Source organism: Choloepus didactylus, chromosome 17, assembly GCF_015220235.1.
Source record: "Choloepus didactylus isolate mChoDid1 chromosome 17, mChoDid1.pri, whole genome shotgun sequence".
Classification (NCBI taxonomy): domain Eukaryota; kingdom Metazoa; phylum Chordata; class Mammalia; order Pilosa; family Megalonychidae; genus Choloepus; species Choloepus didactylus.
In genome coordinates this window covers 24,307,493-24,379,581 of record NC_051323.1, presented here as the reverse complement: position 1 = coordinate 24,379,581, position 72,089 = coordinate 24,307,493, and positions in this window count along the sequence as shown.

Sequence of the window (72,089 nt, the reverse complement as noted above, 5' to 3'; positions counted from 1 at the left end):
CCTTTCCATACTGGATTTGAAAGAAAGACATCCATTTCCTTCCCAACTGGCAAAATGTGGCTGTGTTCTGCATGGACCAAAACACAGAGGAATATTGTTCTTTGAACCCAATGCAGAAAAAGAAAACCACTTGCATGAGCTTATAAATTCAAACTAGGTTATGGTAATTGGTGGATAACCCAACCTCAGGAAAGAAGAACTAGCCTAATCTTGTGAGAAGTGAGGAATTCAGATGATTTACCTGGTTCATGAGGAGTGGATGCTATAAACAAGCTACTGAGCTAGTAAAAACATATCTCTCAATCCATCTAGCCTGAAACACATACACACACACACATATACACACAGTGAAAACCAGCCCAAAGGAAAAGGGAAAATCATTAAGGAAAAAGTGGAGAGAGACTAAGGACTGGCAATTGCTAGTGACATGTTTACTAAATATGCTCTAAAACATTAAACATAACATTGGAAAGCAGAGGAGCCAAATGGCTCAAGAAGCCCACTGATTACAATTCAGGTTTGGTTTCTCGGCACTTGGCTTCACAACTGGAGCTCAGCCAAACGAATCTGTATCTCTGGAGTCTCCAGGCAACTCCCAACTTGGCATTTCTGACACAGGAGAGCAAGCCAGGAAACCCCTCTTTGGAAGAGAACCATTGGCCAAACTCACTCTATCAACATCCAGACATCACAGTTAATTACAAACACAGAGGACCCACCTGACAGCCAACTCGGCAAGGAGCAGGCACCAGCCCTCCCCAGGGAACTGGCTCAGCTCCACTGAGTAGCTCACAGTGACAAGAACCTTTTGAAGTAAGACACTCCAAAGGCGTACCAGATTGTGATGGCTTTTGTGTTGCCGTGTAAAGACACTCTCTTATCTACTACCCCCTCAGAAATTTCAGATTTCTGTTTAGAGAAAATGGATAGAAATCTCTGGAAATAAGATTATATCCAATGTTTTAAAAAAATACATAGACATTCCTAATCATATCCCTACTTCTCTCCCATCTGACACTAAACTCTTTTAGATTGGAACCTAGGAAAAAAATCTTAGAAAGGAAATTGGTAAAACCCCTGACCCATGACTCAGGTGTGTGGGAGGAAATAGTTTGACCCAGAAGCCTATGATGTCTCCCCCTTTTTTGACATTTTCCAACAAGAAATTATTCAGTAGGAAGACTGGGAATTTGGCCATGGATGTTAAGATCTACGCAATGAATTAGTCAAATGCTTTTATGGGGAAACCATTTGCACTTGACATTAATCTGCGTTGTCTGCTGGAAGGCCAGACTTCTTGGAAAAGTTGGGGCCAGGAGAACTGAGTACTATGCCACTTGATACTGATGGACTAAAGCACCCTGAAAAATACACCCAGTTTCACCTTCATCCATCGGTGTAATCCTGGCACTTGTACTTGTTACAGGAGAGTCACTTTGACCTTTAAATGGCTGGATTAATCACATTACTCCAATAGCCCATCAGTGAGTGATGCATCAACAACCATGGCTTGGCCAAGTCACTGGACTGATCTGAGCCAGCACGTTAAGCCAATACTCTAGGCAAAGATTTTATATCCCTAAGACAATTCTACTATTGTGCAGCTTGCTGCCGTAATGTGGATCTTGGCTCTTAGGAAGAGTTTATTATAGCTGATTTTTTTTTCCACTCTAGCACATCTGTTCTCCATCCCTTCAATAACTTCTTATGCTGTATTTAACTAAGTAGGAGCTCCATGCTCTGATGCCTGGTTTGATGTTGGAGAACTTTCTTAAATCTGGTTCCTCAGATGGAACCATAATGTGGACTTTTCACTCACTTTGTCTAATGAAAAAACTTGTATTTCTGCATAAAAGAAAGATTCTTTACCTGAAAACCACAACCCTCATCATATTCCAGTGTATCTTACTTGGAAAGATTACTCAAGTAACATTTTTCCACTTTATTCCACTGTCCTTTTCCATGCTGCACACCTCAAGCTTAGATTCTTAAACTGTGTGCACATCTGTCACACATAACCCTTCCTATTAAGCATTCCAAAGGTCTGTGGCAGACTACCAAGTCCTGCCTCCCCGGTCTACACTAGTCCAGGAGGAAATCTGTGCCCAGAAAGAGAATGGCCCTAATAGAATGACCTTTACTGAGGCTTGACATCTGCTACCTTGTAAGCTCCTTACACACTCAGCCTAATCCACCTGGAGGCTTTTCTGCTTGATGGAAGGTGATAAAAAAGCTGTTAGGCTGTAAGCCTTGTCTTAGATTCAAAGCGTGTAGGCTGCTTGAGATTCTGAGGCTTAGGGCAGACAGAGAGGGACATATTTCTTAGTTCAGGTGCAATTCTCAAGATGCTTATTAGGATGAACTCTAGTCTAAGAACAACTTTATTGGCATGAAAGTCAAGGCAAGACTTCATAATAGGAAGGAGGCTTCCAGCTTCCCAACATTTCAGAGGAGCTAATGTAATGGCGATCATAAAACTTGCCTCACCGACAAGAACCAAGAAGCCCAACTCCAGAAATTTACAATCCACAAAGGATCAACAGCTTGTATTCTGGATATCTTAAAGGAGAATGCTCTAAAACACCCATCTGTCTGTGGTGATGAAAACCTGGACACCCATGGTTATAAATAATCCAGCTTGTTTCTTACAGCTACTAAGGCTATGGCCTAAATTCCAAATTGAACTGGCTTTTTGATTTATACCCTCGGCCAAGAGAAGAAAGCTTAAGGACAGAGCTTCTGAGAATAACGGAGACATGCCTCCCAGGAGAGAGGGAGACTTTGAGATAAGCTACTGAAAAGCTGCTTCCCTGAATAATAGGATAATTGCTTCTCAGAATAGCAAAGTGAAACAAAAATATGAACTATGTGGAAGAACGAAAAATGGTGAAAATTATATCATATTATGAAAAAAATGTTTTTTCCCAAAGCAAGACGTAGGGTTCCCAATACCCAGCAAACTCACTTCAAAGGAGATTATTCAGAGTCTGCTTTAAAAGAAAAGTTTGCTCCATGTTAACAAAGTTTCACTGTGGAAGAATTTGGTGTGTTGGAAAGATGGATGTCCTTTGATAAACTGTTTACATTTTTTTTCTTATATATTCTTAACTATGTTATAGAAATCCAGAACTGTATACACTATCATTGATCTTACAACATACATGAAACCAGTTCTGTGTCCCTTGAAATATACATCTACTTGAATATTAGAACATCTGAGAAAATCTACCCTTCAGGTAAAGGGGTGCATGAGATACCTAATATCCTCACAATAATAATAAAATATCCATCCATACTTACAAGAGACAGGGGATTATTTTATACTCATTTCATAGCAAAATAAAATGTAAGCCTGAAAAGATTAAGTGACTTGCCCAAGATCAAACAGCTAGTAAAGGTTAGAACTGGTATTCCTGATTCCAAATCTTGTGCTCTCTCTAGTACAAAGTACTGCCTTTAGTCTGAACCTTAAATGGACCACATTTCAGAAAAGCTAATAATATCTGTAAATGTCCATTACAGGGAAGTGATTTATTTCATCCAATTTCCATTCTTCCTAAAAGAGATGTCTATATTTGCCAGGAGCTAGAACAGTGGTTGTTCTACCAGCCTAGTAAGAACATGACTCCCCTGAGTTGCTAAGTTTAGACATAACGGATAAAGTGGAAGAATGTAAAGTTACAATGATTTTATTTCTCCCAGTTGAGATAATGCTACTGAGGACCGCTCTGAGTTGAATAAATTGAACAGGTGCAGTTTTGATTAATTTCAAAGGATAAGGAAGTGTAGTATTTTTTTCCTGAATCAAAAAGGTAAAATCAATTGGAATCAAATGAATACCCCATTCTAAGATATATTCAGTTTTACATTTAACAGCTGAATTTCAATCTGGGAATAATTTGGGATAGTTATGCATATGGGTGATACCTGTAGAGAAGAATGCACTGGTAAAGCACCTAAGCAAATGGAAATATTTAAAATAAAATACTCGCATTTAATGCGAATTAACCTATTATAATATCTGTAACCAACATTTCTTGTGACTTACCATGTGCCAGCCTTGTACTAAGTGCATATTAATTTCATCCTCCCAACAACTGTTTCAAAAAAGAACTATCATCTTCAATTACAGGCGAAGAAACTGAGGTTCCAGGAAGTTGAATGGCTTGTTTGAGATGCCTGAGGTAGGAAGGAGCAGAGCTGGGGACTGAGAGCCTGTTGACAGATGACAGCCTCCCCTCCATGTGTGATCAGAACAGGCCACTGTATCCTCTACATTTGGACCTAGTATGCTATCTACACACACCAATTCAAGGAGGAAAATAAGCTGAGGCTAGCTTTTAAAAAGCTATTTTAAAAACAATCCAAATTAATTTCAACTTTGATAACCTCAGGTATGATCTTTTCCTATGATCAGCAAGGGTAACCCCAATTTGGGGGTACAGGGACTCACCTCTCCACCCTCCTCCCAGATCTTGACTCTTAGCTGCCCCCCACTTACAGTCCAAGGCAAATCATGAATGGGGCCTGAGGTTTTAAAAGAAGAAGCTTGAGTCAGCCCAGCTGAGAGATAGAGAGGAAGATTCCACAGAGGGACAGAAAAGATATCAAATATCTACACAACCGTCCCACCACTTATACCACCCGTCAACCTTGCTGCCCCTTCCCAAAACAACTTTATCATCTCACCTGGTTCTGAGTCCTGTCTTTCTGCATTTTATCCAAATATGGGCGAGATTTACTTTCATCCATTCCTTCTTTCAATCGTTTCTTCATTGTCTATATTTATTGAGCACCTGGCACCATGCTAGGTGCTAAGGATGCTGTCACAGCCCAGAGAGAGAGAGAGAGAGAGAGAGAGAGTTCAGTGTGATGAGGCAATGAAGGAGCAGGTACGTAGACAGGCCCTGGTAACACAGAGGAGAGGCAGCAAGCCAGCCTGGGTGAGGTGGGCTGCTCAGATAAGACCTTCTGGAGCAAGTAACTCATAAGCTGATGTGGGCTCTGGCAGATAAGTACATTAGTGAAGAAAAGGATGTAAGTGGGAGAACTGTGTTCTGGGCAGAGTAGACCTCATGACCCAGTGCCTGGTACACCTAGCGACTCACCATCTGTAGTCTAAGTAAAAGCCTGAAGAGAGGGAGGAATTTTTAATTCTGGGACCTGTAGAAAAGAAAGGAGCTGAAGCGTAAAACTTCATGCTAACTCTCCCCTTTCTAACCTGTATTTATCAAGTCACTCCATCTTCTTAATCCCAATTCTTTATTGTGGCTATGTTCACCTTGAAGAGAGAATTATTCTGCTGGGTGCAGTGCCAGATTAGTAAAGCAGTGCTTTGGGGCCAAGTGATGCCTTTAAAAATGAGTAGCTTTGCCAACTGAGCCTGGGATGGGGGGCATTGGTAGGCACATGCTGTGCCTCCACTTACATCTCTCCCAACTCTAGGCCTTTCCGTGGCCATATTTGCCCCTGAAAGAGCAAAGAAGTCACATAAATCCAAAAGAAACTTACGCTTTCCAACCGAAACAGACCTGTCCTCAACCTTTTGGAACAACAACTTGAACATCTGTGATTTACTGAGGGCTTCCTGGGTGCTAAGCTACCATCGTCTCCCACCTGGACCGCTTAGTGTCCTCCTGATGGATCTGCTTTGTATTCTCTCTCTAGCCCTTTCCAACGGCTTCTTCATACAGAAGCCTGGGTGGTCTTTGTAAGGGTGATTTATACAGTTAATTCTCTCTACACCCAAACCTTCATTCTACACTAAAGTTAAAATAAAACTCCTTAATTTCACCTACAAGACCCTTTCATGGTCTGCCTCTTGATTCTCTCCATCTTCCTCCATCACCCTCTCCACGACCCCTCTTCTCAAAACCAGGAGACCTACCTTTATTTTCTGGAACCAGCATTGCTTACACATACTTCTCCCTCCATCTGGACCATTTGTTATTCTTACTCCCCTGGATCACCCAAGAGTCCTATCATAGCCCATTAACTTCCTCCTACAAACCAACAGTCAAGTAATCCCTCGAGGTACCCAGAAAGATTTTTGCCATTGACTTAGCTCTGCTGGTAAGGAGACTGAGCTCCTTCCTCAGCCAACATCATACTCTGTGGCATCACAATTCCTTCTCTTGAGATTGAAGGCTGAATGTTGATGAGACGTCATCTTTCTGCTAAGAACAGATTGGCCCTGAGGTATATAGATAGCTTGTAACCTATTCCACTGCTCTTTTCTTCATTCCAAATATTTAAGTGCGTATACATATTAAAAACGAGAATTTCTCAAATATATAGGGGTCTAGAAATCAACCAGGGATGATGAATAGGTTTCAATATATATATCAATTCCAACTGATGCATAGTGGTTGCCAGAGCACTCGGTTGCAAAGGATTCTGAAGCTGTGCGTACACTGGATGGGAACACCGTGGTGGTAAGCAAACATTGCCTGGCCAAGTATAGAAGTGCAAGTGGCACCTGAGCCACATGCCTAGCGTCCTTGATCTAGTCCAGTGGTCAGCAAACTACAGCCATGAGGCCAACTCTGGCTATTCTCATTCATTCATATATTGTCTATGGCCGCTTTCTCACTGCAACAGAATTGAGTGCTGCAGCAAAATATTTACTCTTTGCCCCTTTACAGAAAATCTTTGTGGACTGAGATTCTAGCCCAATCCTCTCATCTAATAAATACTGGAATTAAATATATCTTCCTGTTCCTTCTTTCAACTTAAACCATAGGCCATGGTTAGTTAACCAAATCAAAGTAGCGATCATCTCTTACTGGAGTGAATGCCAGTTGGGGAAACAGTTTGTCACATGGAAGAACTACCACAAGGGGTACTAAAGCATGACCCAGATACCCTGACCGTGTGAACACTGTGTCACATCTTAAAAATATTTCTGAATTTTGATCTAGTATTTGTTTAGTCAGAAAAACAAAATAGCATGATTATTAACTGAAATAATAAAAAGTATGTTTTACAATTGCACATTGTTTTTTCTATGGCCCATACTTCTTTCATATCACTGAAAGGAGGAATATGGCCTACTCTTTATAGTTTCACTGTGGGCTATTGTCTTCCGCTAGTTAAAAGAGATGACTAAGAAGAAATCCTGCTGGCAATTAGCTTCCTACACACTGACTTTCTACCTTAACCAACTGAAAGTGTTCAGTTATAATAGAGGCATCTACAGGCTTTGTTGTTTCTGAATAGTCTGAAAACTTAGAGACACACATTGGAATTACACATACACTTTGAAATAGTTAGAGTAATTATGTTTGGTCTATATCTGTGCTGTTTAAAATGGTAGCCATTAACCATGTGTGGCTATTGAGCACTTGAAATATGGCTAGTCCAAACTAAAATGTGTTGTAAGTATAAAATACTAGTGGATTTCTAAGACTTAGTATGAAAAAAGAACATGCAATATCTCATTAGTAATTGTTTGTATGCTGAAATGACAATATTTAGGATTTATTGGGTTAAATACAATGTATTATTAAAATTATTTTCACCTGTTTCTTCTTACTTTATTTTCATGTGGCTAGTAGAAGACTTAAAATTGCATATGTGGCTCACATTATATTTCTCTTGCACAGAGCTGATCTGAATGCTTTACAAGCCATCTTCCTTCTAGTGGAGGAAATAAAAAAATCTTTATGAAGTCAAGCGCAATCAGATAGGAAAATTGATATACACTTGTAGGAAATGTGCTATTTTCCCATTCCTCGTCTGATAATATTCAACTGATTTCACATCCTAAATAGCAATAAGCATTCTGCCCAGTGTTAAAAGAAATAGCTCAATAAGCCAACATTTGCCAGCTAAATAGTATGAGAAAAATTGAGAACATCTTTCGACTCAAGGTCTAATCATCCCAGCCCCTCTCCCTTTTAAAAGTCTTGAAGTAGTCCAATAGAGTTAGTAAATTGTCGCTCCCCGACCTCACAACCTCACCCCGCCAAGAAGGTATATGGCCTGAAAAATATCTCTTGGTCTAGCAAACATAACGAGAAGTTGTAAACCAGAGACTACTGTGTGAATAGTTGAGTTAGCAGAGAATTTACTTCATGTAATACCACGTGACATTGTTTGATCTCTTTTATCTCAGCAAGGATACAAAGACCAGCCACAAAAGAGACATGACAAATATCCAGAGAGCACTGCTGTGGAACTCGGCAGCTTCCCGAGGTAGAGCATCTTGTTTACATTAGCGAGCCAAGCCAGGAAGGAAGGAGCGAGGCTCAGGCCCCAAGTCATGAAGTCCTAGCCCTGACCCAGGTCTAAACCCCTCTATCCAAACAAGTTGGATAACAAACTGAGCATAGCAAGTTTGGAGAGAGGCTGTCCTTTCTGTGAAATTGTCATTAAATCATGGGTTGGTTGGCACTATTTTCGGCATGATTCATCTGAAAATGAGCAGACTCAGGTTTGTGAAAATGGAAATTGATTTACTTTCTCTTCTTCTTGAGCTCATCTATTTCAGGTCTACTTCTTCTGGGATGTGCCAGGAGACTGCACTGCTTTCAAGTTGAGGAATTTTCTTTAAAAAAAAAAGAAACAAAATAAAAAAAGAAAATGAAAGAGACTTGGGATGAGAGTACACTTGGCTAATTGGTTTGCCGTCCATCACTACATCTCTAGTCAGGGGAAAATCAAGCCACTATCCACTTGGCTAAGCAGTGGCAGCCTTATGAGTCATCTAGGTAGTGTCATCTTTCTTCTCATCTGGATCCACTCCATTTTATTTACAGTGCTTATTTTAGATAGAGTGTAATTTTTTTTATAATATTTCTAAAAACTCTATCAAATTGAGTGCCACAATTAGATGCTGAATTGTAATGGTGATGGTTCAAAGGTAAATCACAGAGCTTTGACCCATTTCATTTTGGGAAATGTGATTCATTTGCTGCCAGTATCTTCTTGGGAGCCAACACCACAAACTATTTGATTTCATAAAACAGTGCCATTGTGATCACCAAAGCAACACTATCCATTTAGGTGCTGGATTAAAACCCAGGCAAGTCCACAATATAGTCTTTACACATCATCAACTTCCACGCAGGACATAAATTGCACTAATATAGTAATATACTGAAATCTCAGACCAACTGTTTGTCATCAGATTAGAATGTGATGACACAAAATAAAGATGTGAGATGGAATCTGTGCTAGAATCTAAGTTCACATTGGAAATCTGGAAAGAGAAGACTGTTTATAAAATTATAGCCCAGGAATTGCTGCCAAAGTCAGCCTTTGGTGCAGCTGTAAGTCGGATGGACTCCACCTCCCTGACATCAGACATACCCTCTGGAATGCTGCTCCTCCAACTGGGGGAGCAATGTAGTTTCCTAAGTGGAAACTGCATTTCATACTGCAAAGTAGGGCTGTCATGCCAGTGCTGTCAGCCTGACTTCATTTTTATGGTGGATGGTTATTTGTTCTCTCTTATGAGCAAAAAGAAAATCTTCAGTGCATTAGTGGTTTTAGCATTCATAGTTGTCATCCCCAGGTTTTGAGTTTTGCTCTAACAGGCAGATTTCATGAGTCCTGCCCTCTAGAACCTTCACCGTGATGATGAAAGGGCTGTTCTTTTTCCTTCCTCCTTTTTATCATTCTTCACTTCTTTTCTTCTTCATCTGCTGTTCCCAGGAAATGCTGACTTCCACAGACATGGAAGATTCTTCTTCCATTGACATGGTGCTACATCATTTACAAAACTCAAGGATACATTTTAGTTTTCTATTGTTGAGAAGAAATTTGGACCATAGGTAAGGATGCCGTGGGGTTATGTAGAAGGTTTGTCTGGCCCAGAAGCAAAGCAAAGTTTGATATCATTACTTATAGACTTTTGGACTTATACACTTCATGACTATCTTTAAAGATTTTTTAAGGTGATGTTTGGAGTTACAGTCACAACATAAAAATATCTAAAGTTGCAGCTAGCTTGGTAGGGCAGTAGGATGGTGATGGTGGTGGGCATGAGGCTAACCTAAGCTTTGGTTAATGACTATAATATATATTATGCAATCCGATCCTCATAAAACCAATGCTAGGTGGGGTGTAGGGGGGCTAGAGATTGTTGATTCAATTCTGTAAGTAAGAAAACAGGTGTTTAGAGATGTGAAGCAACTTGTCCAAAGTTATCACCTAAGTGACAGAACCTAAATGACTAAAATCCAAGTCTTCTGACTCTTAATCCAAAATTGAACCCCCAAAACATTGTTAGGATGGTAATCAACCAAATAAATTCATAGATTCAGGACAGGAGATTAGAACCAACTTATCTTTCTACCTCTCAGATAAGGGTGGTCCATATACAAAACTACCTTATTATTCTCAATTATATCTTTAGAAGTCAGTGAATGTACCCCTTCCATATTATGCAAATACCTACTTGCTAAAGGCAGTAAGTTACTGATAATTATGGATTGACTTGTTAACATTTGTTCACAATATTTATTGAGCACCTACTATGTGTCAGGCTCTCTGCTATTTTATGAACTATGAATTAATATATTGTACTTTTTATTGGTGCATGTGGTAGATTGAATTATGTACTCCAGTTTAGACATGTTCTTAATCCTAATCTTCATTCCTATGGTTGTGAACCTATTGTAAATAGGATCTCTTATAGATGTTATTTTTAGTTAAGGTGTGGACCAACTGAATGGGGGCGGGTCTTAACCCAGATTACTGGAAGCTTTATAAAGAGAAAGCCACAAGGAGGAACCAGAACCAAGAAGTCAGCAGGAACCCAAAGGAGAAAGAAGAGAACATCTCCATGTGATGGGAAAGCCAAGGAACCCTAAGGATTACCTATAGGTAACACCAGAATGCTACAGTCTTTGGAGAGAAAGCAAGCCTTGTCAATATCTATATTTTGGGTGTCTCCTAGCCTCAAACCCTGAGTCCAATACATTCTGTGGTATTTCTGATAACATCTTTGGCAAACTAAGATAGAACATCACCCCAGAAGCTTTAAAATGAACTGACATTTCTAGGGGCATGATGATTATAAGTTGACAGTTTATTTGGTAATTAATTCTTGATTTTCTGGATCAAGGGAAGGACATAATGAACCTTAGGGGTTCCACAATTTATACTAAGTACCAGATATCAATGTGGGGTACCTTTACAAAATCTGTGTTGAGAATAGCAAAATCTGTAATAGGCAAAAGAACATGGCAGATGCTATGAAGAGTCCTTTAAATCACCAGGTTAGAGTGCCAGTGTATGGCAATCAGGAAATACTGAATCTGCACAGGCTTGCATATCTGTGGCATAATTTGAATTTAAGGACAGCAGGAATTTTTGATAAACAAGGCCAATACAGATAGTCTACACAAGGCCATGGCAATAGTATCAGTCATAGTGACTTCTTTTTAAGACTGTTTGGGTAAGTAATTCTTACTGATTTTAAAAACACAGTATCATGAGCCCAATGTCTGAAATTTCAAATGTTTGTTTCAAAGAAAAGGAAAAGTTTTGTTTTATAAATTATTACAATAATAGAAGTTGATCTTTACATTTGTTTCTTTTCCTGGAATCAACCATGGACTCAAGACTTTTCTTAAGATGTTATTGTTCCATATATTTCTTCTCTTCATCTCCAGCTTTACATATTATTTTGCTATAATAAATATCCATGATTTGTGGATTTGGAAAATCGATAATAGTTATTTTGTGCCTTCTGTGTGCTTGGCATTCTGAGCTGGTAATATGTGCCTTAATAGAACTAACTTCCCTTTAAACAAACAGCTATATTTCTACTCACAATTTTTTTCAGTTCCTTGCAAGATTATTACTCAGAAATCCAAAGAGATGGGATTATGGTGTCTGTTTCCTCAAAGGCAGAAGAGATGTAATAATTTTCCATTTTTATACTTCAATAGATTATTTGACCAAAATCTTAAGCAAATCTGATTTGTTGAAATTCAAATCAGATAATTCCCAAGAATATAATGATCTTATTTAGATATATCCTCTAATGGCACCATGTAAAGCTGATCAGTTATCTGGTTAATTCAATCAATGCATGTAATTTATGAGCCTTTAACAATGCTCAATATTGTGCTATGGAATAAAAACTCCAATTTCAGAATTTATGTTTCAAAGATGCCTTCCTTGACCCTATCTGTATAAAATAAGAAAGATGGAACAAGTACAGAAATAAATTCAACAATTCCACTTCAGCCAATGATTCAACTTCTCTCAACCCAAGAAAATGTATGGAAAAACTGTTCTGTTCTATATTAAAGAAGGGAGCCACAAGGGGAAAGTACAATCAGAGGAGACAAATGTAATCAAATTCGGGAAGATTTTGAGGAAATAATGTTACTATCCCCAAACTAAAATATTTCTACATTTGTGTTACAGGAAAGAGCTGTGTAACTAATTCCTTTGTACTGTGGCTTATCATACCTCTTCTGCTTCAGTTATCCACTGCTGGATAATAAACTACCCCCAAATTTAATGGTTTTAAACTATAACCATTTTTTTGTTTGTTTGTTTTGCTCCAAATTCATCAGACCAGAAATTTGGACAAGGCTCAGTAGAGCAGGTCTTCTGTTTGAGATGGTATCAACTGGGGCTGAAATGTTCAAAATAGCTTCCACAGGCTGCATTCAGTTAGCAGCTGGGATGGTGTATTAGTTAGGGTCTCTATGGAAACAGAATCAATGAGAGATATCTATGAATATAAGATTTATAAAAGTGACTCACACAACTGTGGGTATACATGAGTCCAAATTCTGTAGGGCAGTCAGCAAACTGGCAACTCCAATGAAGATGTTCCATGAACTCCTCAGGAAATGAGCTGGCAACTTCTACGAACTCCTCAAGAAATGAACTGGGATCTTCAACAAACGTGTTCAATGAACTCCTCAGGAAACAAACCAGCAACTTCGATGAACTCCTCAGGAAATGAACTGGCAACTTCGACAAACTCCTCAGGAAACACTTCGCTGAGCAGCTGAAGAAGAAGTGAAGGTCCTCTATCTGTCTTGCTTAAAAATCTTCAACTGACTGATTGGATTAAATCCAGCCAACTGCATTCTCTCATTGTGGAAGACACGCCCTTTGATGAGTCATCAGTCACAGCTGCGGCCAATTGACTGATGATTTAATAAACCAGCCTGCTGGTTTATTAACCAGCCACAAATGTCCTCACAGCAATGGTTAGGCCAGTGCTTGCTTGACCAGACAGCTGGGTACCATCACCTGGCCAAGTTGACACATGAACCTAACCATAACAGATGGTCTGGAAGATTTGAGAATGATTCTCTCACCTATCTGGTGCTTCAGTGATACTCCATGTAGCCTCTCTTTCTCTAAGTGTCTAGCTTGGGCTTCCTCACAGCATGGACGATTGACATTTTACGTGGAGGCTCGCTTCCAAGAGTGTTCAAAGTAGAGGTTGTAGATCTCTTAAGGGCCACTCTTAGCAGTTACACAGCATCATTTCCACCACATTCTATTGGTCAAAACTAACAAGGACAGCCCAAATTCAAGGAGGTGGAGAAGTAGACGACTCCTCTGAGATGAGAGGTGTATACACATTGCCATGTTTTGCAGTTAACCACACTCACCAACCAAGAGTGTCATCATTCATCTGGTCAACCCTGAAGCACCAAAGTTTAATTCCTCTTCTTAATGTTTGCACCATCTTCTCTGCCTTCCAAGAGCACTGAAACCTGAAATCCAAACAGTTTAATGATACCAAATGTTTCAAATTAGTGTCTGTCATGTTGTTCCCGGTAGTTGGGGGGGAATCAATATTAATGAAGAGAGAAGCAGTAAACATTGCTAATGAGGATGAAGTAGGAGAGACCCAGCTACTAAGGGGATATGTTTCAGCATGCAGTGAGCAAAAATGACTGGGCATGAAAGCCTGACTCTTTAATGCACCCACAATAATAACAGCACCAAAGTTAGCACCACAGGTAAATTTTAATAGATGATGTCTTACAAAAAGGTCTTTGCTTGAAATGCAGCCCAAAGACTAAATTAGAGTCAAAGTCCCAGTCAGTTAACTGTGCTATAACATGTGAAGAATTGATTTTCTTATTTTCAGCTGTCAGACCTGCTACAAAGAATGAGTTTTAATTCTGGGGATGTTATTAAACTCCTTGCTTAACTGGCAGAAAAATGGAACTGCTAGCCTGGTGATGGTGGAACTGCTGTCAGATTGAATGACACCTGTCAGAGTATGATGAATGACCCTCTATTCCCCACAATCCCCTGTTCTGTCACTCAGGTGAGGCCCATTAATCTTCATCCTGGACCTGTCAGGCTAGGCATCCATGACGACAAAATGTCTTGAAGCATTTACCCCCAAGATGCACAGAACAATACGATCTTCTCATTGTCAGAGCCACATCAAATTAACATAATTTATTATTACTTCCCTCCCCCTCTCTCTCCATCTCTAATGCCACCCCCAAAAAAGCAAGTGGGGGTTAGATGGGATTAGACAGATGGAGTGTAGGACCAGACTGCCAACTACCAAGACCCCTGCAGTGTCTGATGAGGGGGGGAGCATCTCTACAAACCAATCCAAAAGCTGGCAGTTCAATTACAGTGTAATAAAGGGACATTCATCATTCAATTAGGCACCTGTCATGGTTTCACAAAAGGGAAAACTTCTAACCTGAGACTCCGGGGAGAAGATGCTACAACCAGGAGACAGGCAAATAAATGAAAAAAAAGGGACAAAGTCAATTACTGGCCAACCAGACAAAAGGAAATATGTTAAAAATAAAGGGAAAGTTCTCCCTAGGCCAAAATCAGAAAAGTTAGATGACCTTCCCAAGATTAAAAGGGGCTAATATTAAAAGTAGCATGGGGCTCTCCTTTGCAGTACATGCCATGATTGAATTTCCCCTTTAGAAGCTGCTCAGGAAACTGAATTTCATAAGGAAAAAAAACATTCGGGAGGGAAAAGAAACTCTGTTGCTCAAAAGCATTGTTCTTTAAATGACTAACACATGAGGGTTGTCAGAAGAAAGCCTTTGTGGACATTCAACTTTGATACTTTACTGTATTAAGGGAGAAGAATTACAAGTGGTATTTTGAAACGATGATGTCCTCCTGGTGACTGGAAGTAAGACGACACATTTGATTTCTTAGCAAGTGTATATGCTGGTAATTAAGACCAGAAAGTTGTTCAAAATGGAGAGAAATTTCAAATTTTTTCCCTTTTCTTTTTTAACTATAATTTGTTCTTCTGACTAGTGGCTGCTTCTTACCTTTGCTTCTTTCATGCTAAAGCTTGCAGGAATGCTTTATTATGCTAGGGAAGCAAATGGGCCTCAGAATGTTAAAGCTAGAAGTGAGGAGAGGGATCCCCTGAGCCAGGACCCTCTGGTTTCAGGAGACAGAGACCCAGGATCGCACATCTGGGCGGTGGTTCTGTGAGTTACCCTATCAGCCCCTGTCAGGGAGGGGACGTCACACCTCACCACAACTCCACTCTTTACTCCCCGGCCCCAGTCAAGTAAAAATAGAATAAGGTCTGCATAGAATCACTTCTATAGGATTGATAAGTCACTTTAAAAGCTTTTCTTTATAGATTGTTAGAAATTTGTAATGTAGAGATAGAGGAGATGTATAGTTTCTTTTCCAAGGGATTCAGGCCACAGTTTTCAGTGCCATAACCATCGTGTGTCATGTGTCTGGCACCAGGCATATAGACGTGGTTTTGAAAGGCCCTCGGATTCTATCAAGAATTCTCTATTTGATTCCAGGGAAGAAAGTTTCTTCTTTTTCCTTCTCACCATTCTTTACTTTCTTTTTAAGTTCATTTTTTCCCCATTATTTATTTGAAAAAATATTTGACACTTGCTCTAGAAAAAACATGTAATCAAAATGGAGTTATTTTTGAGAACTCCTATTCAAGGAAATGAAAGGTTCCATTTAGAGAAAGGAGATGCTTAACTCAGAGTTTGAGGGGATAACCAGACTAGGGTCTCCCTCTCTTTGCCTGTCAGAATGGGTTGCTGAATAACTGAAACACGTCATTGGCTGGGCATATGATCTTTCCAAAGGTCTCCTTTTTGGGGAAGAAAAACATGTCATGTGTTAAACCCATAGGTGTGTACATCTGTGTGTGTACGCACATGTTATATCACAGATACTCATAAATATAGATATACCTGTAAGAAAAGGATAAATTTAGTTTTCACATAGAGACAGCATGAAATAAGGCAAATGGAGGCAAAACCAGTTTAAACAAGCCCCGTGATAAAGAGAAGAAAGAATCTGCCAGCCCCTTATATGGAAAAGTAACCATGGTTACTGGAATGTAAAGAAATATGAGGTAAAATCAAAGGCGGGAACTCACAGCAAAAAGAAAAATTTTTTTAAACTAAATGAACTCTCTGGGATAGGCTGATCAGTTCAAAATCTCAATAATGAGCTAGTTGGCTCTCTGGGATTGGCTGTACAAATTAAAATCTCAAAAGATAAATTAGTTAGTGTTCTCGGATAGGCTGTAACCTCTGCAGTACCCAGTCAATGGGGACACAGGGGAGGGACTTGCGAATTAGGAGTAGGAGCTTTAAAGATCGCCATTCTCTTCCTCTGGCGCGCCAGCCTTCCACGTGTTTGGCTGGACGCCCTATCTTGCAATATTGTAAATAAATTCTTTTCTCCTCCAAAACCGAGTGAGCGTTTATTCCCTTACAGGTACCGCTTTATTTCCGACACACCCACACACTATAAACGTATTCCTTTTGACTTAGGATTTGAAGCTTCATCTGCTGCCAAACTTAAAAAAACAAAACAAACAAACAAAAAAAACCCAAGGCAGGGTTGATCTCATTTTGTTGTATTCTAAGATACATTGACAAGGCCTCTCTGTTCTTTTTCATAAGTCCTTAAATGTCATATCCTAAAATCAGCAAGGCAGGCCATTCCATCCCGAACGTATTTGTTGGATTAATAGTCCTCTGTAAACTATACTGTCAGTTCTACTGGAGAAAGCAGAGTAGGGAGGAGAGGAAATGAGTTTTGCAGCCTCCTCTCCCCATCTCTATCCTTCATCTTAGGGTCATGTTGATGCATTTTTAAAATCCAAGAGAGATTGTGGCACTTTTCCAGGTTTAGATTTTTCATGGGGAAAATAGAAAAAAGATTAGAAGATAGAAGATGAAAATCACAAAGGTCATAATTACTTAAAAGTAAAACTGCTGGGACAGAAGGGTCTACTTTTAGACTGAGATTGAGTCTCTAACCAGCAATGAAATCTCAGTAAATGTTAATTGATGTTAATAGGGCAAAAATTTAGAAGAGGAAATGAATCTGATAAAGTTTTATACTTAACCCAAACACACGAAAACTTCTACATTATGCTAATGTGAAAAACTTCCTAAAGCTCATGTGTGTGGCATGGTGTCACAACAGGAGACTCCAAAGAATGGGGAAGGCTTATATACTGACAAGAACAATCTGTGAGACCCCCCCAGAGGGCCATTTCATTTCTCCAGGCTTGCGTTTACTCATTGTAAAATGAAAGCGCTGGACTAAACGATCTCAAGTTCCCTTCTATTGTAAAACTATTTGATTTTCTAATTCATATCCTAAAGTTGTATTTTTCTGATTGACCCAATATGTTTGGGTGAAGAAAACACCACTGATAATTGGAGGCCAGTTTCCAATTAAACCTCCCAAAATAAGAAAGTTTATATCCTGCTTAATTGCATGCAGTCAATGTAGAATGTACAATATAGATATCATAGTTCATACAGAAAGAACACACAGCCTCTAACACTCTGAGGACTTCCCCCTGTTCTCACTGGGAATGGTAATGTTGGATCCAGTCCCCTCTGTTAATGTACATTTTCTGAGCTTACTTGCTGCTTCAAGTACCAGCAGTTCAATCACATGTTTACTAGGTAAAGCTAAACTGAAATTAGATGGAAGTTAATATACAACAAAGGGTAAGTCAATCCCAAACTGGTGCTTTTTAAATAAAATCAACACTTCCATTCTGAAAAGTTTAGGGATATAAGTTCTTAAGTTGAACTTGAATTATTTCTTTATCAGAAAGTTTGACAGAAAAAAAATCCAGGAGTTTAATCATATTTCTCAACATGTTTCATATCATGGCACACGCAGAAAATGAGAAGAAACTAAAAAGCCATCGACTGAAAGGATGGGCCTTTGAAATCCTCTAAGAAAAAAAGACAGCCCATTAAACTATAATGCAATACCCTAAGAACAGTCCTAGTTGACCTACAAACTGGTCACCTCAGGCTTTCATTGCTTTGACATGCTCTTTTGTATTCTGGGGGAACTGGCAAGTTCTCCTGTCCTTAGTTGCAGAGCATTGCTTCTGATAGGCTTCAGCTCTTGGTGGGCATCTTCCTCAGTCTCATAAACATTTGATCATTCATCCCTCCTATGGCATACTTTTCTTCACCAATTTCATATTTATACCCATTTCCCTGTTTGTATAACTTTCTGGGTACACAGGAATTTTTTATGTTGTTTCAAAGCTGAGTCATTGACTATTTTATTTAATAGTTTCACTGCTAAACTCAACCCAGTACAACAGTGCCACAGCACAATGCACATCGCTCAGTTGAAGTTAGGACATTAATAACCACTATGATCAAGTTTAGTCTTGGGCAGACAATGACAGCTATGTCATGACTGCCACCTGGTCAAAAGTGATTATAGACTGTCAATGTGAAAACAAATCCAGATTTCAGAGATGTTAGGTGAGAAAAACGATGCACATCTTAGACTCAGCAACATAGGGTAAATGAATAAAGTATCTCTTGGTTCAGGGCAATCAGCGTGAGGACCTTGGCAGCCCCAGCCCACCCAGGTTCCCCAAGGAGTAAGGAGAGCAACAGCCGGGCATTTTTTTAACCCATTCTCAGCCTGGCACACTGATGGGAATAGTCAACTTAGAGGTCTATAGAGAGAACTTCCAGTTGCCATTTCTCTAAGTAAGACTCCAGTAGAATTGCAACTTGTTGAGATTTAGTAAACCAGAATCCATTTGGCAAAAGTAATTGTGCACCTTTGGCTTTGCCAACTACCTTGCCAAACCTGAGAAATTATACCTATTTCTTCTTCTTCTTCTCCTTCTCCTCCTTCTTCTTAATTCTTTCAGAGAAGTTGGATCCTTCTCTCTTCTCTAGTATTTGAATAGTCATAAGTGGTTGGGGATACTGACGGGAGGTGGAATGCCAAAACATTTCTGCATGTCCTCATTTGCTTTACCTTGCCTAATCAATTTGCCTTTCAGATCGTCTCACCTCAACTGTCCATCATCCTCCCTGGCAAGGACAAAGGGGAACTACTTCCAGTTCTCACCTTTTCTTCTTCTCGTTATATACACGGGAAAATGACTGTGATGGGCATCACATCCCTAGAACGTCCTCTCGGGAGGAATGGCAACAGGCTTCCTCGGTTTCCCTGTTGACCATGAGTGAGTGAGCCAGATACAGATGGGGTGTTAGTCCCCATCCTTGGCCTCTTTCCCACGCCAAGGTTCACAGACTCCAAAGCACATTTGTCTTCCTTTTGAAAGCTCATTCAAGTCCTTGTCTAAAACACAATTTTGTTCCTAAAACCACATCCAATTTTAGTAAATAATTTCTCAAAAAAATTTAAAATAAGCACATGTAGAACAGGTTACCACAAAAAATTAGGTATGCGGCCTCAGGCCTGCATCTTCACTGGCATCACCCAGATTTTAAAGACAAAGTTTTCTCATTGTTGTTCTGTTTTGTTTATTTTCTTCTGAACCACATAGGCAGTGCTCAGGCCTCCACCTTGCAATCTACTTCTCTATAAATAGACAGGGCTTAATGTTAGGTATTACTGAGTACCCAAATTCACTCATTCATTCATTCATTCACTCATGTACTCATGAAGTCAACATTCATTGAGAGTATTGGGAACTGAACATGAAAAGATAAATAAAACTTGTGCCCTGATCTCTAAGAATCCACAGTCTAATGGGGAAGACGCACACACAAATAGATCACTATAACAGAGTGTGATGAGCACGATGACAGAGTGTTAGGGCAGCACAAAGTTGGGGATGTTCTAATCCCTGAAACTCTCGGAAGTGAGACTTCTCGGGTGCAGCTTTTCATCATCGTGCTTGACATTCTCCTGGTTACTGAGAAGTGATGGCATTTGAGCAGAAGAAAAGGGAACTGTAGAACAGAAGACTTTGTTTACACTCCAGGTAAGAAAACGGAGGGTTAAAAGAAGTAATCACATCGAGGCAAAAGGAGGAAGATAGCAAAGTATTGGGAATGCAGCTGGATGAATAATTGATGAGCTGGTGGCCTAACAGAGAGTCTCATTAATATGATCCTGCAGGTTCATTAAGTACTGTTCCAGGCTTGTCTTGGAGGGGGCCTCCTGAGTCTTGATTAGGAATTGTGTGGCTTTCGCTTCGACATCAGAACTTTGGGCCTTGGGTTTTGACAACTGCTTCCTAGGCTCCTATCCTTTCTCTCCAGCACCTTTTAGAAGCTATTCTCAATCCCCCTCTCACTAATCATGGGCCCCTAACCATGACAGTCAGTCCTAGTAAATAATATATCAAGATAAATGATAATTGTTCTGTTTTAAGTGTCTCCTAATGAACATCATAAATTAAAAATTAATATTGCAAAGACTGTATGAATAGCATCAAATCCATAAACAAAGCAGCGGGTATCACACTTGCAAACGAAAGCTAAACACCTCCCATTGTCCTCTTTTTCCAGTCTCCACTTTTTTCTACTCTCCCCAACTCCTACCCTACCTCCAACCTGGTTCTATAGACCTGAAATCCACTGCTAAGACTACCGGGAATTACAGTGCAAATAACAATACCACTATTTTTGGTTTCCATGCATTATTTCTGGTCTAAAAGTTCCCTACCTGATTTAGTATGATTTGAAGACCCAATCTAGAGATAGACTTGTCATTATTATTTTCCCCCAGCCAGAGTCAGAGAATAAGAATTGTTTTTTGAAAAACCCAACACAAAGGCAGATGAACTAACTCAGGCCCCTTTGAAAGGGTGAATATAGAGTCATTTTATTGGCATCAAATTAGTTCTATGCTCCCATCTTAGAGAACTGCCTCTGAAACTGAATCACATCGTGGGGAAGACAACATACCAGAATATGAGCAATAGTATTTTTATCCTCTGGATAGTGGGATTATTGTTATTATTTTATCCTTTTTTGTGTGCTTTCCTGAATTTTCCAAATTTCTACAATGGGAATGTTTTTATCATCATTATTATTATTATTTGTGTAATAGAAAAATAAAGAAAAATATCATTCAGAAGTAAAGGAGAGTACTTGGTCGGACGTGAAAGCCCAGCCACAAAAGCTAAAATAGCCATCATTTTACAAGCCTTTTAAAATGTGCCAAACACTGTGCGAGGCATGTATTTTCTCTAATAATATCTATGGTATTATCCCAACATCTAATTCCTTTTTTTGAGATGGACCCAAGTCTGTCCTGACCCAGTGCATTAAGTGCTCCACCCATGTAAAAGGTACCCCTTGTTGGAATTCTAGGCTCCCCCATCAATCTGCTGGTTGTCACTTGGCTCCTACAAGGAGAGTACACACAGGCCCCGCTTATGCAAATATTCCAGACCAGAAGGTAGGTGTATTTCTCACCCTAAATGAATGCATTGGCTTTCTTCTATATAAAATCAATTTGACAAAAACTTTACTTCAGTTGCTTTTGGACTGAAAGGATAAGACTTTTGTAAGCACTCACTGAGTTGTCACACTATACCAAATCCTTATGAGCTCCACCTTGTGAACACTTTCAATTGATTCGCTTGCCTTACTAATCCAAGGATGCAAATGCTCACCCAGCTAAATATGGAGAAAACATTAAAAGAATTCACCTACATAGCCAATAAAAGTGGTTTCACATCAGGCCATTACCCAGATTATTTTTACTAACCTTATCCCAAATGCCATCCCCTTGTCTTTGAGGAAGGTGTATAAGATGCTATGGTGCTGGCATTGCCACTACTGCAATCCCCTCATCAAAACAGAGGCACCACAATTGCAATATTGTGAGAATGAAAAACTGGACCTCTTGCTGCCTGGGATATCCTCCACCAAACCAGAATGCACATAAGAATGCAGTGCTTAAGCTAATTAAATATACTGCAGAACCAGGAGAATTCTGCGAACAGCAATAACCTGTTTTTATTTTATAAAAATGCCCCTATTGAAACAACAGATCTGAATGCAAATGTAAAACTTAGCATTCGATAATACTCTCACATCTGTCAACATTTTAGAGAAATTTCAAGTGGAATACATTTGTGGTTCTAGAAATTCGTAGTTTATGCATAGAATACATTGGATGAGATTTTGTTTTCACAGATACCCAGGTTTCAAATAAAGAAATATCATGGAGTCAGAGAACTTTGAAGCTGGAAAGGCTCATAAGAGTCACGTGGTCCTACTCACTTAGGAAGTGTGAGGAAAGTTCAGAAAGGTCTTTGCTCAAGGTTACTCACATGATAAGATTTCAGGAAATCCACAAGCTAAGGAGAAAGTGGGGCCAGATTTCCTCATGTACCCTTAGCATTTGAATGGTGAATCACTCGATAGGAGATTCAGGGCTAAGCCAGGCCAAATGTACCAGCCACCTGGCAATTCTGTATTTTTACAATCAAAGTTAAATGGGGAATTAAAACATTTGCCCAAATTTCTTTGATTAACTTACTGAGCTTTAAGTTTTGTTTTTTTTCTTAATGAAATAGAATAGGCTTCATGACACATCTTATGGTGTTTAAATATTAATAAAATTATAGTTGATGTAAAATCTGTTGGTTTTTATTATGTTACACAAAAGCATCATTTCATGAAACTTTTCAAGTTTCAGTTATATATATCTCTATATATATACTTACATGTACATATATTTGCATATATATATATACATATGCTAGTTTATGATATGAAATGCATTTCTTACTGTGGATCACAGTAGAAAAGAAAGAAAGTCCCTTTAGTGGAAATTTCAATTTTAGCTCCACTTAGTGTTCTTAAAAAAACAAACAAAAACAGGAAATATAAATAGCGCCTTATAAAAATTTGAGGGAACCTTGTATTAAACAGTCACTTTCTTATCATTGCAGTCTGAAATGTTCTTTCTACTTCAGACTTAGTACAATGCTCTTTAGATGAGCAAAAAGGAAACTTTTAATTTAAGACACTAGGGCACAGGGCAATGCCTAACATATGAAAAAAAAAAACCAAAACCAGAACCTACCTTCATGGTTTTAAGATACAGTTTTTTCTTTCCTAAAATCAAAGCTCGAGATAAACACTGAAATTAATTCACCCAGTTCCTGGCATACAGTAGACATGTGCAATAATATTTGTGGAATAACTGCTGAACTGAGATAGAAGAGCCGGAGTTTTAGCCTTAGCTACTAATTTGCTATGCAAAGCTGGGCAAAGATCTTAATCTTTCTCTGCTCCAATTTTCTCAACTATAAAAATAGATGATTGGGCAAGAGCAGTGTTGCTTTGAGGGAATTTGCAGAAGTCTTTCCATGGTATGTTACTAGATGGCACATGAAAATCATTGATAACTGATAGGTTAGTAGGTGGTCCCTTCTCCACTGAATTTCTATGTCCTCCACCCTCATCTGTGATTGTGCCCAAGATCATCCAATGAGTTCTAACTTCCTGACTCAGGAAAGGTGATCTAAATAATCCAAAGAAAGAAAGGAAAAAAAACATTCTGGATTGCTTCAAAAACAAAACAAAACAAAATAGCATATCTAACCATATGATTTGAGCCTGTCATAGGCCTACAGCTGTTACTATGGCTCATTAACACTGGACTTAGGAAAAAAGGATGACCCTTTCTGTGAAGGCGTTCTGAGTTTGGGGAGCCAGAGGGCATGGTTTACCCGGCAAGTCCGGCATAATAGTTAAAAATGCAATGCTACATTAGACAAGTCATGACAACTCAAAGCCTCAATGTCCTTATACAAAAAAGGAATAGAAATGGAAACTACCTTATAATTTGTGGAAATAATTAAATAAGATAATATGTTTGGACTTGGTCTGATATCTGATCTATCATAAGTTCTCAAGAAATGTATCTGTTTTTGTTATGGTATAACTGAATCCAGATCATAAGTAAGAGATCAAGGATAAGGAATTTTTAAATGACATGTTACTGTAGATGTGTTTTCCTGTGATGAAAAAAGCATTAGAAAGACACATGGGAGGTATACACACTGAACTGGGGACTCTGTTGCCTTCCTGGTCCATTTTGTTCACTTTACTCTAGCAAATGGCTTGGAAGAGTTGAAGAAAACCAACTGATTACCCCTACACGATTAGCAAATCTTGTACTTAAGGGTGAAAAGGGTAGCTGGGGAAGCATCCATTTCCCACGAGACATCCTCTTGCCATAGATTTCCATTCTGTGTTTCAAATCACAACACATTTTGGACCAAAAATCTCTGGTATTTTGCATCCATTTTTGCCTCTCTGGAGTTGTATATGCCAATGAACACCTCCCATTTATCATCATTCAGCACTGATGTTTTGCACTGTGGTCCTTGGTCATCTTTATGTGGTCAAAGATGGCTTTGGTTTGTCCTGGCAAAGCAGGTTGGTGCCTCTATTTTATCTCAGGGAGGTGAAAAGGGAAGCATGGGGAGGAGCAGCAGTGTGTCCAGAAGGTCCCCCATCCATGCAGTGACTGGGTCACCAGATCCTTAAATGATTTGCACGATCTACTGGGGCAGTAAGCACAAGCCTCAGTTCATTATACACTGCAGAAATGGCTAAAGGGCTGACAGAAGGTATATTCTGAAAGGAGAATAAGAATGAAGACTTAACTGAAGGATATCTGAAGAAGGCAAAAGAAATGACCCATCCTATCTGCAAACCACATACCAGAAATGAATGGGTTCTTTAGTGTTTGGGATATTTTAGTGTTATGAAAATGTAGACTATAGAGCTATTATATCAAGTAATTTATGGGATGAATATTGTAATTCATTGAATGTCACGACTTATCTTTTATTCATATAGTTACTATTCCATTACCAGAGAGGGAGGTTTGTCAAAGGTTAATTATTTTAAATTGCTCCGGCAAATTTATTTTGATTTGTACAATTTTTTTTGAATAATCATAGCTCTATATATTCATACATCTTTATGAGGCTTCTTTTTAAAAAATAATATTCTTTGATGAGGCAGTTAAAGCTAGATAAATGCTTTAGTGATGCCTTTAAAATATAGTCTCTTTAACTGGATGTAGATCTCCAAAGAATTATTATACTATTATTGCTATTGATATTATCAGTTCTATTTTAGACCTTTCTATTTGTCCAAGAAAAATTGCAATAAAAATGACCAGGGTATTTAAATTTGACTTTCTCAAAGGGTTGGCCATAGCATGTGGTATCTTTAACCTTTGGCTCAATGTTTGGAAGCCCCACTGCATGGGGATGGGGGAGAGATGTCAGCATCCGCTGTTTGCTGTGCCACTATGTCCTGTTCACTTGCAGCCACCCCTTGGACAAGGGTTCACCTTCTCAGGACCCGAAAATAGCTCCTTGTGGAGGAACAAACCCTAGAAGATGGAACAAGTACCTGCAAATTCAGAAAAATCATTTTGAATTACAAATCTAAATTAGAAAGGAAGACAGAAGCAACTGGAGGAATTAGGAGGAATTCAATACATACATTACATAGATTAATCCAGTCCCATCTCCATCAAAACCTATGCAATCTTCCAGGAAGACTTCCTGATTAACTATGCTTATCTTCTTTGTATTTCTTAAATACTTATGTATCAAGTCTGTATTTCGTTAATTTGGCCATCTTGCTACATAGCATTTTTAATTATTCAAAAATCATTTGAGAGACAGAGGGGCATGTAGGAAAGCGTTCAGTTTGGAGTTAGAAGACCTAGGCTTATGCTTAAGCTCCGCAGTATTATCTATATTGGCTTGAATATGTTGCTTGATTTTTCTGGGACTCAGTTTCCTTTATGTCAAAGAGGAATAAGAAAATCTATCTTCATGCTTCACAGAGTTGGTAATGTCACCTAATGATTGCACATCTCTCCCAGTTTATAAAATTCTTGCCTTTTTATCTTGTTTAATCCACAAACAGCAGAATAAGAACTCGCCCATTTTTTTAAAACATGGGTACTAGATGAATTATGTGAAATGTTATTTTCATACTGTGAGTTATCATTGCTTAAAGTCTGTAGATTTTATATACTCAATTTAATATTAATATCCCTGATGCTATAGGCCATATCTATTGTCTCTTTCTTTTATTTCATTCTTTCCTTTCTTTAGGTACTATGATAAATAGACTCAGAAACTCTTTCCAGAACAGATAGAGAAGTACATTGCAAAATAAATGCTCAGTAAGGTTATATTGCCAAAGTAACAGATTAATTTTACCTGGTGTCAAGAAGAAAATAATCTACTATTTAGCCAAAATTTTCACTTTTTACCTAGTTGTACTGGTCTCATGCAGATGGTTCCTAAAAAGCACAAAAATTCTGAAAGAAATAAAACAAAGCCACAGCACATGATTCTGGAAAGCATGGATAGTGGCTGCCAGAACAGAGGCCGTGAGATGTGTTTTTACCCTACTAGAAAGAAAGCACAATCAGAGAAGGGTCCCTGTCTGTCTTGACCACACTTGATATTTTGAGTGCCTGGCAAATAGTTAGTGCTTAATAGCTGTTAGCAAGTATAAACTGTCTCATTACACTCATACAAATCAGATTCTTAGAAAAGTATGGAACATAGCAACTAAAGGTGAACCTAGGCATTTTGAAATAGATTCAGAAGACAGAAACAGCATTGGAGAGGGGACTCATGAAAGAAAGTTAAAGAAGCTGAAAGTTATTACTCAAAAAGAGAAAAATAAAAGGAGATTGCAAGTGTCATTTATCATCACGTATGATATCTATAATGAAGCAGAGCATGCCTGCAAGAGACTCCCCTGAAAAGAAGCAGGGGAAATGTATTCATCTGTGGTACAAAAGGTGTGAACCAAGTAAAAGTAAATGAACAAATACCTAAAGACGTACATACATGCATACATACATACATAAAATAAATCCTCATTGAGAAGTGGTAGGAAGTGAATAGGAAAAATACAGAATCAGCTCTCAATCCTTGAGCTTTTGCTGTGTGTCAGGCACAGTTCAGAGGACTAGACTTGCATTGTTTGATCAAACAAATCCTCTGATGTAGGTATTATTGTAAGTGAAGAAACTGAGGCTGAGAGCAGTTAAGTAACTTGCCCAGTCACCAGCTAGTGGTCAGCAGAGCCTGGAATCAGTTCACATCCCTGCCTCCTGGGCTCTTAAGCAATATATTTGGTCTCAACTTTCACCACCTCTATGGTTTTTCCTCCTTGGAGCCTAGAGGATCCTATAACCAGTTTCTATTTTTACTTAACAGACTGGCTGAGAGCAGAAACTGACTGACAGCTGCGATAATGTGAACCCTTTACTAATGTGGCCTACAGAGTTATTTGTTTAAAAAAAAAAATCTCTGCAAATATTTTACTCTAAGTCTTCTTCACCCAGACTTCACAGTAAAATTAGAACCCAATAGCAATGGAATCGCTGAATCAGCAAATAGAGATAGCTATCTTCACAACTCTTTACTTGGATCTAAACATTTTTATATTCCTGTCATCTAGCTATAAATCAATAAAGGGATCATTTCATTTAAGTATTCTGTATGGCTGTCTAAACTCAATCAATTAGCCACATACTTGTCAAATCTCCATAACTTCTGAATATTAGAATCTACTGTGTAAGGTAGGATTTCTGAGCCATAGTGTGAGCAACACTTATGGCCATTTTCTGAATGTAACAGCCCAAGGTATTGCTATAAATCATCAAGATGGCGGAATTGAAACAAAGGCCCCAGAGAACACCAAGGGAAAACGAACCCATCCTTTTCCCAGTTCTACTAAACACCACCTGAGAAAAGCATTCTGTATCCAGTGTCTTTTACCGGAGGCAATCTGATTCTTGTGGAATGGAATATTTCTAACTTTAATTCTCCTTAACAAAGACCTCTAAGTCCATGAGCTTCCTCACAAGCCTGTGAAGCACTACCCCTTCATAGTTCCGAGCTGTTCTGGGAAAATATTGTGGGGGCGGGGGGAGGCCCCCAGGGGAAGAGCTGATTGGATTCTGGCAAGAAGGACCAAACATCTGCTTCAAACAAAAGACATCTGCATATTTCACATTTATTTTTCATAATTTACAGAAGCAACCTGCCAAAATTCAGCAAGGGAGAATATGCTAGCACGTAATTAGCTTAAAGTTTGCTTGCTTTAGAAGCATGAGCCCGAAGCCCAGGAGCTCACCTGGGAGGACATCAAGGAATGGTGGAAGTGTAGTTTGATTTCTGTAAATTCACTTTTAGGCCTCATACACCAGGGCGGAAGATCAACAGAGAGGTAAATATGCCAAGATGACACCAGCAGATTCTTTTGTACTCACATCAAATAAAAAGTCTCCACACCAGAGGGGCAGCTAAAGGTAATATTTATTAAATAAGATTTGATTATACAGGATTTTGCATTTACCACAAAGCACTGCAGTGCACAGGCTGGGCAATGGTGAAATGCTACACAGCTTTTAATTAAAAGGTATGTATTGAGAGTACCAATGGAATGGTGAGAAATCATGTGTGGGGCATTCCATTATTTTTCAAAGCATCTGAAAGTCGCTACTTACCAAAGAAACAAAAACAAAAACCAAAAAATGAAAACTGGAAAGCATATTTGTTGGAATATGTGCTGAAAGCATAAAAAGAACAGGATAATGGATGACATGATCAGTCTTAATATATCCTGATGGTAGTACTACTACTACACCTTTCCAGTTGAATTTCAAGCTTTGCAAGGTCATTATTACATGAACTAACTAAAGCTTGCTTAGAGAATAATAGAGGAAGAATGGGTTTTTGATTAAAGAGAGAGAGAAAGAGAAGTTTCTTTTCCTTTCCAGAAAAGGAATCTCTACCCTAGATCAAGTATTTAAAAAAAAAAAAATACTAGCTATGAGGTCCTGGGAGATTTCCCCTGATCTTAACTCCAGCAAAGTCTGCAAAGTATTAGACACTGTTTTCAAATGTTTAAAACATCAGGCTAATGGGTTGGAGGGTGGAGTGGTATTTTGATTTTGCTGACTATCGTCTTCCAGTTTTAGTCATTGCTTTACAAAAGCAATTGTGTCTCGGATTTAGTTGTAGACACATGCTGACCATACAAAATCTCTGTAATAATGCGACAGCAGTTCCAAAGGAATTAGTATCTTAAATTACGTGTACATAGTAGAAGTAATGTGTGTAATCCAGATACTATCAATAATTCCTCAGTTACTCCCACCTGGTCCTAAAGGGTGAGTTGGTTGTGTTCATTCCAAACATCGTATATGTTTATGATATCTGATTTAAAACTATGACTGTGACATGTGCATTGAAACATGAAATTCAAACAGCAGTTAATTTGAAAACAACAGCGATTTGTAATCATGCACTAACCTACTGTTTGAAATTTTCTAGTTATTTTTAAATTACGGATTCTTTCTTTTCAATTTTAAATCTACTTAAATTTCAAAACAGTGTATTGTGCACATAAACCTTTCATGTAACTATCATAAGTTCTCTTCTCTTTTGGCAATAAGCTCTCAAGAGAGGCAGCTTGTTATAAATGGAAGGAGGCTGGTCTTTGTTGTCTCACATATGGATTCGAATCCTGGTTCTACCGTCTAAGCTGTGTGAACTTGGGAAAATTATTTAAACTCTCAGGATCTCAGTTTTCTCATCTGTATATTAAGGGTGGCATTTTTGCCATGAGCTTAAACAAAGTAGCTTGTGTTTAGCAGGATGCCTAATCTGTGCCTAAACTGGGATTCTGATTTGTCAAAGATTTGAACATGCCAGAACCTATGGACCTTAAGTACTGTGGAACTCTCTGGAAGAAAACTCATCCCATAGAAAGAGGGAGTCAGGCAAGAAGACACACTTTGAAAACAAGCCCCCAAGAGGGTTGGGAGGAGTCATTTTAACTGGTTGGTATTTGCCATTCTAACCTGCCCCAATCTATGAACTTGTGTAGGAGCTGTAAATAGCTAAAAGTAACGATGGAAAGAGCTGTTTTCTCCAAAATTTCTATAACACACTGAGGTTCCATTTGTACTATTTGGGGGTCCATCCTCCTCACTTCCAGAGTGGCACTTGTGGAGAGGTGCCAGAAGTGGTGTCCATGGCCAGCAGATGCCGTGAGTCCTGTGGCCATTGGCAGCAGTGCCCAGCAGACACAGTGGTATCTGGAGAAGGGAATGCTCCTAACAGAGGTAGCTACCATGCCTTGAGAAAGAGGATTCCCCCAAAAATGCCCAAAGGGAGAAGTGGCATCCAACAGAAGTATCCAGGAAACACCAACTAGTCCTGCGCCAATCTAATGTGGTACCACTGGCCACATGTGGCTATTTAAATCAAAATTAATTAAAATTTAAAATTCAGTTCCTCAGTCTCACTAACATATCCAATGTTGTGGACAGTCCTGTTGGGCATCCCCGGACCATGGATAAACCCGGTTGTTTCAAAGCACATGTGAAAAGAGCTTCCGGTGAACTCTGAAGAACCTGAACACTGGGACAGTGGGGGAGGAACAGAAATGAGGTCCTTAAGGAGCAGTTAAGGACAAGAGTCAGTGAAATAGGTGCTCTTCTCTTTAACATGACCTTTTTTTTTTTTTTTAATTTTAATGTAATGTTATTGAGATACATTCACACACCATATAATCCATCCAAAGCATACAATCAGTGGTTCGCAGTATCATCACATACTTGTGTGTTCGTCACCATGATCATTTTTAGAACATTTGCATTACTCCAGAAAAAGAAATAAGAAGAAAAAAGAAAACCCCAAACATCCCATACCCCTTACCTCTCCCTCTTATTGATTGCTAGTATTGCACTCTACCCAATTTTAATCGAGGTAGGTTAACTAAGACAGTGTACTATTGTCAGAGATAAATATATTGGTCAATGGAACAGAACAAAATACAAAACATCTAGAAGTAGATCCATACAAATACAGGCAACTGACTGTTGTTGTCTTTATTTATTTATTTATTCATTTTGCTATATAGTTATACAATACAATCATTATCAAAGAACAAGATTACTGGATTACAGTTCAACAACTTCAGGTATTTCCTTCTGGCTATTCTAAAACACTAGACATGAAAAAGAAATATCTATATGAGTCAGTATTGGCAGTCATTTGTTAACATGACCTCTTTTTACCCAAGATGAAAGCTGGAAAATACAGAGTTTGTACAAAAAAGGCCCACACATGGCTTTGAATGTGATAGGCTTCAACAAATATAAATCCTCTTTCACCCTCATAGATATTTGTGTCAGTGCATGAACTCTCTAATATAGTCCTTCTGTTACCAGGATGATCTTCCTACAACCCAAATTAGATCATTAGCTTCTTCACTAGCTGTCAAACACTCTTGATGGTATAAATAAAATGGTGCAAAATCTTAAGACTGGTATCCTGCCAAGAAGGGTGCAGACATTGAGCCAGAGGGCCTGATACAAATTCCAGCTCTGGCACTTGCTGGCTGTGTGACCATGGGTGATTGGTTAAACTCTGTGCCTCAAGTTCCTCGTCTATATAAAGAGGATTATATTAGCACTGACATCTTAAAGTTGCTATGAAGATTGAATGAATTAATATTTGTAGAGCACTTAGAATAGTTCCTGGCACATAAAAGAACTAGATAAGTGTTTTCTAAATGAATATTTGTTGTCCTCAACAATCTGGTCCAAAACCACATTTCCAAATTTATCCTCAACTATACCCCCATAGCTTTCTATGTTTCAACCATGCATCTTCCCCTCACCTTGACTTAAATGCCTTTTCTTCTTTTTCTATCTATTGAAATTCTATACATCCTTCAAAATGCACCTTCCTAGGAGAATGTTTCCTAGAAGAGTAGTCTTAAGTCAGTGGACCCACAGCTCATTGTTTACTTCAGTATCACAACCCTACTTTCATTACATTGTGCCTTATATTAAAGCTCAGTCTTTACGTGTCTGTCCTCACTCTTAGACTAAAAATTCCTCAAGGAATTATTCATGCTTGTAGTCCCCAGAACACTTGCCTAAAATAGGTGCTCAGTAAATGCTCATAAAAGGGAGAGAAGGAGAGAGGGAGGGCATAGCCTACCTTTTAGTCCAATTCTGTGAAATACCCACTTTGTCCAAGTGCTATATTTCAGAATTCGTGCATACTGAGTGGCTTTTCAGGTAGCCTGAACACAATATCAGGCATCTGAATGGTGAGTGGAAAAATCCGTTCATCTCCATTGCATGTTCAGCTTAATGCTGAGAAACATAGACATGTTTCTTCAAATATGGCAACACGAAAGGCAGCCACAGTCTTAAAAGGACTGAAAGCTATCACACTAGATTTAAACACACAATACCATCAGTTGATTTATTTTCTTGATAATTTCTCATGCAAATTATTTCTGAAGAACCTTCTGGATGCCTCAACTCAAACATGGCCAATAAGGATTTTTACACAAGGCCTTTTTCTCTCTCCATCTAAAAAGTAGATTAGCATCCCTGGTTGGAGCAAATCTGAGATCCAATCGGATTCAAGCATTATCTCTGAAAACTTTCTAGGGCGTCTCTCTTTTTTGATCTTTCAAAACCACAGGAGTCAGATATGGCTTTCTTATTTTTTTTCTAATGGACCAGTAGTTGAATTTTGTTCAACATCCAATATCACACAACATGTGCACATCCTGGCCAGGGCGGCTGGGTTCTCTGAGGGGAAATCCCCCCTGAGAGCCCCTCACACTCATCACATTTTATTCCCCAGTTAATAAGAAAACAAGACCCTACATATCCTTAGCCTCCAAATTTTCCTAGATGATTTTATTTCCTTGTTAGAAACATAAAACACAGCTTTATGAGTCTTTAAAAGTCTAAGGAAAAATAGCTACTAATGGTGTCTTTTTATTGCCCACAATTCATCCCATTGAAAAAAAATGCAGTTATGTTCTTAGAGTTGATTATTGCTCAGTCTTAAATTTTCTAATTGTTTTAGATTTTGCACTTATTTTAGACATTTTCACTTTGCCCTCTAGAGTAAATTAAGATGAAAGGTAAATTAAAAGAGAGGAATTCAACATAAAGAGAATAAATAAACAAAACACAGATTGCAAAGCAGGAATGAAAACAAGGTCTCCCAGACCAATCTGTTAAAGGAATGCTACAAATGTGAAGTGTTTACTATTTTAAAACATTAATCATGCACTCACTCTGTTTATTTAGCTATCAATGTTTTCCTGTAACTCTGACTTGAAAATGTGTAAGCTGTTTAGAATTGGGACTCAAACTGAAGCCAAATGATATTTTGATTATTTATATTCCATAGCATGTCTTGAAACTTCAGAGCGGCAGTCTTTTCATTTCAATTCACACCTTTTTTAAAAGTCATTATTATTTTGTATAATGTGACATTTCAAATAACTTTTATTGCCACCCACTACCATACACCCAAGCCACAGCCATTAAAGATAGGGAGCCCAGGGCCTCCATCAATAGGCCTATTCAGAAGGTTCCCCACCATCTTGCTTTCCCTGGAATTTATGCATGGCTCCCAAAACACTACATTATAGGACTGGCCTGGTAATCAGAATTAGGAGTTCCAAAGAGTTGAAAGCGTCCCAAGTTCTTGGCAGTATTTTCTTGTGAGAGAAGAATTATTTTTAATAAAAAAATAATGATTTGGCTCTGCAAACGGAATAGCCACCAAAGCTGCCATATACTCATCAGAAGCAGGAGCTTCTCACCTGATCGCACAAAATTATGACAATATGCTGAGAAGAGAAACAGATTACACAAGTTTGATCTACTATTTCTACCCACTGAAAAAGACAGGAAAGCATTAGAATTTTATCTATAAGAAAAGCTATGTAGGAATTTTCTCCACAAAGATATGGAAGAATTCTATTCCATGAGGGGGCATAGACAATAAAATGGACAAGATCCCCAAAAGTTACATTTTCCATTAAAATTGCTATTGCTGCCATAAATTTACCCATACTACATAGATGTGCTGGGAAATTACCACATTGTTTTTCTCTACAGCTGACCTAAAGTTTCTCAAGTATCCCTACCCATTCCTTCTAATTTTAATAGTTCACCCCCCTCTGAGAGTTGTTTTCCACCACCCATCCCTTGCTTAGTTGATGTTGGGGTATGGGGCCTCACGGCAGGTCTCACTATGACCTCTGGGTTGTTGTCTGCTGCAGGGGCTCATTTAGTGCTTGGTGGGTGCTGACTGACTCAAACCTGTTCATGTTCAGTGTTTTAAGGATGCCCAGCCTGTTGAGCAGGCCAGTTAGCCCTGGCCCTGCCTGGCACTCTGCCACTGCCTTTTCTAGAGAACTTAGCAGGCCAAGCATGATTCCTTGAGAAACTGGGTTTCAGCATAGAAAAGAAGGGAACCCTTACCTCTGACCCTTCTCTCCATAGTCCCTGAGAGACAGAAGGCCTTTCTTTTAATTCCCCTCTGTGCCAAGCCATGTGAAATTCCTTTTGCTCTACATCCTCATCTTTCCAAGGGTGATATTTGACCTCTTTTTCTCTCTGGCTATGAGAGCAGAGTGGCTGTGGGAGAGAGAGAGACACATGATTTACGTGAGGAAAAATGAAAATGTTATCAGTTTAATAGTTTCTCATTTGTGCACCCATTAGAATTATGTAGTATGGATGCAGGGGTCCTAGGTGTGCCCAGTCTCTTCTCTCTGTGTTCTTTACCACCCTCTCCTCTGATGATAACTCTGCCCTCTGGGCACCCAGTGCCCTCAAGCAACTCACCTCCTCCAAATGAAATGTTCTGACAAACTGGCTCCTGGGTATTCAGTGTCTGATACAACTTTAGTATCACCTCATTCAGGGGAATTACAAAGGACCAACACTTGAGCCAAAGCTATCAATCACTAAAAGCAGAATTCTGAGTATTAGTGGTTGAAGAAGAGCACTGGAGACATGAAGTAGTTTTCCAGATTCCACTAAAATAATACCTTGTAGATGAGATGACCTCTTGGATCCTCCTATACATGCGTTTGGCATGTACACACAGAGACGTACATCGACACTTCAAATTGAAACATCAAGACATGTCAACATGAGGTTAACAGATATGAAAGGTCTTTGAAAACATAAATATTTTATATAGTGCTCATGTGTACACTCACCGGACACAGACCTCCTTAAATAAAAAAAAATAAAGAATTACAGAAATAACATAAACCAGAGAGACAAATCCCAAACAACTCAGTTTGTTCCAGAATAACCTAAAGAACCACCCTTTCACACAATGTTTTTACCCAGTGACAGAAATCACCACGGGCATTTTGTTATAATGAACCACTAAAAACAATGTCAACTGTCCTGTTTTGTAAAGGACAAGGCTAAATATATTTACAAAAAACTGATTCTTTTGTTTTTATTATTTTGTTTTATACTCATAAGCTATGGAGTCTGAATTAGTGATGTTTTTAATTTCTGAAAAAAATGATTGGATATGATTTCCAGGATCTTTAATACACAACAATTTTTAGGGACTACATGGTAATGTTTTTCATTTTGCTATTTCCCTGGAACTTCCTACAAAAGAAATCTTTTTGTAGGAGTTAGTGGCTGTGCCTCCCCTCGTCCTGGCAGCCATATATGCCCCATGAAAACATTTTGAGGAACAAATCTGGATTTGCCTATGTATATCTTGATGGGCTTTGTTTCTGGACGTGTCTAGACACACTTCAGTGATAGTTCCACTGAATTTGTTACTTCCTGGAGGGAACAACCATCTTTTCAAAATTCAGTTTGAAACTTCAGTCAAATTCCCTGCCTTCATTGCTACAATTTTCACAACTGTCTATGAGAGTGTTGACAGCCAGGTTGTTCCAAAGCGGAAAAGCCTCCAGCTTTGGGTGGTGTCTAGCTTTCATGGAAAGATTTTCCCCTCTAGGAAGGATCATTACCACATTGCTGCTCAGTTTTCCTTCCAACTCAGCCCAAAGCATGCCTGTTTGTTGTTCCACAATATTCTGCGGGATTATTGTGTGTCGAGGGCGCTGAAAAATGCCTCCATGTTTTCAGTGTGGCTGCCCCACGTTCTCAAGGCCCTCCTCGGGGAATAGGGCAACTACACTTCAACATGATTATCCAGAGGAAAAAAATTGCAAACGTAGGAACCTACCACCCACAGTGAGGAGCCTCTCTGCAAGGAAGTCTGATTGCCTACTACTAGAAAAATCATTTATTATTTCTTGAATTCAATTCATGTAGTCACTCAGCCAATTTTTTAAATTTAATTTATATATTATACTTATAGCTACTCTATTTGGGCCATCTATTACGTGCTTGACTCCACTGTTTTGTGTTTTAGTTAAATTATCTCCAAACTTTCAACAATCTTCTGATGTAGGCATTATTTACTTTTGAGGAAATGGGGGCTCAGGGAAGTAAAGGGACTTATCCAAGGCCATATAGTCAGTAACATTGCAGAGCTGGGGTTGCAAACCCAGGACTTCTGAGTCCCTATGCAGTGTTAGATTTTATATTTAACAACGTGGGGGTACCACCTACTACACTGTCATCCCCCACCCCACCCCATTTTTTGCCCCAGCCAAATGGCAGTGTGATGTTTTTTATTTGGGAAAACTCTTTAATGGCCTTTTTGGTTTTCAAAGGCAAGGCTCAGCGCCTTGACAAGAAGGAAAGTCATCAGCAATGGGAATATCCAGCAATGTAAAATAAATTAAGTAGAGGCATTATACTGATATCAACTAAGTATGGGGCTTGGGAAAGGAACCAAGGACTTGGAGTGGAAAGTAAAGAAGAGGGGAGAGAAGACTCTGAGATGGGTGATGGCGTGGGCCCCAGAAACACGACTGGAGACCCCGGTCTAAGGAGAGAAGAGGGCAGTGTGGGGCCTCCTGGATGGAGCCCGACCAGCAGACCATGTGGCCATCAGCACCTGCCCGAACCACCTGCGCTGGTTGGCTCTCACGATTCCCTCGTATCTTCAGCAAAGTTATTTAACCATGGCAATCTCGTGTGCGTTTTATGCCAATCTGAGGAATAAAAGAACGGTTTCTTTCTGTGCTTGGGGAGGAGACAGGTAAGAAGGCCATAGCCTACAAAAGTGCTTTCTTGGGGCAAGAGGCAATAATAGAGAAGTTTGGGGAAGCAGCCCAGGATGAGAATGCCAGGCCATGAATGGGACATCTAAGCACCTACCAGGAATGCTCAAAATAACTCAGGGTAGGATCTCCTATAGTTACATGGGAAATAGGTTTGAGTTGTTTTATTTAGACATTAAAGATAAAAACAGGAGAACTTGTGAACATTTGGGTCATTTAGAAATTAAAGAAGTGGCAGGAGTACGTTACCAATACATTTCATGTAAGTCTCCAAATACTCATTTGTTCCTTAAATATTTGTTGGATATACATTATGTGTCATGTACTATTCTAGGCACTGGGGGGAAAAGCAGTGAAGAAACTGGAAAAAAAAAAAAAAACCCTCATATTCTATTGGGAAGAAATAGAAAAAACAGCAAAAACATAGGGTCAGTTAGATAATAAAAAGTTCAATAGAGAACATAAAACATAAACAGGGAAGAGGGATAGAAGTGTTAGGGAAGTGAAGGGATAGGAAATATTGACATTATTTCTCTTTCCTACAAAAAAGCAAGTTTGTGGATTACGATATCCAGGGCCACATATCTAGTCTTAAACACTTATTTAATAAATATCAAATATTATTTGATTACTTACTATGGACAAGGTGCTGCACTAGGCAACATGGTGGAGAGAAAGATAAACAAGAAAAGTTTTCAAGGATCTTTCAGGCTAATAAGGAAGCTGAAGTGTTTATAGTTTAGCAGCCTCTCTCAATCCAAGTCCAGCAAGAGAATTAAGACCTCCTGTCCTTAGTCAAAGAATGTTAAGTAATGAATTAACCTCTCTCCTGTACATCCAGAGTATTATTAGTTACAAACCATCCTTGAGAAAACTGAGAAAATAGTTTCTCAAATAGTTTTCTGTTTTCTGTGGTAGAGATAAGAAATCCCCAGTTTAGACAGGCAGAGAGAAGAATGGATTAAAAAAAAAAAACCAACAGATCCTAAACCTGTTTTGCTTTTTTTTTGTCTTGTTTTGGTGGTAGCTGAATGAACACATTCAAGCCACTTGTATTGGTGGCTGTTATTCTGCAATAAATACACTAAGAAACAGCAAGATAATTTTGCCTCTACAATTTGTTTGGTTTTGACTAAATATCTACCTTGGAAGGACTACGGATACAATCTTCATTAAAAAAAGAGATACAGCAGTCACTTCATTGCTTTCCTTGGAGTTTTACCTGAGGCTTGAATGAATATGAAACCACCTGGACACCACTACAAGATGTAGCAAGGAGCAAAGAAGTGAAGGCCATTCTGTTATTGAGCCTACATTTTGATTTAATGACTTTGTGTTGAGTTTTAGCCACTATACCAGACTGGGGATTTTCCTATTCCTTAACACTGACAAATATGCTTAGGAAATATATTTGAGAATGTTGAAGATCTCTACAAGCTTGCCCATTGGAGTCACTTTGTTCAATTGCTCTGTACTATCCCTGTTGGGTGCCCTTGACTTATTTCTCAGGGTTTGTGATCCACTTCATCCTCTACCTTTAGCTAGAGTAGACTTCATTCAAAGAGTGTTTAGTGGCTCCTAATGAAATAATAGATCTAGGCAGCCTTCATCCACAACTGTCAAAATCATTAGATGAAAGATTGACGGGAAATTTCATAATGAATGGATTGGCTTGACGCATGCAAGAAGCCACTCACTGATCATCCAGATATCATGTGCTTATCAATGACACAGAAGGAAGGACACAGCACCACCTATAAAATCTTCTTGATTAAAAATCTGAACCATAATCTAATCAAGGCTCTAGGTCAAACAACTGTTGTTCAAGAAATACAGGACATAGAGAAACAAGTTAAAGGACAACATAAGGAAGCAATCAGTAAAATCACTCCTCAAATAAAAATGACCTGGTTACTCAAATGAAAAGTGGGGAATGGGGATCCTTTAGAGAATAAAAGAAAAATTAAGAGAAATGAGCATCAAATGCAGTCATGGTATAGGTTCCATTTAGTTCTGTCTAAAGTGGACATTTTAGATATTGGAGGGACAACAAACCCGTATGTCTTAACAAAGCAAAACTTGTAAGAACTATTTCTCCCCCAGAAGACATGCCCTATCTAGTTTAATTTAGAGTTCTTCTGCTTCCTCTTCTCTCATCATCTCTCTGAGTTAAAACCATGATTGTGATTGAGTGATGACTTAATATTTCTTATGAAAATAGCTTCTTATGACTAATAAAATAACTAAGGAAAAGAGCACACTTCAATGCTTCAATCTTGGAGAAAATGCTATAAAACTGGCCCAATAACATGGTTTCCAAGAAAACTCTGTCTTTTAGTGTTTTCAAATCTTGGTAACCAGATTAGAGCTTTGGAGATTTTAATACACCATATCCACACCCACACCTTAACTCATTCCAGATCCCATGCACAGAACTCTAGCTTTGGGATGGGGCATCTGAATTTTGACTTTCACCTAACTTGATGCCCAAGAAAATGCATGTTAGAGATTAGTAATTAGTCATCGGACTTTGATTAGCAGCATTTGTCTTTCTGCCATATGGATTTAATCATTCTCTACTAAACCCAAGAAACTTGCAATTCTAGTGGTATTTCACAAAAATTACACTCTGAATATGGCTGTATTCAGCCCACATTTTGAGCTAAGTTGTCTAAGACAGAAATGTATCAGCAGAGTCAAATGCATAGCTTAAAATGATTGATTCAAGACTAAATCAGCAGTGCTAATTTCTTGCAATGCTAGTTACATATGGTTGCATTAATATTCCCTTTTCAGAAATCCAGCTGAGAATCATTATTTAATGAAAGGCTTACAAATTGCAACCTATTTAACAGCTTTCATTGCAGATTCTTTTGTGAAAATATGGAAAACATGTAAGTGACCATGTAAATTCTATGCTGCATTCACAATGAGCTGGGAAATTTTATTTATATGTATATGAAATATATATGTATGTTACACATAAATACATATACATACATATCAAGAGATTATTTTCATCTTTAATTTTTAAATTCACACGTACAATGGATAGATTATGAGAGGTAGACTACAATTTGAATTTTCATATCAAACTGCCCGAGGGTTGAGCAGTGGCTACACCATTCATTAAATGTATGCCCTTAAGCAATTTTACTCCCTAATCTTTAGTTTCCTCATCTTTAAAATGGCAGTAATAGTAACATCTGCTTCCTAGAGGGTTGTTGGAAAGATGAAAAGGGGAAAAAAAAATCAAGCTAAATACTTAACATGATATTTGGCACAGAACAAGTGCTCCATAAATGACAGTTCTGTATATAGCGTAAAAATAGCAAAAAGAAGAATCATAGTTTATTGTAGAATAATATGCAAAGTTTATGGATTTTTTTAGTTACTGAATTGTTGACCCTAAGTAGAGAGACGAACTGAAGGTTGGTGTGCTGTCCGGAGACAGATTCTAAAGGGAAAAAAATTCATAGAAACATTCACATTTAAGTAATAATATATTGGAGTTTTCCTTTAAGGCCAAGATACATCACCTGATGTGTGTGTGTGTGTGTGTGTGTGTGTGTGTGTTGCTACATCATTAACTAAATACTCTAAACTATCATTTAGGATTTCTCTACATTACATGGAATTCCATATCCGGCAGTGCCATATCTGGGTATGGGAAGACTGGGACTAGTGAGTCCAGGGAGCCCACCCACTAACAATATGGAAATTGAGGCAGGGAGGAGAAGGGTGATGGGTCTTGAAATTTTAAAAAATTACCAGAAAGATAAGAAGCTACTAATATCAGGACACCCTGAGATAAATAAATTTTTCCAAATATACATATGAAATACCATATTTAGAATTGAGAAGTGATATTTCTATAGGTCTAATGACTCAGCAGAATTTGTTTGGGGAGTGAAATGCCATCAATTGATTTAGACAATGGCATACATACCCTAATTCCCCAACTGCTACTAGCTGTTTTTACAATTGAAGCAAAATTATGTTGAGCACAGGAACCAATGCCCACTGACTTGAGAGGACATATCCAACCGTATCTCTTCCTAGAAACAAATTTGAAGAATGTGAAGATTTTTGGCAAACCCCAGGCTTGCCAATAGACTCTGACCTCATTCCTCTCCCCACCTTAAGAACTAAGCAAGGGCTCCTCTCTGCACACCCCAAATATCCTCTCCACACCCAAAACCGCCCTGACCTTAGAAGCCACGAAGCATGTATTCGTTAATGCCAACAAGATGAAGTTATTCAAGTCCACCTTGGAAGGTGAATAACTATATGCCAAATGATAGCAATCCTTGAGCTTCAGCTGGCCCTAGAGATTAGGTGGTTCATATTTTTCAATAGTGAAAATTTCGGTTCAAACTCTCCCATAGAACAAGTTTTCAGGTAGAACATTGTGATTTAAATACCTCCAGATTTCATGCATTTAAAAGATTAGCAGAAAAAAATGAAGGTAGGATTATTCAGAGACTCATCCACCCAAGACTATCAGCCTGGCTTTTTTTCTCATTAGGCAAGGGACACAAGGGATTTTTGTGCCAGTCTGAATATATTGTGTCCCCCAAACACCATTATCTTTGACGTAATCTTATGTGGGCAGACGTTATCAGTGTTGATTAGATTGGAATTCTTTGGGTGCTTCTGTGGAGATGCGCCCCACCCAGCTGTGGGTGATGACTCTGGATAATTTCCATGGAGGTGTTGCTCCGCCCATTTGGGGTGGGTCTAAGTTGAGTCACTGGAGCCATATAAATGAGCTGATGGACAGGGGGAGCTCAGTGAAGCTGAGAGTGACACTTTGAAGAGGAACTACAGCCAAGAGGGGCACTTTGAAGAAAGCACAGGAGCTGCAGGTGAGAGACATTTTGAAGATGGCCATTGAAAGCAGACTCTTGCTCCAGAGAAGCTGAGAGAGGACAAATACCCCAAGTACAAGTAAGAATGACATTTTTGAGGAACTGCAGCCTAGAGAGGAACACCCTGGGAGAAAGCCATTTTGAAACCAGAACTTTGGAGCAGACACCAACTACATGCCTTCCCAGCTAACAGAGGTTTTCTGGACACCACTGGCCATTCTCCAGTGAAGGCACCTGATTGCTGATGTGTTACCTTGGACACTTTATGGCCTTAAGACTGTAACTGTGTAACCAAATAATCCCCCTTTTGTAAAAGCCAGTCCATCTCTGGTGTTTTGCATTCTGGCAGCATTAGCAAACTAGAAGAATTTTGCACCAGTAGAATCATGAACTTACACACCTGGGGTCAACATTTTTCAAAGCAGCACTGAAATGCATCATTGTAGAGTAAGCCAACAAGCCCCACTCCACTGGTCAGGATGTCAGAGGCAAAAGTCCCAGCTTACTCTGTCAAGAAAGTCCTCTCAAATTTCCCTGTAAGAATTTGAAATGGAGTCACAGCCAGAAAAACTCAGGCAGTGGAATCCTTATTAGTGTGAGAACTGTGTCTATCTCAACACCTGACTACTTCATTAATTATTTTGACTCAAAACAGATGATAATTTTTTAAAAGAGAGGAGAAGAATCGAGTATTTCATTGAATTTTTTGTTTTGTCTAAATATTCTTAATATACATGTTTTTTAAATCTTTTAACATCACATAATCATGGCTTTTTTTTTTTTATAGACTGGTTCCCCATGTGTTATATCCCTCAGCTCCTGCAATGACCTTTGAGCTACAGCTTGCTGACTTATTTTTTAAAATGAAGAAAATGAGGCTGAGAAGTTACATAACTAGTCCAAGTTCTCCCTGCTTGTAAGTAGTAGCTCCAGAGATTTCCCTAATCCAGAAGCCCCTCTCTGCACACACTGATTTAAAATACCTGGGTGTAACATGCACACACACTTCATAGGTCAGATATTTTAAATCACAAGTGAGTCAGTGACAGCTTTCTTTCATTAAAAAGGGAAAAAAGGTGGTTTATAATATTCTTAATTAAGGTTAAGAAAGAGGTCTCACAGAAAAAGTTCTAATGATTCTAACTCATAACATGTACTTGAAATTAGGTAAAACTAGAGAAGACTCCAAGCAATTGGGGGGAAAAAAAAAGTCACAAGCTCTCCATTTAAACCAGGAGTTCAGTGTCCATCTTTGCTGTCAGAAATTTGAAGAATATTCACATTTTTTTTTGTGCTTTATCAATAGCTACCTTAGTATTTCTAAACTATCTGTCACTGTAGTGCCTAGGCATTTAGGCAGGGGTGCTCAAGTGCTGCATTATTTGAACATCACTTCCATGGAGCAAAATCAGTCTACAACATCTGTCTTTATTTTGATGGGCTTCTTATGGCTTAAATAACTAAAGTGAAAAATTACAATTTCCTCTAAATTCATTTGTAGTTACTTTCACAAAAAATTTTTGGTCACAGTCATGATATTAAACACTGGCTATGTGTCAACTAAATCCTTGGAGATGATTTCAGCTCAAGTGATGGCCCTAATTTCCCAGAGGCTATCCTGAGACAGTTTTGTTGTTTTTTTTTAAATGATGGCAATTACTAGCCAACACACTATTCTAGTGACTCTCTTCTAAGCAACCAATTGACATAGTATTATCTTTGGTGTACATGAAAAAGAATCACAATGTCAAATGAAAAGACTCTCAAGTGATGTTAAATCATTGTGATAGATTTTCAGGTTATGACTTTTTTTTGTATAGCCATCAGATAAAGAAATAACTATGATAATTTGGGGATGTTTAATTTAGCACAAGGGTTGGAAAAGTACAAATCTGTGCCGCTACATGGTTTTATGCATGTTATTTTGGAAAACAGCCATGCTCATTCATTTGCATAGTATCTGTGGACACTTTTACCCTATAATGGCAGAATTGAATCCTTGTGGCGGGGATTATATGGCCCACAAAACCACCTGAAATATTTACTGTCTAGCCCTTTAAGAAGTTTGCTGGACAGTGATATTAGGGACACAGCAGTTCCTGGCTAATAGTTAAAAATAGATAACCTGAGTACCTCTTTGTTGCTCAGATGTGGCCCTCTCTCCCTCTCTAGCTAAGCCAACTCGGTAGGTGAACTCACTGCCCTCCCAGTGTGGGATCTGACTCCCAGGGGTGTAAATCTCCCTGGCAATGTGGGATATGACTCCCAGGGATGAACCTGGACCCGGCGTCGTGGGATTGCAAACATCTTCTTGACCAAAAGGAGGATGCAAAATGAAACGACACAAAGTTTTAGTGGCTGAGAAATTCCAAATGGAGTCGAGAGGTCACTCTGGTGGGCATTCTTTTGCACTATATAGATATCCCTTTTTAGGTTTTAGTGCAGTGAAATAGCTAGAAATAAATACCTGAAACTATCAAACTGCAACCCAGTAGCCTTCACTCTTGAAGACGATTGTATAGCAATGTAGCTTACAAGGGGTGACAGTGCAATTGTGAAAGCCTTGTGGATCGCAGTGCTTTTATCCAGTGTATGGATGGATGAGTAGGAAAATGGTAACAAAAAACTAAATGAAAAATGGCTGGGGTGGGGGGGGTGATTTGGGTGTTCTTTTTTACTTTGATTTTTTATTCTCTTTTTTTCACTTTTTCTTGTACAAGGAAAATGTTCAAAAAATAGATTGGGGTGATGAATGCACAACTACATGATGGTACTGTGAACTGATTGTACACTTCAGGTGATTGTATGGTATGTGAATATATCTCAATAAAAATGAATTAAAAAATAGATAGATAGATAGATAGATAGATAACAATAAAAGGTTGTCTTAGCTGACCTTCTTTAACCAAGAATCCTACATTTCCTCTCATCTCAGAACTCATAACTGATGGTTGCAATGGCTTCCATGCAGTGCTGAAAAGCCTTGAAGTATCTTCCAAATCAGCAAAAATTAAATCTCACTCACTAGGGGTGAGATTCATAGCTTTGAGGTAAGTGGAACCTTCAACACTATCTTTCACAAAAGAAAAGCAGAAACCTCTTCTACTATATGCCTCACGGGTGGTCCTTCGGTCTCTAATTATAGATCCAATGAACGTGGGCTCACTCTCACCCCATACCCATATTATTTTGTAGCAGCTCTGGTGTTGTATTCTTGCTTTGTTTTTCTTCTACCCTGGGTTCATATTTATTTCCTTGCCACTCACTTGCCCCATTCTATTTTTTGGATATTAGAAAATTACAAATAAATATATACAAATGATGTATATAAAGTGTAACTGTTTATTCACTAGAATACTAATCAAACTGAACACTCTATTCTTCCACTCTGCTCTACATAGTAGAGAAAGTAGTTCTGAGTAATAGTCACAGGCTTTGGAATCTGATAGACCTGTGTTCAACTCCTGGTCTCACCACTTAAAAACAGTGCGGCTATGGGCAAATTGCTTTCATCTCTCTGAGAATTGATTTCCTCATTGGCTAACTGGGGAAAACATGAGGATTTGATAGAAGGTATATAAAGGGTGAGGCGTGGTGCCTGACACAAAAGGAGCTATTGCTATTAGTAGACAGTAGCAGATGCTATGGGCAACTTGCAACGCCAGTGCCCTCAGGCCCCCAAACATATGCCAGGGCAGCTTTAGGGGCATCTCAGGAAAACAGAAAGAATGAAACCAGTGCCTGCCTCTCCCATTGCCCTACTGAAGATTACCCTATATTTAAGACTTCCTTTCAAAAGACTAATATTAACTCATGCATGTCATAAATATTGCAAGGCAGGAACTAATCTATCTCTTTCCCTTTGCATGCCACTGTGAAGAACTAAGGGCTTAGTGCCTATTTTTAGCTAATGAAGATCTCCAAGGAGTATGCAGTATAAACATCAGACATTCTAAATATATACAAAGGAATATTTCACTAAGTACACTCACCTTTTCAATTCAGGAAAAATAAATTATGCAAATAAAGGAAATTGCTCACCCAGCAAGGGAAAGATTATGAGAGTGTCTGCCTCTCTCTTACTTGGAATTACTTTGTTTTGTGAGATCCAGCCTTGTCTGTAGTATCCAATTTTAATATGGCAATTCTCTCCTATTCCTGTTCTTCTGTTTAGGGCAGCATGTTGACTCTCTTGGGAGACCCTCATCCTGTATCTGTTCAATAGAAAACTTGAGGGTGCACATTCTGAGCTACATTTGCTCAGGTCCGAGTTTCCAAGGAAACAAGGGACTGCTCATCTATCTGCAAAAGTGAACTGACGAATCACTTTCAGCCTGTTACAAGCCTTGATTCTGAAACAAATTCCAGTGTGGAGTCTAAAAAATGTCATCGTCTTGTCATTTCTGCCCAGCAAACCCCAATGCTGTAGAGGCTGGCATTTGGGCAGGCATTAGCCGAGTGGTCTCACTATGGCCTTTTCCTCTGCACTGTTGGTGAAATACTGTCAGTGGAAGCCCTATACTGCACTCAGGTGAGAGGGGCCTCAAATCATTTCTCTCAGTGAAGCCAGCCAAGGATCATGTGCCTTTGGAATGTCCAGGGCTGGCCATATGGGAGGGGGCAGTGTGGTCCTCCCAGCTCTAGCACTGGCTACCATCTTTCTGGTTCACACACTGAGCCACACAGAGAGCAACAGTCCAACCTACTCCCAACTCTCACTGGCATTGGAATCCAACTGGGTGGATGGCATTTCTGAAGTTCTTGGATATGGGATTTCCTGACCATTCTTTAGCACTTACTGACCTGTGTGCTACTTTAATACAGCAAACCTTGAGGAGGATACCATTCTTATCTTCATTCTCTAGAAACTGAGGCACAGAGAAATTAGTAATTTCCCCCAAGGTCACACAGTTTGTAAGTGACAAAGCTGGGATTTGGACTCAGACTGAGACACCTCAAACTCATACCTTTAACTTCTTTATTCTATCTCCTAGAATATTAGCCATCATCTTTTCTCTAAGCTTCAAATGAGTATGACCATTTCTTCACTCATTCATTAATTCAGCAAGTCTGTATCAGGTATCTATGGTAGGTAGATAAAGCAGTCCAGTGGATATAGCAGCAAATAAGAGATACAAGGTCCTTGCCCTTGTGGAGCTTACATTTTGTTGAGGTGACACAATAAGTAAAACAACACAAACAAGACGGAGACTTTGGAAAAGACTGTGGCATATTCAAGGTACAGAAAGGAGACAAGATGAGGCAGTGGTAGAGGGGCAGATCATGCTGGGCCATAGAAAGAAGACTAGATTCTATTTGTTTTTAAGTGAGGTGATAAGTCACTGAAGAAGTTTAAACATACTTGCGATACAGCCATCTTTTGTTGGTATCGCAAAGTAACTACCTAGGCAGGTGCAAACTACACAGCCATCTATTTACCAGAGATAGAAAAATTCATTCGACCTCTCTGCCTTAATTATTTTTTCTGGAATGATTTTCAATGTTGCAGACTGAACATTATTTGAATATTCTTTAAATATTTAAATCAGCAGCTTTTTTTTTTTTTCCTTAAGGGGAAAGTACACTGAAGTATAAAGGATGCAAAAGTGCAGGAGTGTAACTGCCCACAACAAGGCAAAAAACAGGAGTGGGTTAAGTATGACCCTTTAACCCTATCATCATACTTGGAACCAACTTTTGGACTTGGGAACTCTAGGGTTTCCCAACCTAACTCTATGGAAAATCCCTAGGGCCAAGACTCCCTGGGGCAGGGTCTTGTTTTGTTTCACAAACATATGCCCATGCCTTCACAATGCCTTGTTTAGTACAGGGTCTCCATAATAGTTGTAGAGGGAGAGAAGGAAGAAAAAAAAAAGAGAGAGGGAAGTAAAAAAAGAGGGACGAAGAAAAGGAGGAAAGTTAGAAGGAAGGAACAGTCTTGGCTAGCAGCTAACATTTTTACTTCTTGATTTTCTATCTTCTTGGCTGTTTCGTTATTCTCAATACTCCCCAACTCATCTTCCTGGGATAAAAAAAAACATCCAACATGACACTTCCAAAAGATTAATATTTTCATTTCAACATTTCTGAAAGTATTTCAATGAAATTGCTTCCAAATGGTTTATTTTATATTAGATCATTGAGAGATAGATTAATGTCATAAACGTAGGTACTAGCAGGCAATATTTTTGTCTCCTATGTGCACATAGTGTATATTTCATAACCTCTGATAACTTAAAGTCACTAATTTAAGTCAAATTAGGGAAAGGGCAGTATAATAATTGCTATATTCCGGGCTCCTTCTTGATAACAAATGAGGCTTTTTTCCCCTCCACCAGTATATAATAGTGTGCTGTTTCTTTGGCTAAAATATAATAGCACTGCTCTACACGAACAAAAATATTTTTACTGGCTATGTTATTACTGAGAAATGCATTGGGAAAATGTAAAAATATTTCACCTTTATGTTGAAGAAAATAAACATAGTGGATTAAATAAAATTTTCACAGCTCTTGACACGTGCCATATGTAACACTTGGGAAATGTCAGAGAAGAGACTTTGGGCTTCCTCTGAAAGCACAGATCCTAGAACTGGAGGGGACCTTGGATATTTACTTGTCTTGACCCCTCCCTCTGCACACTAGGCATATGTGACCTAAAGTAGTTGAAGGACAAGCCAAATGCTGCATAATTAATTGAAGAACCAGGAGCAGAACCCTGGCCTCTAAGACCCAGCCCAGTGTCATTTCACTACAAAATGCTGCCTCCCTGATGCTCCCTGATGTTACTGAGAGTTGGCATCAGTGACGAGGAGCCAGAACTGCAAAATCAGGCTGACTGTGCCTCAAGTTCTGCCTCAGACACTGACTACCTCCATGAACCTGGGCAACACATTAGGACATGCTTAAGTCTCATTTTTTCCTATACAATGGAGATTTAATCTTTCTAATCGCAAACGTTTATTTGTGAATCAAATGAAATGCTTAATTTAAACTACTGGCATATGAAAAGTGCTAAATAAAAGTCATCTATTATTACTACTATTATTAGCACCATTATTATTAATCAAACTTGATACGTGAAACCATTGGCTTTGCCTATAACTTTCAAGTATGCTTCCCTGGCAAAGTGAGAATTCTAAGTTCTTATACATAAAACCCTGTTCAGAGATCTTGTAAGTTAATCACCTGACTCTAATCTAATTATTAAGTAAGCTTTTGAACAATTTTGCAAATTCAAATAAATTAAAAAATATGTTACTAAGGCCAGACACTGTAGATGAAGAAAAAAAAGTGACCCTAGATTTCAGAGACCTTAGATTCTAGTGGGAGAGAGACATGGACATTAATGCGGCTCATAAAAGACAGAATGTGATAGTCATGCTATAAGGGACATAACAAAGAAGGGCTTTGGGGACACTGAGCAGAAGGAAGTAATCCAGCTATGGAAAAAGCAAGATAGGCTTCATGGAAGAGGTAGCATTTGATTCAACTCTCGACAGGATGTGGAAATTGGAGGGAATGATGTGGGCAAAGACCCAGGCTGCAGGTTCACTCTGCTCTAGACATCTCCAAGTCATGTGTCCCAGGAGTATGTAAAAACCCATGCTCCTCAGAAACACAAGGATGTTCGACAAATGCTGAAGAGCACTGTGGGACTGTGTCACAGTGTGTGAGGGAGGTGAGGAGGCAAGATGTGGGTGAAAGATGAGGCTGCAGAGGGGAGGTTGGGCAGAAGAGCAAAATGAGATGTGCGGACTCTGGAGCCAGACCGCATGAGTCCTAACTCTGCCTCATAGGAGCCATGTGGACATGGCAAATTACAGTAACTTCTCTGTGCCTCAGTTTCCTCATTTATATTATGGGAATAATAATAATAATGCCTACCTCATAGACTGGTTGCAAGAATTAAATGAGTTCCTGCCTGTGAAGCACACTTAGAACAGTACCTGAGACAGAGTTTGGTCATTGTTAGCTATCATCATCACTATCGTCACCATCATTGCCAGCATCACCTTAGAGATATTTAGGTACCATGTTGGAGATTGAAGAGCTTCAGAAGAAATAGTCATCTAAGGATACACCAAGATCAAAGCACTACTTGCTGACGATGACTTTGGCAGGCTACATATTCTTAGTGGTCTGATGTCCAAAATAGATAGAACTTTTAACTATCACCTGAAATCTGAGAAATTTTGGTTACCAGAAAATAAAGATTAACTGGCCTGGTAAAATGAAAACGACCTATGTTATAATCCAGGGCAAATTTTGTTTGCATTTTTATTTTTTTGATTATATAAGTAGTAGATAAATGCATTCTCATTTTAAAAATACAAGCAGTACAGAAGCAAATAGAGTAAAAGTAAAAGTTCCCCCTCATGGCCCTGCCCTCCATCTCGCTGGCCCACTCCTGTCTCACTTAATTCATTCACTCTTAAAGAGTTTAGACGAGGGTTACAAGCCTTTGTCTACATATTTACAATTATAAGGACATAAAACTTTTAAGAGTTTTAAAAATTGAATATTTTGTTTTTTAACATTCCCTTTCATTTAGCAATGTTTAAAGATTTTTATGTGTCATAAAACAGATCTATCTCATCCTTTTAACTGCCGCAAAATATTCCGAATAAGACTTTTCCTTACCTTACTTCACATAGCCATTCTATTCGTGGATATTTAGGCTCTTTCTCATTGTTCACTTTTACAAACAAGGCTACAATGGGCTGTTCTACATATTTCTGTATACATATGCTCAGATATCTCTTAGAACAAATAGAAGAGGAATTGCTGATTCAAAAAACATATCTTAAATTTTGGTAGAATCTGCCAAATTGGTCTCTGAACATTACATACCAATTTGCATTACCATCAAAAATGAGTGAGAATTACCTTAACTAAAAATTCAAGAGTAGTAATCAGGTTCAAATTTCAGACTGTTGGTATAATGATTTATGGATAGTGGTTCTTAAATTTTGGGGGGTCACACATCCCTTTGAGAATCTGATAGAAGCTATGGATTCTCTCCAAAACAAAAAGTGCACAAGCACAAATATACAAAGCTGTCATTACATTTCAGTGTATGACTTGTAGTGTCCAAAAGCTAGAAACCAGATTCAGAACCTCTGTTCTGGATAAATAAAAAATTATACAATTGTGGGAGTAAGGGGTGAGTACTAGCACTAAGCCCTGGATATCTTGGTGTATCTTGCTGAGGGTCCTTCTTTAGATCTTCTTGCTTTTTGACCTAAAACAGGTGGCATGAGACTGGGTGGATTTACAGCACCCACATCAGACAGCAAAATATCTGCTTTCATATCCATCTTCTTTAGGTCTTTTTGTTCTTCAGCTCTCAGAGAGTGTGTGTGCTTGTGCTGACATGTGTATGTGCTCACACACCCCTGGGCTCACAGAGGATCTTTGTAGGATCCTAACATGGGTAAGTGAATGAACCCTGGTACCAGCTTGACTGGGTTCAAACTTCAAACTCTGACTCTAACTAGCTGTGTGAACCTGGGAATGTCATTTGATCATATAGACCAGCACTGTCCAGTAAAACTTTGTGCAATGAAGGGAATATTTCAGAACTTCCAAGGATGGTAGTCCCCAGCCATATGTGATTACTAGGCACTTGAAATGTGCTGAATGTTACTGAGAAAGAAAATTTTTAGTTTTATTGAAGTTTAATTCATTTAACTTTAAATAGTCACATATGGCTCACAGATACTATATTGGACAATGAAGACTTAGAGCCTTACTTTTCTCATCTGCCAAATGGAAATAATTCCTACCTTAAAGGGCTATTGCTAGGCATAAATAATTAAATACATATAAAGCACTTAGGGAAGCACCTGGCACATAGCAAGGTCTTTATAAATATTTGCAATTACTACTATTGAAATGTGTAAAGTGCCATACCATGGTTTTGGGGAGAAAAATAGACATATGATATGTGACTTCCACCCTCAAACAACTTATAATCCCATTGAAGAGACAATACATTCATGCATGTTTTATTTATATTATATATATATACACACACACATATATATATATATACATACATTTACATATAAAATAGCACAAGTGGCAAGAGATATTTCAAGTCAAAAACTTGTGCAACTGAAGTAAGAGATAATAAAATGAACTCCATTGTGAATTGAACTATTGAACTGAGGCTTGAAGGATTATAGGAGGTATTTAGTCAGAAAGGGGGGAACAAAGACTGAAAAATAAAGCTGAGAGTGGAGATGATCAAGGTTCATCAGAGGACACAGTGTAGGCCCATGTGGCAGGAAGGCTAATGGGGACATATAACAGATATTGAAATTCAGTAGGAAGATTAGAATCAGATGACCAGAGTTTTTCAATGTCAGGATCAGGAGAATAAATTTCGTTCATTAGACATAGGAAAAGTATTTGAAGGTTTTGAGGGTAGACAGAACAGAAGATTCTAGAATCAAAAGCAAGCAAAGGAGAGTCAGGCTGTAGATGCTTAGATGATATGCCAGAAAAGTGGGATCAGGCTAGAACAGGGCCTAGAAGGTCACTTCCATGTATCTTCCCGTAGTCTTTTCTCATTCCCTTCTGTCAGAGAACATAAAACCTCGTTCTACCAACCCTGACTACCATTGTCCTTCAAGCTCTCTCAGGGACTTTACTCGTTTATCTTTTCTTTCAAGGACAGATTTTTCAATGTTTTGTTATTGTAGCTGTTGTTCTGTTTTCAGACTATCAAAGTTACAAGTATTCATCATAGAAAAATTTTAAATACTGAAAATGTTAAATTTGCAGAAAAATACAACACTCTCACCACCAAGATCAATTACATCTTTGGTCTGAACTTTACACTTTACAGAATTCTTCTTACATTTCTCTTTTATGCTTTTTTCCTGACATAATAGGTCTGGGGCTGTGCCTTATACAACATCCCCTAAGTGCCTCATAGCACTTTACATCTCACAGTAGTTTAGTAAGAATTCTTTGAATGAATAAAGAATAAGTAGAAAGTCATTGGGAATTCCACATCCCACCACTTTAAAAATATGCTGATTCTTCTCTAAATATTTTACAATGAATCATTCTGGGAAATCCATATCTATTGCAAACACTTTGTTATTACTTCTTCCCTAACGACTAAATTACACCAAAATCCTGGCAGATAAATACACAAAAGTAGGCAAATGAGAGTACCCACACCCCTTCATTCAGACTTTATTCAGGCCAACCAATGAAGGCAGTGCCTAAATGCCATCTATGATATCCAGATATTGACAGACACACCCTTTTTGTGCATAGTTCTGCATCCTGTATTCAGTTTGACTGCCAACAGTTATTAAAAATCACTTGACAAAATGAACAGGGGTGTTGGTAGCAAGATGTGAGAATAACTAACAGTGCTGAATGGTGTGTGAATGAGGTGGAAAGGAGAAGCTCAGAGTCATATATGTCACCAGAGGGAAAGTTGGAGGTCAAAAGATGGGAATGTATAAAACTGAATCCTATGGTGGGCAATGTTCATGATCAACTGTACAAATACTAGAAATTGCTTCCATGAACCAGAACAAATGTATGACAATACAAATAGAAGTTAATAATAGAGGGGCATATAGGGAAGAACTGTATACCTATTACAAACTACATACTACAGTTAGCAGTATTTCAAGATTTTTCATAAACAGTAACAAATGTACTATACCAATACTACGAGTCAACAATTGAGGGGGGTTGGTTAGGGATAGGGGAGGATTAGAGTTTCCTTTTCTTTTTTTTCTTTTTTCATCTTTCACTTTATTTCTTGTCTGGAGTAATGAAAAGTTTCTAAAAATTGAACAAAAATTAAGTGTGATGGACGCACAGCTGTATGAGGGTCCCCAGGGGCAAGTGATTGTACACTTTGGATCTTTGGATAATTGTATGGTATCTGAACAATCTCAATAAAAATGAAATACATAAATAAATGAATAAATAAATAAATCAAAAAAAAAATTACTTGACAAGTCCAGCAAAATGGTGAAGCTGGATTATAGTTGTAGACCCACGACACTAAACTCAAACCGATAGCTTCACCTGCTTCAATCAGGTCAAGAATGCTGGAAGACTAGGTAGGGATCTTGCATTCTTGGTCACAAACTCAGGGTTACCAATCTGGCTCTGCTCATAGGTTTTAGCCAACCCATAAAATTGAAATGGATTTGGAAGCACCTTGTACTATCAGAGCTTTTAAACAGTAGACCTAACAAACATCAGATAAATTTGGATAATTCTCAAGAGGGCAGCTAATAAATAAGATAGAATCTTCCTTTTGTGATATTCAGGGGATAATATGCTTAAAGCATGGAGTTACTTATTAATAAAGGTAAGTCATTAAGTTTATTATAAAAGTACACCAGATCATCACTTCAAACATTAAACATAACAAAATCCATAAACTGAAGGATTTTATTAATGACCTTTTTGCAGTGAATGTCAATACCCGTCCCTTTTTTTATGTTTCAGAATAGTTCTTGAATAAATTTTACGTTTCTAATTTAAACTAAACAGTTAATCACGAATATGGGCCTGCAATTTAGTGCAATACATTATTACTACATGAGGCCATAGGTTCATTTCCTAATCCAAGATCACAAAGTTTTATATCTATGTTTTCTCCTAAGAATTTTATAGTTTTAGCACTTACATTTAGATCTTTTATCCATTTTGAACAAATTTTGTATATAGTGTGAGGTAGGGATCCAACTCCATTCTTTTGCATGTGGCTATCAAGATGTTCCAGCACCATTTGTTAAAAAGGACAATTCTTATCCCCTTGAATTATCTTGGCATCCTTGTCAAATAGCAATTGACCATAAATGTTTATATTTGGACTCTCAATTCTATTCAGTTGATCTATATGTCTATCAATATTGCTGATACCATACCATCTTCATTACTGTAGTTTTGCGGTGAGTTTTAAAATCAGGAAGTGTGAGTCCTCAAAGTTTGTTTTTTCTTTTTCAATATTGTTTTGGCTATTCAGGGTTTCTTGCATTTCTGTATGTATTTTAGGGTCAGTTTGTGAATTTGTGTAAACAGTCAGCTGGGATTTTGATAGCTGTAAATCAGTTTGACATCTTAGTACCATTAACTCTTACAATCCATGAATATGGGATGTCTTTTCATTTATTTGGGTCTTTTTTCAACTTCTTTCAACAATATTTTGTAGTTTTCAGTACACAAATTTTGTATTTTTAAAAACAAATTTATAATGGGCTTTATTTTTGAGTCTCTAACTAAGGTATAAGCTCCTACATGGCAAGTACCGTGCATTATATACCTTCTAAGACCATTGTGCAATCATTAGTTCTTACACAAACTTTTTAATTTCAGAATAAGTAAATTACAACAAAATTAACTGTTTCTTTCTATAATATGACTCTCCACACTCTGAATATATCACATGCTTGACTACCTTCATGTCTTTAACCACTCTTCTCCTAATTGGAATGACTTGTCTTCTCAACTCTTAACAGAATCCTTTGGATTTTGAAGATCTAGGAAGCCAAATGTTATCTTGTTCATGAAACACCCCCAACATTTCTTCTTCCTCTCAATATTTTATTCATTCCACCATTATAGCTAATTACATTAAATCTGGTTTGATAGTTACTTTTGTGTATATATCAATGATACTCCCAAATTATAAAATTTAGGCTCTTCTTAATCACCTTTCTAGTACCATATATCATAGTCTATTATTTCTAAATTTGAACTGCTTAGCTCATGTCTATTGCATAAATTTGAATAGGATTCCAAAGCAAAAAAAAAAGACTATTAGCATAATGGATCATCAGATGACCTAGTAAGCAAGTTAAGCATTTTAATACATAAATAACGCAGTTATATTAAAGTAATAATGCATGTCAGTAAATGTGCTAGGGCAGAGTACTTCTTGGTCTAACCCAGAAAATGGTAAACAACAGCCTTCAGATCAAATTTGGCACACTGCCTGCTTTTATAAATAAAATTTTATTGAAACACAACTGTGTACATTCGCTTACATATTGACGATGGCAGCTTTTGCACTACAATGATAGATTAGATATGAACAAGGCCATGTAGCTCTCAAAGCCTAATATATTTACTATCTGGCCCTTTAGAAAAAATTTGCTGAGCCCTGTAATCTATCCTCATATTAGACATGTTCTAGGGGGAAAAAGATACAACCTGACATTATATATAGCAGGTTTTCAATACAATTTGAGTGGCACGCATATAGTAAAATTAAGATTTTTCTTTTTACTGCCTCCCTGATCAATGGATAAAGACGTGGCCCAGTTTCAACTTATTCCCATTCCTGCACCCTGGTTACAAACCCTTGGAAAGTTTTTCCAAACATTTCTGTGTAAGAGATTCAGTTTTCTAGCATTAGATTGTCTAGGGTTACCAATCTCTTAAGAGAATTCACCTGGACATGTTTATATCTTCCCTACTCTTTCCTTTAAGCTCTATTTATCTAGGCTGGAAAAGAAGTTCAAGCTGACAGTGTTCTGCCTAATTAACTTGTTTTACCTGGCTTTGATTCTATGGTGCTGATCTATGATTTATTGGACAGTCTCTAGCTGAGGTATAAGTTAATGTTTTCAGATCTGCGTTAAGCACAATCTTCCTAATGGCAAACACCCTAAATGTGTTCCACTCGGGATGCAAACAAAGACCATAGAAAGCTAGGATGGTACCTCTTAGCTGTGTTTGCATATGGCATAACATTACAAATAACCCATTTAGTGTGTCAGCAATCCTGTAGCATGCCTTACTAAGGTCTTTCTCCTTTCCTTTAAAAGAAAGATTAATGCCAAGAATTCATATTAATAACAATTTTGTATAAATTAATATCACAAATCATTGAAATATTGGGATGTTTTATTGCTTTGCTTTGTGTTTTCATGGAGGGTGTTTTTTAGCTTGTTTTTACAATAGCTTTTTAGTTTTCAAAATGGCACTTGCCACGTCCCCAGATGAAGGGTGACGGGTAAGATTTTACCACTTTACAGGATTGAGTGGCCGAGGGTGAGCCATACAAGCTGTGATTCCAGCAGGACCTCTATGGCATGACCGGTAGGCCCTAAACCAATGATCCTGACAGGTGCATGTTTTACAGGGAACTCACCACACTAAGCCCCTCAATGGCAGGACCACATCTGAGTCACTATGTGCCCCCTGTGCCTGGCACTACACCTGGTACGGGAAGCACCCATGAATGTTCAATAAACTGAACCAAATCTCAGTTTTGACATTTAGCATGCCAACACATATTGAGGTTTTCCTGAGTGAAAAGCTCTGTTCAAGTCACAGTGAGAAAATAAAAAAAGGGAATGCCTTGGTCACAAGGAAATTGCAATCTAATGGTACATAAATGACCAACACAGGAGAACAATTCACAATACCAGATAAATATATAGGTTTTCCTAATAACCATGAGAAATATTTGAATGGTCCTTTTGTAGATTTCAAGACACTTGTGTGTACAGTAATTTACATTCCCAAGAAACTATGAAGAAAGACTGATATTACTGATTCCATGGAACATGTCAATTCCAGAACTGGGATAAGGATTTTCATGCTTTTTTCTTTTGATATCCTAATTATTTTTTTGACTGGTCTTTGGCAGACCACAGCAAAGTTGACTTAAGACAGTCAAGAATTACACATTATCCACATGATCAAAGACACTGAGATCTCTTAGCCCTTTAAATTTATGTATTCAAGTTCAAATCATTACTGTATTGTTTGTCACAAATATTTAAATTTGGGAGTGTGGGGGTCATATGAGAAAGACTGCAGGAATGTTTTCTGACTATGTTATTATGTTCCTGGCCCCTTGCTATGAAAGTCTTCCATTCCTAACCAAAACAAGTCACTTTGCATCTACCTACTATCTTAAATTTATCCTAGACTGAGACAGAACTTGTTTCTCAACAGAATAAATTTAAACCCTGAATCCCACCCCACCCCCCAAATTCATCAAATCCAATGCCTCTGGATTGGATAATTTTAGATCTTAAATAATTTTTGGTGCGGTCAATGTATGCATCCCTACATTGACACCAAGAAGTAGCATATTGCAGCAGTTATAAATGTGAATTTAGGAGCCAGACCAAATGGGTTTGAATCCTGGTGCCAGCACTTGCCAGCTATGTAGGTGGGCAAGTTTCTTTATCTTCCTGAACCTCGGTTTCCTCATCTGTAATATGGGGATACAAACCTCATAAAGTTATTATAAGGATTAAACAAGTTAATATATCTAAAGCCCTGATAATAACTGGCATAGAATAAATCTTTTCTACACTTTTGCTGTCATTATTAGCAATTCTGCATTTACAAAGTATTTGTCAGTCATGTTTTATTAAGACCTCACTGAATATTTGAGATCAATCAGAAACAAGTTCAGTCTCATTTCCTACACCAAGAGCCCAGGTAAGTAAAGTCCCCGCTAAAGAAATGGGATGTTTACAATTTCATTTTAAAGGATTGAAGCTCTAAAACACAGCTTCTGCTATTAAATGTAACAATTCACATTTGAATTTTCCATTTCCCCTTCAGAACCAAACATATTTCACATATACTTTAAGATTTAATTCTAACTTATCTACAATATAAATGCCAGGGAATACAATTGGAGAAGTATGTCAAGCATACTTCCATAATTGTCCCTCAAAAATTGTATTGCATTGAACTTTTTTCTTTTTGTTCTTGGGAAGACCTCACAAGGATATAGATTCAGGGAAATTAATAGAATCTATCTCTGTGCTCTTATTAATTCTGTTAGCTGAATTTATACAGTGATTTTTGTTAAAAGATATCTTCTAAATGTTCCCCCTTTTTTGCTTGTCGTGAACCAGGGAGCAGTAGCAACATTTCTTTTTAGAATCCTTCTCTTTTGTCAAAGTTGAGCCGAATCCCATGACAAGGAGACTAATAGTGCCATAGAAAACACAGATGGCTTGCACCAATGTGGCAGTAGTTTAATTAGTAACTCTACAATTGAATGATAATCTTTATTTTTGTGTGTGTGATGACATCACTATTTTAAAGGAAAGTCAATCAAAAAATGCTTGGTTTTTTATTAGAATTTCCATAGCAGCCCTCTACATGTGTCCCATAAATTTTTATATTATTTATAACAAAACAGTCTACTTTCTATTCCAGACGTGTTACTCAATCTGATGTAAAAAAGCTTCAGCATGACTTAATTTTTGAAGTCAAAGCTTATGGGAAATACCAGCAATTTCCAGTGACCTGATAATACCAAAGAAAACAGCATAAATGCATGTCTTGGAGGTAAGTGGGTGCTAGTGTAGGCCTTGCAAGTTAAAAGCAACATTTTATAATCTTGGCAAGATGTAATGGGTAGTCAAAGTAATGAAGCTAACCCAGGCGTAATGATTAATCTCTGTGTGAGTCACGACCCCAGCAGCTGCATTCTAAATGAACTGCAATCTAGATAATGCATTCTCAGGAAGACCAGACAACAAGAAGTTGCATTTAGTCCACAGTGCAGCTGGTAAGACTGCTATAGAAGCATATTCAGCTCTGGCCTAAAAGAGCAGAGGTCTAGGTTGAGCAATATTCATCAAAGGACAGCAAGATATCATGGATATTTACTGGATCCAGTTTATCAAAACCGTGTGTGGCATTAACCCTTACCCACTTCAACTAAATAGCTCTTAGCTGGGATATTTAATAAAGGCTTCATGGGAGAGGTAAAACTAAGTGGGGTCTTGAAAGACGTGTAGGAGAAGAAAGGGCATTCCAAGTAAGAGATACAGAATGAACAAAGATATCTTGGGAGGAATTCACAAGGTGTATTTGAGGCAAAATGACTATCTCTACCAGGTAGAAGAATAGAATTGATGCTGAGAGTGGTGGACGATAAAAATGTTAAGTTTAGCCCATGGGTAAAATATTTTAGCAGTTTTCTTTTAGAAAGGCTGGCAAGACCAGTTGTAACTAACTAGTGGTGTGATGATTGGCATTATCATTTAGAAGGCTGGGTGCTATCAAGAAACTCCATCATGTTGGCAGACAGTTTTCAGGGTACACAGAAGGTAAATCTGGAGAATGGATCAGGTAACTTCCAAAAGTGGATATCTTGCATGTGGGGAGTAGTAAAAAGGACCTCCTAATAATGATTGGATTGAAGACTCAAAGTTAAGATGGTGTCCTGGAATGGCACTGTATTAAACGGCAAGGAACATAGAAGTAAACCTGGCACTGCCAATGACCATCTACAAGACCCTCTTCCCTAAGTTACAGTTTTGTTATCTATAAAAGAAAGACACTGATCCCTGAGGACCCAACTTTGAACGATTACACAGGACATTTTATCAAAAGATCTTAAATGATCCCCTGCCTTTGTTGTTTGTCAGAACCTCCCTGCAGTCAGGGACAATTCTGATAGACGCACCCAAAAAAATGCTCTCATTGCCTTTCTGTGGTCATACACTATCATTTTCCGAGTACATATTCCTGCAAAAATAATACACAGCCTCACTTTGCAGGTCTCGTAGCTTGCTGGGCAAGATGCACATGATGGTGGTAACCAAGGACTTTACATGTACTAACTCAATCCTATATCATAATTTGCCAAAAGTTACACAGCTAATAAGTGATGAGCTGGGTTTAGAAGGTAGGCAACTGGACCTCAGGTTTGCCCTCATGCACCCCTCTACAGACACTGCCTCTCTAAACAGAATTGTAATCTGATGTGTTGAATGACATGGTGGAGCCGTGCCAGGGCATGCATGAGAACCAGAGGTAAGATCTAGCATGAAGCATCCTCTTCAAGGACACTGATGGTAAGAGGCCTTTGGCCCAATGAGTGGTTGTGACTGCTGTGTTGTGAGGTTCCCACTAGAAGTTGTTTGAAGAAACATCCTTGATAGAAATGTGCTTGCATATGAGAGGTCTGACTTCCATTAAAACTACATTGTCTCCAGGCTTACTAGTCTATGGACATTTTCTCTTTTGGGGCCTCCAGGTAGTAATACCCCATGTCAACACTCACACTTTATCCCTTTATTTCCCACACTCAATATCTGCCCCAACCAAATTTAACATGGAGAGGGAAGTGAACAAGTGTACGCAGGTAGTCTGCCTGCTAAGATCAAACCTGATACTTCTGCTTCATGCTCCCATTGGAAAGTCAAGAACCCTTTGGTTTCCTGAACATTTCACCTTGAAGATGCAGGAAAAGAGAATCAAGAGTCTCATCAGGGATCATAACACCAACCGAGAGCCCCTCCCCCAAATATTAATTCATTCTCTCTAATGCTTGCGTGACAGTCTTAGGTCGCTCCTAATATGTGTCAGCTGCTACTCAAGCTGACCTAGGTGTGTTTCATTAGCGGGCTCTTGTTAAAAGCCCCAAGTATTTCTCACTCTGACCAGGATGTCAGAGGTAAAAAGTCCACCAGGGATTTATCTGCTGATCTAGACCAGCACCTCCGCACCTGACACACCCTCCAAATGACAAATGGTCAATGCTAAAGTCACTCTTAGAAGATGTTCACATGTTTATTGCAAAGACGACATCCTTTCCTTGCAGCTCATTTTACTAAACTAAAAACATTAAACATAACCGCCTCTTGAGGTTCTTTTTTCTTTCCCTTCAAAAATTATTTCTCTAAATTTAAATGTGTTCATACAATTTCAGATCAGAATTAAGCAATCCCTTGTTTTTCACCTGCCGATGGATATCTGAGTATACAGACAGCCTTTCTGAGAGCAGGAGGTCCCCAGGGTTACTTGTGTAATTCTTTCTATTCCGGAGTTCTCAAGCACAGAATTGCCTACAATCAATTTGCTTTCATATCCTGGCGTTAAACTCACGGTATATAAAAGTATCACAAGTATTTTCAATATAATTCTAGGTAGCAGTGATTTAAAAGGCTTTTTATTGTAATGAAAAAAATTACAAGGCATAGTAAAAGCTGAACAGCCTATTTGAATGAATCCCATCAAACACATGTACAATTTTCCATAACCTCAAAATGGGTAGAAATGACTTAAAAATTAAGAGGGGCAATTGATAGGAATCATTTTGATGTCTGACAGATGAAGCAATATTCTTGAGCAATATTTTGACCTTCTGGTTTCTAAAAATACGGAATGAGTCATAATTTAACTTAGTGCTATGGGGAAATGGGGACTTTTCAAAGATGTAGCTATGGATATAAAAATACAGATATTGATATAACAATTTCCTAAGTATACAGCTATTTTTAAAAGGCAAAACCAAAGGACTTCCAACAAAATACACATCATTAGTTGTCAGGAGTACAGAAGATGTCTATCATTGCTATTCAGTTAGAAGGCAAGAAACATGATTTAAGCATCTACAGCCATTTGCTATTCAAAATGATCACCACTGCGATTCAGGTATACATAGTACATCTGAATATGAGCAGAAGTGTAACATAACTATAAAAATACTAATATAACTTCCACTCAGTGTCTGACATATAGTAGGCTTTCAATAAATATTGGTTGAATGTATGAAAGAGTAAGTAATGAATAAATGAATTAACAGGTATCAGTATGCAGAGTCTGCTTTTCCATACTGTCGTAATTGGGTCATTTTCATTTTTGCCTTTCAGGGTAATGAGTAAAACAAATCAGAAAATTGAATTACAATTTGTGGCTTGATGGCTCTTTCATATTCACAGCCTCTCCAGATTACCCAAACCATCTCTTCTGACTCAGTTCTCAACCTTTGGGTCAAAGTCCTCCAAACTATTTATGCAAAGACTGGCTTCCCACCCCCCCACTCCCAACCCCACCACCAAATGGCATGCTATGGAATTCCAAAAGAGGTGGTAGAAGCAACACTGGGTTTGTTGTTTTATTCACTAAAGAGTGGAGAAGATGGGTTGCCGGAAAAAATAGAGTGCCCAGTTAAATTGAATTTTAGATAAACAATGAATAATAATTGAGTACAAGTATGCCCCAAATATTTTATGAGACAAACTTATACTCAGTAATTATTCACTGTTTATCTGAAATTCTAATTTAACTGGGTGCCCTATATTTTTATTTGCTAATCTGGTAACCCTAGGAGGAAAAAGAATGTTCTCACTAATTACCAGGTGTTTCTATGTATGCAGACTCTGGTAGGGTAGATGAAACGCTGGGTAAAAAGCAATGACAGAATTATCTTGACGCATTTTTCAGTGACAGCCAACTTTTGATTGTTCACTAAAATAATATTTTTAAAGAGGCTTAATCTTACAGTCATGCTGCATGCTGAAAGCTTCTAAAGACAATGAGCGCATTACTTGTAGACAATGAAAGATTATGAAAAATGAAGAAAGCAAAGGCAGGAAAAATGTCAAGATACAGAATAAACATTTTTTGACATTAACAGTCTCACTTTTAAGAAGACATTGGTATGCATATGTATTTGTATAGACACATACGCAGATAGAGCAAAGATAAAAATGACTCCTCAAAAAGTCTTGCATTTTGATAACATACGAACTGTGTTTTTATGCTGTGAAAGAAATTTAGTGCTTATGGAAGGTGGCAGGCTGCTTGATTGAATGATTATTAATATTTATTACATACTAGCAAGAAGCTAGAAGCTATATGAACGTGCAGGCCAGCTCCCCGTGGCCTAAACAGGAAGTGGCCTGTCGCGGAGCAGTGGGTTACAAGGTCCTGAAGGGCAGGAATGACATATGCTGTTGCCAAGCAGCAGGTTGAGATATTTGCTCGAATGAGATATGACAATCCACAAAAGAGAGCTAGAAAATTCTTAAACTGAAAATGCACTTTGTCCTCATATTTCAAGGTCCCCTTGATGCCCAACAATCAAGCAAAGTCCTGAGAAGCAGCATAAATGTCCCTGTGTTCAGAGCCTGGGGCCAGGTAGGGATGGTTAAAAAGCTTCCTGATGATACAAACACTAAAGCTTGACCAGGGCCTCAGAGTTATTTTCCAATAAAGTGCCAGACTACAAAAGTAGTACTTCCAAAACCTTTCTAAGAGAGAATCGAGACTCTTTTTAACCAGATTAATCATAAATACAGCCAAGGGGTAAAAGGAGGAAAGTAATATTTATCGAACAACCATAAGCCATTATTCTGCTAGGTGATATATATATATATATATATTTAATAAATATATATTTAAAGATATATATTTCATTTTAGTTCTCACAATAACACTGTATGATCAGTATTATTTTTTTTTCATTTTACCAGTGATGATAATCTACTGAGCCGAAGAGAACTTAAATAAATATCCAAGATTGCAGAATAAAAAATTGGTAAATCCAAGATTTTAATTCAAGGCTATCTGACATACTGCACTATGACACTGCCAAATTTGGAACAGTCTCCTTCACCACTGATAAAGCACTGATAAAGCATCAGAATGTTGAGCCAGTCGAAGGAAAGGCTTTTGACAAAGGAAAAGCAAACATAAAGAAATATTTTTATCTTTAATAATGACATTTTCTTAGGCAAATTATTAAATCATAATTCCAAGACAAGATAACAACAACAAAAAAGTTTCTTAGTATCATGAAACTCTTTTCAAATACTTCTTGGTGTAAATTTTCCAAAATACATTATGAGAAACACAAAATTTGAAGTCACATTACCCAGCTAATACTAAAATCAAAAGCAAAAAGTTAATCAGGAAAAAAATATAGTTTGTTAACTTTAAGTTCAAGGATTAGAAGTCTCCTGAAATTTACAGCTAAATAAAAAGAAACCACAAAATAGAAAGTTTAAGTCATTGCCAAATAAACTTTGAATCAGATCATCACAAGGCTGCAAGCTTTGCTTCTTGAGCTGTATAACCCAGAATGAAATCAAATCTTCCCTTCTTACTTGCTGTGTAATACTTGGCAAATTACTTAACCCCTCTGTGCCACTGTCTCCTCACCTAAACAATAAATATAATAATAGTACCTACCTCATAGGCTTGTAGTGAAGATTAAACATAAAATTCCACATGACGTGCTTGGCACAGAGCATGGTGCATAATATGCTTGGCACAGAACGTGGCACATAACGTGCAGGCAATAAATATCAGCTCTTATTTTTATCATCATTAAAATGTTTCAGTTAAAATGGACATGCGGATTTAAAAATGAAGGTTTTGCATTTACCTCTGCATTTTTCAAAGCTAAGATTCCTAGACAACAAAAACCCCAAATTGTTTTCTCTAAATGGATAGCAAAAAATGTTCCTGGCAAAAGCTGCCTTCTAAATAACTCATTTTCCTAGGCAGAGGCATGGAATTCAAAATCCCTGACTGAATCCATTTACTCTGCTTTGTTGTATTAAGATGCTGCACACAAAAGAAAGTATTTGCCTTGCAGGTCGCCCAATGAAGAACGGAAACCCAAGACCCTTTGTCATTCGAAAGCTCCAAGGACACACGGTTGAGTTTCAGCAACTTGAAGTTTATCTCTGTTATTCTGAAATGCAGTCTACACACAGGATGTGTGTGTGGGTCTGTGTGTGTTTTCAGGAAAAAATGATGCAAACTGATACAGGTTGAGGAAACATGACAACACCTAGACGGGGCGCGTCAACATGCAGGTGCCACTGGGTGGGTCAGGTGCTGGACCCCAGGGTGCAGGAGACATCAGTCATCACCGCTCCCTCCTGTGTGGAAAGCAAAGCCTCGAGGGACCCCATCGAGTGAGCCACAGAGCTTAGGTCCCGGGCACGCTGCATCTTCTTCCTCCTATAGAAATTTACAAGCCATTTTCCCACCCTTCCCCCTGAGCTAGGATATTGAGGTTAAAACGTACCTACTGAGTAGGTAATTGTTTGGTATTAAGGTTCCCTCATATGCATATGTCTTCTGAGCATAATGGTTCCTTAGGAGCTATTATAGGTGTGCCGCATACAGATATTAGGAATAATACACAAAGAGTGGCTAAAGGAGATCCCGTATTAACTAATGTCAGACTTTTAACATTATTTGAAACTAGGCTTTTTTTAAAAAAATTATTATTCCCGGGGTTTAATACCTCTACACTTTGTAAACTGAGCACTCTCAAAGAGAGCTCCAAATTCCTACCAAGCTGTCTTGGGGTGAGCTTTGATCTTTGCAGAGCACCTATCTTGTGTTTTTATAATTGCTCTGATTTAACAAGGCTCTCGAGCAACTGAAGGGGGAAATCCTTTTATTAAGGCAATAAACCTAACTGACCACAGTGATGGAATGTACAGCTTGGGGGTAGCCCTTGGCTCCCCAGGAAAAAAAATATTGGGAACTGGGGAGAGTCTTCATGTTAAAACAAAATGAAATATTTATTAAACATGTTTCTGGGGTCCCAGGTGGTAAGAGGCTGCCCTGTGGTTTGCTGAAAGGTTTGATCTTTGTTAAGTATTGTGAATGCTGATTTCAATAATGGGGTGAAAGCTGAGGAAGTTATGGCTGAAATTTTGGCTAAAGATGACAGCTCCAGGTCTCAAGTTGCACAAAGCAGTCTAAGGGATTAAACCCACAAAGCCTGCTCAAAGATATTGAGTTTCCAAAGGTGTAATCTTCCTTTCTGTGATTCACACTCCTAGGACAGGGAGATTCCTCATCTGCTTTGACTTTGCCATATTAATCTTACTTTACAAATACATGCAGTGATTTATATCATGTTTAATTAACTGATTGAGGGCTCCAGTGGTAAAAATGGCATCGCATTAAGCTCTGTCCGTATGGCAAATTCGAATCACATCTTTAGCCTTGCAAGAACAAACTATCCCAGGAGTCACTGATGACAGGATGTAGGAATTGAAATCAGGTCCCTCCTGTTGTTTGAGAATCCAGGGAGGGTGCCTGCCATATGCCCGTCACTTCCCGGGGTGGGGAGGAATGACAGGATAAAAGAAAGGAGGGCTCTAGTTCTTCCAATATGTTCAAATCTCAGATGAAAATGATTGTGCAGCAGTGCTGTACACAGGCCAAGATTCACAAGAAAGTACAGCTCAAACTTTGCAGAGAAGGGTTTTGTGGTGTTTTGATATGTGTTGAGTTTTTTTTTTCCTTGAAATGGTTGCTCAGGGTTTTAGAGAACTGATAGATGAAAATACTGTGGTTTGGAGTCGAGTATAATAAGTAGGAAAATTTTAAAAAAGGGAATTCTTACTTAATAAATGTATTTGCACTTTGATTCCACAAAAATTAAATTGGGTTTGACTGCTAAACCACACATTGGGATACTAGTTTCAAAGTTAGCATTTTTTGGAATTGGGAGTTGTCTAATTTTTGTCCTCAAAAATCTGTGTTGATTATTTATGGCACCTAAAGAAAAGGTAAATTGACTACCAAGTTCTTTTAAATAATGTTTCACATTTTAAAATGTATTTTAAAGACAGCATAATAAAAGTTTAAAAAGAGGGTAAAAAATGAATTTTACTCCGTAACATGATGGTTAGCATTTCTGTACATCCTCTTTTCATGTTTCATGATTACACATTTTTAAACTATTATAATCATACTATAATCTTTTTACTGATTTTTTCATTTTATCACACATTTTCCATACTGCTACACACCCAGAATTCTTATTGACTGTATAATATTTCATCAAATGAATGTATTATTATTTTTCCAACCATGCCTCCATTGTTAGGTGTTAAACCACTTTCTATTGTTTGATATTGTAAATAACATTATAAAGACAATTTATATATAAATATGGCTTTCTCACATTTTGAATGATTTCCTTAGAAAGATTCCCATACCTTTCAGTTTGTTAAAACGGTATGTAAGTGAAGAAATGTTTCTTCCAAGGGAAAGTGGAAAGTAATAACATTCTGTGAAGGTATCACTATATAGAACATCTTACCTGAAGTTAACAAGCAATCCTAGGATGGCTGGTTCACTCCTATCGCAATACTGGTGAAATGAGAAAAATATTTCATATTGTAACTTTCCCAGATCTCTTTAAAATAAGCAAACATTAATAATGAAGTAAAATCAGAATTTCTTATTTCACTTTACTCATCATTTGTCATTTCTATCCAGAAAAAAATAGTCCCTTTAAGTATAATTAAAGTTTTGAAAATTTATAACCATTTCCTAGAGAGAATTGCAAATAGACTATTCATGCCAGCACATAGTTCACTTTTTAAAAAAAGTCTGTTGTTTTAGTTAAAGCTGAAGTGTGGTCCTAATAATTAATAATCCTAGCTGTTTTCATGGCATTAATTTGGAATATGATGAATTGGGTAAGTTAGGCAATATATTTTAACTAAAAACACATTTGGATTTTGACAAGGAATTCAAACTTTTCAACCTTGGTCTGAAACTGCATAGGCAGCTTGTAAAAAGAATAATCACCTCAACTTTTTCAACTTCCTGAAATCACTCAAAACAGAGTAGTTCAGGATTGTTTCATTTGGAAGTAATAAGTTCTCAAGCACACTGTGATGCAGTATATTTCAATTATTGGTTTCAATTCTCAACAGTCTAGCTTTTTTGAACCATCTTTCATATATTCGTTTTCAAAAAATTATAAATTTAAAGTTAATTGCAGCTTAGCTTATCAACAAATTATCTGATTTATTTAACTTGGTCTACTATTTCATGAAACATCATCAAATTCAATTGAAGTCTATATTAGGGTTCAAATGATATATTTCACAATTTTGGAGGTCAGAAGTGCAATCCCGTTTAGATGGTTTGTTCCAGTCAATGTTGTTATTGGTCTACGATAACATGACATCTTGTGTTTTCCAAATATATTCCTCTCAGTGAAAGCTATTTCTTTTTTAAAGTTTAAAAACAAAAGATAAACATTCCTTATGAGGCATCGAAAGGAGAGGCAATTAATGTGAATTTGAGAAAATGTAATGTACTGGACTGACAGTAAAAAGGTTATGTTTGTTTGATTGTTGACTAGTTTTGTCTTTAAATAATGGTCTTCTTTTGGCATTTAATGTATATTTGTTCAAAATAAACATAATTTATGTATATTTTAACACATGTGTACTCAGTGGGGTGGATTATCATACTGATATACATAGAATTAATGAGCAGTCAACCTGCCACATGTCATGACATATGACAGGACAGCAAGAGCACAGAAATAATTCTTGTAATTTTATAATAAAGCTTTTTTCTTAGTTTAACCTTTAAAAACTACAAAGTCTTTATTTTCCCTTTATTTTGAAGTATGGTTCACCAACTATGAAACAGTATTTAGGTTTTACTGGAAGTGTCTGTTTTTTTGGCATTCAAAAAAAACTATTCTCTTGGGCTCTTTATAACAAAAAAGACATATTTAAACAAACTAGCCCTATTCAGCCAAGTTTCAGCAAGCAGATAAAGGATAGACAAGCATTTCACATATTTCTATGAGAAAAAATTTGGAAAAATTCTTTTATTTTTTCATTTTGTGGCAATAGCCTGATCCTGCTCAACTGCTGTTGCCAGAACTTTATGAGAATAAGAACTTTCTAGGTGGATCTACATTCTAAAACCAATCTGACAGACGCATCACCTGGATAAAATTACCCTGGAAAAAACATCTTCTTAATCAGTTATCTGCTCTCCTTGCACTCAAAGCAACAATCTGTTAGATGTGCTAACATTTTTTTTCTTAAAGAAATAAACTCAGTAATAAAAAGCTACCTCTTCATTCAGTAGGTACGGGGGGTAAACATGGGCTTGCAAAATCTTCAATTTAACCATACCTCATTTGACAAATAATTATTTTCATGGAGATACAACGCTGAAATCTAAGATTAACTTTTACTTTCTTTTGTTATTTTCACAGCTTGATTAGCCAAGAAAGTGGGGGGGGGGGGGATAAAACTATCACATTCATTGCATTGTCCAGATGCCCAGGCCGGAGGCGGGCCTTGGCAAAGTATTACACCATGAGTTTTTTAAGAGATACAGATCGCCAGGGGTGCAGTCTTTACTCCACTTATCTTTCATTTTCAAAGAGAATATTTGAAGCTTTTTGCCACCCTCCCCCACTCCCACCCTCACATTTAAAAACTGTCTCCCCAAACCAAAGCTCAGTCCTGAAACAGGCAAGCCTCAGGATGCTTTAAGGAAGTGACAGAACGTGACACCTTGGTCATCTGTTAGAGGAGGGGATCGCCTTGGATGGGGCTGGGAGCTGATGAACTTCCCTGGAGTGACTCCCTAGGGAAATCCAGCCCTTCACCGTGAAGAAAATGGGCACCACCTAGTGCTTTTTCGATGCAAAGGCTGTTCATTCATGCTGCTATGGACCTGCATGGGCAAGCATTGGGTGGCTGGCCTTTACAAAGGAGAACAGAAAGGAGTCAACTGGCTTCAACCCTTCATGCACAGAAAAAAAAAGCAAAGAAATGAAGCAAGTGGCAATCTATGGATAAATGAATTTAGTGCCTCCAAATCAGGGATTTCCTTGTGGTTGTTTTCTTTCTCCTTTTTTTTTTTTTTTAAATTTTATTTTGTAATTGTTGGTCTGCTCATTAGAAATAACATCTTTACTTACCAAGATGCTAATTTCCTCTGTATCATTTTCTTTGTCTGTTGTTAGCCTATAAGAATTTTCTGAGAATTTTCATTTCACCCAAAGTGACAAAGCAGAGCTAGTCTCCCTTTCCTTCTTGACTAATTCTATTCTAAAAGGAATCTGTCTGAAGTCCTCCTAACACAACAAATAGCTTTTATGAAAAATGATTTGTAGCACAAAATCTTTTCCAGTGCAATAAGATCAAGTTAGCCACTCATGCCTCTAGGAAAAAATCTAGGAAGTTTTATCTGATTGGCCAAATGCACCCAGATACGAGTTCAAGGACTGAGTACACGTTGATGAAATTTCACAGCGCTGAAGTCTGATTATCTGAATGATTGCTTAAACCTTTTAAAAAATAACTTGGGGAAGCACTAGATATTTTTGTTGGGAAAACGGATAGTATTGTAGCAATTCTGTATTGTTAGGCTGTCGTTAGGCCTGCTAAACATCCAGGAGCTAACCTGCTGATTTTGAATTCATCAGGGGTCTGCTTATCTGAAATGCTGCACAACAGAAAACAGACTGTGAAGAAACAGATAAAGATGATGATAATTTCCCTCAGTTAACAGCTCAGCATCTGTGTTAAGCAACTTGGGTAAAAGAGAATGAAGAGAGCAAAGCCCAAGATTCTGAACTTTTCTCCATTGCCTACAGCAAAATTCTCCCATTTAAAATCTTGAAAGCACTGCTTAGATAGCACTTGGCAATTGTGTTATAAACTAAGTTAAAAAGTCTAAAGTGTTCTCATATACAGTTTATGGCTGTAATTTAGGATATTAGGTAAGTGATTTATTTAAAATGAACTTTCAAAACTGATACTAAGGATGAAAAAAATACCTTAAAATGAGTTCTACAAGCAACAAGAAAAAAAATGCACAGTCAACCGATCTCTTCGGAATTTCGCTGGTACAAAATACACACCTATAGGTTTAAGACTAAATAGGGGATCTTGTCTTGACAGGTTTAAGATGCACATGAATCAATTAGTTGAAGCCATAAGATGTGGCTGAGCCTGTTTTTCCCAATCTTTACCTAGAGAATAAGAGGAGGAGGTGACTACTTCAGTCTTCTTAGAAAAGAAAGCAATTGTATGCTTTACCAAGTTAAATTCCCTAACTGTCAATAAGACCACCATTCTGATCTGATCTTCAAAACAAACCTTTTTTCCTCCCTGCTGCTCCCCACCCAGACCTTTTCCCCTACTGCATTTCACTGAGTGCTGTGGTTCACAGTGAAACCTGGTAATGACAGCCCTGAAGTGATAATGTACTTCTCTGCCTTCCCGTTAGCAGTAGCACTTGATCCCACCATGGGTGCCAGTTCAGTGGCAGAAGGATGCTTTAATATTTTCTAGAGGTAAAAGGGACCAGTTGGATTTACTTCATCGACTGACTCAGCAGTTTCACTGAACTGTGGCACAAAAATGGATGTTTTATTA